The sequence below is a fragment of the Eublepharis macularius genome, chromosome 1 (assembly GCF_028583425.1).
Source record: "Eublepharis macularius isolate TG4126 chromosome 1, MPM_Emac_v1.0, whole genome shotgun sequence".
NCBI classification, from domain to species: domain Eukaryota; kingdom Metazoa; phylum Chordata; class Lepidosauria; order Squamata; family Eublepharidae; genus Eublepharis; species Eublepharis macularius.
The window spans coordinates 235,705,564-235,776,802 of NC_072790.1; the positions used below are offsets into that span (position 1 = coordinate 235,705,564).

The 71,239-nt window shown below is 47.3% G+C and overlaps 3 protein-coding genes across 3 annotated transcripts; all 3 read left to right on the plus strand.

Moving 5' to 3' along the window:
• Positions 1-3,967: 3,967 nt before the first annotated feature.
• ACKR1 (atypical chemokine receptor 1 (Duffy blood group)) lies at positions 3,968-25,762 on the plus strand. Its single transcript, XM_054993647.1, has 2 exons — positions 3,968-4,048; positions 23,684-25,762. Exons 1-2 carry the CDS (start codon positions 4,028-4,030, stop codon positions 24,593-24,595), a joined length of 933 nt encoding a protein of 310 aa, XP_054849622.1. The 5' UTR covers positions 3,968-4,027; the 3' UTR covers positions 24,596-25,762.
• Positions 25,763-51,699: 25,937 nt separating this feature from the next.
• Positions 51,700-55,658, plus strand: LOC129339049 (serum amyloid P-component-like). Its single transcript, XM_054993659.1, has 2 exons — positions 51,700-51,873; positions 54,506-55,658. The coding sequence occupies exons 1-2, from the start codon at positions 51,807-51,809 to the stop codon at positions 55,108-55,110; spliced, it is 672 nt and encodes a 223-aa protein (XP_054849634.1). The 5' UTR covers positions 51,700-51,806; the 3' UTR covers positions 55,111-55,658.
• Positions 55,659-66,238: 10,580 nt separating this feature from the next.
• Positions 66,239-66,829, plus strand: LOC129325478 (serum amyloid P-component-like). Its single transcript, XM_054973151.1, has one exon. It carries the CDS (start codon positions 66,239-66,241, stop codon positions 66,827-66,829), a length of 591 nt encoding a protein of 196 aa, XP_054829126.1.
• Positions 66,830-71,239: the final 4,410 nt, after the last annotated feature.

Consider the following 71,239-nt stretch of genomic DNA (forward strand, 5'->3'; position numbering starts at 1 on the left):
GTTGTCTCATCCCGTGAGTAATCCGTCTTAATAGTCGCGCTTGGAGATGATAAGTGGTGAATTATTTAGCGCTCACAACACACACGCACGCACACTCATACACTACACAGAAAGAGAGAGACACTTCCCTGCTGTAATTAAAGAATGTGGAAATTCGTTTGTTATACAAAATTATTGCTGAATTATTCAGATACTTGGGTAATTACTTAAACGGCGCAGGAATTCACCAACGGCAAAGGCGCCTACCCTCCCTGGGCGCCATCCGTGGGGGATTTGCAATGGAGCCAATTACCTCTGAACCATGGGTGTGATTTAAACCTCAGTTAATGTGGGGAATTGGGAAATTTCTCCTGTTTTGCAAGAATTCTTTTATCCACTTAGCTTAGCAATAGGAGACAGGAAAATGATCTCTCGCTCACAAACTGGGTACATCTGCACTCGGCGGCATTTTCACTTGAGATGTCAGCAGCAAAGATGATCCCAGCGACTTAAATACCACACATGGTGCTGTACACAGTAAATCCCAAAGAAACATCCACTGGCACCGAGTGTTTGTCAGGTGGCTGTCGTGCCCGGCCCCAAACAAGAGATTGCCCAATAACTTGCAACGGTGACTATTGTGCTCTGTGCGGTTCAGAATTTAAAAAATGAAAAATGAAATTCTGCCCTCAAGTCATAGCTGACTTATGGCGACCGACCCCCCCCCCCCTCCTGCCCCGTGGGGTTTTCACGGTAAGAGACTAACTGAGGTGGTTTGCTTAGCTTCTGAGATCAGGCTCTCCTGAGTTAACCGGGTCAGGGCTTCAGAACAAGGCAAAAAAAAGCCAGTTGTTTATAAAGTGCAATACTGTGCCAGGTGCTGCATGTTTTAAAAGGAAAGCAAGCCACAGAGGCTGTGACTCAACGGTAGGGCATGTCCTTTATGTGCAAAAGCTCCCAGGATCAATCTGACCCCTGCCAGATGGAGATTGAGGATCTCCCAGAAGGATAACTTATCTCCAGACAACAGAGATCAGTTCCCCAGGAGGAAATAGCAGTTTTGGAAAGTAGATTCTATGGCATTGTACCCTGCTAAGGTCTCTCCCTCTCCAAATCTCATCTTTCATTCATTTCATTTCATTTATTCGATTTATAGTCCACCCTCCCTGCAAGCAGGCTGAGAGCGGGTGACAACAACATTTAACAAGAACACTCAAGGCAGTTAACAAATATAAGCATAAACATCTTATAAAATACAACCCTTAATTAACTAGTTGTAAATAAAACAAAACAGCGCCAGGCTTTCCCAGACCCTCCCCCCCACACACACACATCACCAGTAAATTCCAAACATGTATCCGGCAACCCTAGGTTAAGACCGAACACAAGTTCCTGCCAATGGTTTATAATCTAATGAAACGAGACACAAAAAGAGAGAGGAGGAATAATGAAAGCAATTATTTTAAAGTGCCATTAGCGTGGAAGCTGATTCATTGATGCAAATATTGCTGTCCAGAGGCAGCAGGTTTTTAGATGTTTATGAACATAAGAACTGTCCTTGTTCGGTCAGACCAAAAGGCTGTCTTGGGCTGTTTCCACATGGGGTCTTTCTCCACATGGAAAGCATGAAGTCCCTCAGATTTCTGGGGAACGTTCACATGATAAGGTGTGGGCATACCCATGGGCGCTTCTGACAGGAGAGGGGGTTGAGGAAGATCCTTCAAGTTAGCAACAGCTGAATAATATCTCTCTGACTTTTGCCCCTCTTGGCACACAGGGAGCCAGTTTGGTGTAGTGGTTAAGAGTAGAGATGGGCACGAACCAAAATACGAACCAAAATTAAGCACGAACCAGGTTGGTTCGTGGTTCGTGAACCCTTGGTTCATCAGATCTCATTTCTGACAAACCGCCACAAACTTTAGGCTGGTTCGATGTATTGTCGAAGGCTGGTTCGTTTGGATCGTTTTTTGGTTCGTCACTGCAGACAGCCTGGTGCCAATCAATCAGTTTCCTAGGCAACAGGGGATAGACTTCCTGCAGACCTTCTGCTGACCCAGAAGTGATGATTTTCTGACCTGGATGAGACGTTTTCACGAACCAAATGAACCGGTTCGCGAATCAGGGGCAGGTTCATGAAAGTTCGTGGTTCGTGGTTCATGAAATTTGATGAACCACAAACCACATGGTTCGAGTTTTTTCCGGTTCATGCCCATCTCTAGTTAAGAGCAGCAGGGCTCTAATGTAGAGAGCCAGGTTCGATTCCCCATTCCTCTGCTTGAAGCCAGCTGGGTGACCTTGGGTCGGTCACAGCTCTCTCAGAGCTCTCTCAGCCCCACCCATCTCACAGAGTGTTTGTTGTGGGGATAATAATAACACACTTTGTATACCACTCTGAGTGGGCGTTAAGTTGTCCTGAAAGATGGTAAATAAACCAGATCTTGTTGTTGTTGTTGTTGTTGTTGTTGTTGTTAATATAAGGCCTGGACATGCCAAGAAGCATGAGCCAAAGATCAGCCAGCAGAAAGAGAAGACCTGGTTGATCATCAAAAACTTCCCCTTCCCTTTCTTGTATGATTTGTTCTTTCTCTCTGTGTATCATTAGCTTCTTTGGGTCCATACCGGGAAGAAAAGCAGAATCTAAATATGCCAAATGGATAAACAAATTAGAAGCAAATTAGGGCCACAGCAAGCTATTAGTTGTTCCATTGGCATAATATAGGTTCAGGTCTTGCTGTTTGTTAGGGTTGCCAACTAAGATTTGGGGGTTTCCTGGAGAGTTGGGGTGGAGCCTGGGGAGGCATAGGGTCGCCAGGTCCTCTTACCCTCCCAGCGGGAGAGGGAGAGACCTGGCACCTACCTCACGACTTCCCTGTGCTTGGTTTCACTTGCATGCACTCCTGGCGCTTGCAAGATGACATCACTTCCGGAAGTGACATCATCACACATGCTGCTGGAGCGCCCACAGGGCTAATTCTTTGAGGATCTGCCCCAAAGGAAGTGTGAAAGCTCTCCTGAAGCCAGTGCTACAAGGTCACTTCTGGAAGTGAAATCATCACGTCCACTGGGAGTTCGTGGACCGCACATGCTCCTGGGCTGTCTGCTGGTGGTGAGTGATCTCTGGGCAGCCTTCCCACTGGTTGCCAGCGACTGGCTGGGAAAGAGTTAAACTGCTGGGAGATTGCCCACCACTGGTGGGCACCTGGGATTTCTAGGGAAGGAGTGCAGCAGAGATGTGATACCATGGAGGCCACCCACGCAGCCATTTTCTCCAAGGGAACTGATCTCTGCAGATTGGCGATCAGTTGTAGTTTTGGGAGATCTCCAGGCCTCACCTGGAGGCTGGCAACCTTTCTGTTTGTCCAAGAAATCCAGTGAGCAGACCTGCGACCATCAAATCGAAGTTGAAAGCTTCATAGAGGAAGGCACTTGAGAGGTCTTTCTTGGGCTAGTATTCCATGTTCCGAACACCTGTGAGGTAAGAATAACAACAACAACAACATTCGATTCATATACCGCCCTTCAGGACGACTTAACACCCACTCAGAGCAGTTTACAAAGTATGTTATTATTATCCCCACAACAAAACACCCTGTGAGGTGGGTGGGGCTGAGAGAGCTCTGAGAGAGCTGTGACTGACCCAAGGTCACCCAGCTGGCTTCAAGTGGAGGAGTGGGGAATCAAACCCAGTCCTCCAGATTAGAGTCCCACGCTCTTAACCACTACACCAAACTGGCTCTCCCCCACCTCGTGGAAGGGTATCCCCCACCCAAAAGGTGTCTTTGCAAAGTGTCCCCCTCCCTGTCCCCCTCCTTCTGACCCCCGCAAACTGTTCAACACTTCCCAGCAGGAGAGACCATTTCCTGCCTCCCATGTCTCAAAGGAGAAAATGAGTGTGTGTTTCTCATTTTCACTTTTAAAAAAATATAAAGCCGAATTTGCTGCCTCTCTTATCTTCTAAGAACACTCCTAGGCAGCCTCTCGGAGCCAGTTGGATCTGAGGAGCAGAGCCTTTGCTAGACGCAGCCACGCATGGTGCGCAGCGCAAGCCATGGGGAATTGCTTTTTTGTGGTGAGTCTGGGGGTCTCTTTGCTTCAGAACTACAGTCACAAGTGGGGGCTGCCCCCTGAGGGATATGGCCAGGTCCCTTTCATGAATTTTCTGGGTTTTTAAAAAGAGAAAGAGAGAAAGAAAAGCAGGCAAACACCACCCCACCCAATTGCGCACTATGGATTAAACTTCATTCTTTCTCCCACGTGTACCAACAGTTCCAGTTCACCAAAAAGAATAAAGAGGGGTCTTGGGGCATTTTGTTTGTAGCCACTCCAGCATCCGATTTCATGGACTAGAGCCCGCCTGCCAGATGCATGAGGCAGATGTCAGGTGGCTGATAGCAGGGGGAAGGGGGAATTATAACCAGCAAGGTAAAGCGGCCAGAATGTGCCAGAAGTACAGGGTGTGACATTACATGAAATTCAAATGTAATCAAGAAAATCGGCAACCACTGACAGTCACAGTAATTGGTGATAACGTCGTCTCCCTGGATTTGTTAAGCCGATTAACATCCATAATGGCTGAGAAAGCCTTAGTCGTTGTTCAAGCCTCAGGAAATACAATTAAATGTCTGAATAAATTCTAATCCAGCGGATTTTCCCCTGGAAGGTCCCTTTGAACTTCATGGGTGGGGGGACAGTGAGTTTTAGATCAGCAACAGAGATTGAAAGGTTTTCCCATTGGTTTCCGATTTGTGTCTGTTCGTTAGCATGGATCCTGTCAAAAATATCAGTTCAGCGGAGTGAAACATTTTGGAGTCCCTGCTCCCACTGAAACCCCAAATGCCCTCCGAAATGCTGCCTCTGGGGGCAAGGGGACACCCAAGAACAACATGAAGGGGGAACTGGTCGTCAGACATAATTGAAGAAAATCTTCCCCCTTCCCTCTGTGGAAATCCTCCACAGGATCCAACCCATTCTTTTCTATGGGAATCGGTCTCTGAGAGTCTACCTACACAAGACATCTGGCACGGGTCTTTCAAGTGTTGGGTGGTGTAATGTTTCCTGGGAACTTTAGTTTTAAGAGTCACTTGAGATTGCTGTGGAGAGGAAGGTTGAAAACACAAGTGAAATAAGGGCTGTTTCCACACGGCCTACCTTGTTTCGGAAAACAGCGAAATCTCGCGCGAAATCACGCGAGAAGACACTGTTATCATGCGAAATAACGTGATAAGACGCGCTAACAGCATCTTCTCGCACGATTTCGCACAAGATTTTGCTGTTTTCTGAAACAAGGTAAGCCATGTGGAAACGGCCTAGGTTAGAAGCATTTTTCTAGTGTAGTCTATGGGAGCAAGCCTTTAGTTCACCTGTCCCCTCATTCTGGGTGGAACCTGCCCGGTCTTAAAATAAAAGTTTTCAAAGATTGCTGGGTGAGAGGAACTTTGCCATTCTCTCCCTCCCCACCCCTCCCCACCCCACCCCACACTCTGGGTGAATTTTTTTCCCGAGTTTCAGTTTACCAGCAATGCAGCATAAGCTCGCATTTCATTTTGAATCAGTATTTCTCTCTTCCAATCAGATCATTGCAAAGGAGGAGCAAAGAGCACTCCCAGCCAATCCCAAAAAGAGCTCCACCATCCCCTTCCTTCCCCCTTCCCCTCTCCTTGTGGGCTGGAAATAAACTTTTTTCCTCGTGAAAGTAGAAGTCTAATGGTGGGGGGGGGCATTCTCCGGAACCCCCAGAATTCGAACAGTTTGTCCAAGTTGCTTGAAAATTGGGGCTTCTTTGAAGGACAGGCAGAAGATGCAATATTGGTGATATTTTGCTGAAAAATTATTCCATTCTGCCCCAGAGGTCCCCTGAGAGAATAAGGAAAGAGTAATTATTGCTGTGGGGGGGCATGCTCAGGGGTCGGTAGAATTCAAATGCTTTGCCCAATTTGCTTGAAGCTTGGGGGTTCTTTGAAGGACAGAAATAAGACACTCAGCAGCAATTCTGGTAACATTTCATTGAAAAGAATGACTCCAGACTCCCTGGAAGTTGCCCATAAGGAATAATGAAAGCCCAACAACAGCGAGGGAGGGGCTAGCTCAGGGACCCCTAGAATTCCAATGCTTCGCTCCATTTGCTTGAAACTTGAAGGTGCTTAGAAGGACAGGCAGAAGACACTCTGCTCCGATTTGAGTGACATTTGATTGAAAAACGATGGTTCCAGCCCTGCTGGTCACTATGATTCTTTTAATATTTCTCTTCAGCTTTATCTAATTTTTGATACTGATAATTTGCGGTCAAGCTTCTGGTCTTGTTTTAGCAGACGGAATAGAGCTTCTCCATCTTCGACTGCCAGTTATGTAATCTACTTGGTTTCTGTATTGGCCATTTGGTGGTTTCCATGTATATAATAGTCTCTTAGGTGGCTCGAAGCATGTATTTTCAATGAACAAATTATTGGCTTCTCAGAATTCTGTGACTCACTCTCCTGCTTCATCTCGTAATCCTGGTCCAAATATTCTGACAATGTTTGATTCTGCTTTGTCTCCTACTTTTCCATTCCAGTCACCTATGATTATCAGCACATCTTGTTTAGCGTGTCCAGTCTTCTTTGGACTCTTGCATAGAAGCTTTCAGTTTCTTACTCTTCAGCATTTGGACTTGAGGCATAGTCTTCAATGATAGTAATGTTGTTAGGCCTACCCAGGGGTCATTTCGTAGAAAAAGAGCTGGAGGAACTCATTAGCATAATTCATTAGCATGACTCATTAGCATATGCCACGCCTCTTGCCATCACCGGAAGTGTGTCATTGGCATAACTGATTTGCATATGTCACACCCCCTGACATCACCTATCCTGGATGTTTTGGAACCAATCCTGGCCATTCAGGGCCAAAATTGAGCCCAAAATGGCAAAAAGGGGCTAAAAATGGCTGAAAAGGGGCCCGAAATGGTCAGGATCAGGCCGCTGATGAGCGGGAGAGTGATCCACCACCTGTCAGAGGCCCATCCAGGCCGTTTCGCCCCCAATCCAGGCCAAAAAGGGCCCAAAATGGCTGAGAGTCAGGTGGGCGGGGCCACCTGACATGTGACCTCTTTGGGGAACTGCCGGAACTGCATTCCTGTGTGTTCCCCCTCGAAATGAGCCCTGGGCCTACCATGAAGTCAGTCTTTGCATTATAGGTCTTCTTGACTGCTTGTGCTACATCTCGCCTCACTATTAAAGCGACACCGTTTCTTCTGCGTTCGTCTTTTGTGGAGTAAAACACTTCATAATTTCTTGACTGAAAATGTCCTAATCATTCCACTTCAATTCATTCGCACCCAGGATTGCAATGTTTAAATACCCCATTTCTCATTTTACGATTTCGAGCTTACTTTAATTCATACTTCTCACATTCCATGTTCCTATTATATGGGTCACACAGTTTTGGACTTTCCTTTTGCTTCTATTCACATCAGCCATCCTTTTGGCTTTAATCGCGTCCCATCATTAAGAGCAGCGCTGTTCATACTTGTCCTTTGCCCTTCCCCAGTAGCCAGTTGAGTACCATCTGACCTGGGGGGACCTGTCTTCCAGCACTATAACGTCTTTCATTTGGGATTGTCTCATTATAAGGTTTTGAAGGTAAGAGATGGTCAGAAGTGGTTTACCATTGCCGCCTTCCGTGCAGTACTAACCAGGATTAGCTGAAGTGACACTGCTGTTGTTTGTGAGAGATCCTCCACCAGTGTCCCCTTCCACTACTGCTGCTGCCCAGTAGCTGCCCTTCAAAGATTCCTCTGTCCCCATCACAACTGGAACTATTTATTCTCTTCTGCTTATGCGACCGTTGATTCCCAAAAGGGGTGAGGCCATCTTAGTCCGGTGTCTCAGCTTTGATCGAGTATTCGCTCCTGATAGTGTTGCTCTCACCACGTTAATGTGTGTATCAAGAGGAGGCTGTTTTGTATATCTTGCCTTAAACAATTTTCTGTTCGTATCATTTTTGTAATTCGTATTCCCGGTTCTATCGCATTGTTCATTGGATGCCTTATACTCTTTGATTTAAATTTTTTGAATATATATTTTGTAATCCACTGTGACTCTCAGTGAAAATGGTGGATGATAAATGAAACAAATAAATAAATGGTACTGGGGACTTCTTGTTAAAAGCTCATTCTCCTATCCCTACGGTTATACAGTACACTGATGACTCGGTACCAATAATAATAACAATAATTCAGACAACTCAAAAACCCGAACATCTTTAGGAAGCATTGAAAACCCTTTAAACTGGGATTGGTTTTGAAGGGAGGGGAGGTTTAAAGTGGCAGAGGGCCAAGATTATAGCATTTGGGATGATTTAGTGTTTTTAAATTGAGTTTTAAGTGGATATTTTACATGTTACGAGGGAGATAGAGAGAGAAATATCTCCCGCTGAAGCTGCTTGGAAATTACAATATTTATATAAACTAACCAGAAAACCCACAAAAGAGGCTGGACTATCAATCTATAAAAACGAGAATATCAATATAGAAAATTATGCTATTATACGGACATCGTTCGGGCAGCAAACAGCTTTGACAAAAAGCCCTCCCTCCTTTTTTCAGCAACATTTGCAAGCGATGCTACTTCATATACAAAAGACCAGCTCCACTGGCAGGTTTTATTTGATTGGTGCAAAATAACTGTCATTATGCCAGACGGAGTCTAGAGAGGGAGGGCTTCTCACTTGCAAAGAGCCCTGGGTTAAAGATGCTACCGATTACCGGACTTTGCGGCCAAATGGTTTCAACAGTTCCAGTCTCTGATTTGGGCTCTCCCTGCTCAGGCTGAAACCAGATGAGCCTATTTTTATCTGACCGTACTAATGAAATTCAATAGAAATAATATAATTTCATTTCCTTTGGCAAGGCGGGGGGAGGACGCCTGTTTTGTGTCAATTGCTTATAAATGGCTGTTTGGATCCTGCAGACCTCAGTTGCGTTAATGACAGCCATTTCCCTCTTGCAAAAAACTTTCCTTTAAAGCAAGAAGACAGCTGGGGACATCAAGGATCCTCGAACTGTGGGGAAGGTGCTAATATTAATAGAAAGGATCCATGATATTCAATGCATTATTAATATGGCATAAAAGTGGTGTCTAAATGAATGGATCGGGAACACATGGAAGAAAAAAGATGGGTGAAACAAAAATGCATCCAATGAAAACTAGGGTTACCAGTCTCAAAGTGGAGCCTGGAGTTCTCCCAGAATTACAACAAATCTCCACACTACAGAGACCATTCCCTGGGAGGAAATGAAAGCATCAGAGGGCAGAATCTATGTTATTCCACAGAGCCTGGGAGAAACAGAAGTCCTAGAGCAGCTACAGACGATTGATGATCTAGGACTTCCATTTCTTCCATGATATACCGTAGATTCTGGGAGAAACTGATTATCAACTGAAGGCCAGAGGCCAGTTGGGGACTGAGAGGACGTGGGACCTAAGATCACCAGCTCCAGGTAGGGAAATTTGTGGTTGGAGACTGGGGAAGGTAGAATTTGGGAAAGAAAGGTAGATCAGTAGAGATGTGATGCCAAAGGTGACATCTGCTCTAGAGGAATTGATCTCTGTGGTATGGAAATCTGCCATAATTATGGGAATCTCCAGGCGTGACCTTGAGATTGACATTCCTAGTGTGATTGCTGTTGGCTAGCATCTTCCTATGGGTCTTCGGGGTAGATTGGATTTTTCCCTTTAACACTGGGAGGGGGGAATCCTGAAGAGCATTTGAGCAGTTTTCTTAGCTTGAATGGAAAGTAATCGGATCGGAAATAATTATGTGTGTGTTATGTGCCGTCAAGTCGTTTCTGACCTATGGCGACCCTATGAATGAAAGACCTCCCAAATGTTCTATCACTAACAGACCTACTCAGATCCTGCAAACTGGAGGACATGGCTTCTTTTATTGAGTCAAGCCACCTTGTTTTAGATCTTCCTCTTTTCCTGCTGCCTTCCACTTTTCCTAGCATTTCAGCAGTTTTCTTAGATTGGATGGAAAATAATCAGATAGCAAATCATTATACTAACACAATTATTTCTGTTCACATACAGAACACAAATGATGTAACGTGGGTGAGAAGTTCAGCAGAGGGGAGGTGGAAAACTTAAAACTTGAATTTTGGTGAGAGGATGTGACCTCACAGGAAGTGGAGGAGTTGCTGACCTTTGACCTGTGCATCACAGCAGATGACATTCGCACAGCTCGCAGCTCAGTTCTTCTAGGGGCTGCATGAATACGAAGTCTCATGCAAGAGTACATTTGCCGTGTCAAAACGAAGCCTCAGATATTGCCTTGTGGGGGGGGGCGGGGGGGGCCGGTCATTTGTCATTTTCAAAGTGGAGACTTTTTTTTTTTAATATTGGAGTGGAAACTACTTATATTAGGACATCAATCCTGCCGATGTTTCCATGGATTTTGATAGGGAACGTAATTATGGGGGTGACTCTCCCTTTTTCCAACCTGAATAAAATTCTCATGGATTTCACTTGTCAATCAAGAGATTCTCCCTCCCAAATCACAGGAAAATAGGAGAAAGCATGCCGGTTTGAAGCAACTTTCCCATCCTGTAGGCACTGGCGATTAAAACTGTTGCTTGCGGAGCAGGCACACAGAGGCGTGAATTGGCCTGTGAGTTACGATTAGCTGCAGGAAGGAGGGGGATTAAGGGGTTGTGGCCCAGGCTTAACAGAAATGGAAGGTTTTGAGTAGAGATGGGGGTGGTGAGATGAGGCATCTCAAAGATGTTCTGGGAGGCTTTTCCAGGAAAAGGGATGGAGCCGACTAAGGGCCAAGCTACAAGTGATGGATGACACTTGAACGACGAGTGAACAGACTCACTTGTATTCCTCCCTGTTCACTTGCGCTCTACTTGCGCTCCACTTGAGCGATCAAGTGGAGCGCAAGTGAACAGGGAGTAATACACATAAATCTGTTCACTTGCCGTTCAAGTGTCATTCATCACTTGTAGCTTGGCCCACAGGCAACAGCTGAGAATGGTGGAGCCACAAGAGCAAAGATCATGGGCAGAGAAATAACAGGATACAAGAACTGAGAGAGAAGGGAAGGCGAGAACTCGGATGCACGCTGTCCACGGAAGGATCTGGCGTCGACTGCTGCCACATCTCTCTCTTCAAATCTCTGATTTTATCTTAACCTCAGGGGACTTAGCTAACAACTTCATTTTCTTTCACACAAGGAAAGATATCAAGGACACGGGAGGGAAATGATTATATTTATAAATTATCGAACGTGCCCGAGTTTTGAGCAGTGCTCTTCTCTGAGGAAATGTTTTTTTTTCAAAAAGAAAACCTCAGAAATAAAAAGTATGTTCTATCAACAACTGGTACACAGTCCTAAAAATCAAGGTTTCACATTTGCCACTTTGTTGGCCAGGGTTTCAGTCCTCCACCAAGCTACATCTGCTGAACCTGAAACCCTTCGTGGTAATTCTTGATGGGTAGGTGACTCTAAAGGAATTGGGTGATGTGGCAGAACTCGCAAGTGGTGCTCCATTCCGCCCTCTGGGGTGTCTAGGTACCCAGCGAACGGTCTGACTCTCTAGTTGGTGAACTGATGCTTTCCCATCTCACCTGACTCTCAGAGGGGTTGTTCTGTCACTCTTTCTTTGGTACACCACCACCAAGCAGTTGTTTAAAGAATTACCCAAGAGGGTCAGTTGCTTGAATTCTATGCCTTTGTAGTTCTTGCTTTTTGCTTGCGTGAAAGAATTAGGAGTGCCAGCCCTATGCTTGGCAATCGTGGGGACTTTTGGAGGTGGGGCATGGGGAGAAGGAGTGTTGTGCTGGTCGGTGAACTTACTTCCCGACAAAAACCAGGAAGTGATATCATCATCTCATGCTGCTCTCTAGGAATTCCCTCAATCTCTATGGTAAAGACCACAGAGATTGGGTAAATTGCTAGAATGTCATGTACAGTGGCCAGAAGTTATGCCACTACTTCTGTGACAACATCTCCATCCTCCATTTTCTCTCACTGTGAAAGTGGGCAGAGCAGTAGAGAGCTGGCAGTGGTGGAAGGTGCCATGGTGGAGACACTTAGAATAACTGTGCACATTAGATGAACAACATTTTCTGTTCACTCCACCTCCTGACTCCAAAGGATCTCTGGCCTCAGACTAGGCCCCACTCCTTACTGGATTTCATCCGTCTGTGAACTGGTGAGGTAGTCTGATCTGGCCCAACCAAATGACATCATCACCACAGGCTGTCTTGTGACCAATCAAGTCCTCCCTACTGCTGACATTGTCAAGAGACGCCATTCTCATTTTTGCCAAAATAAACAACAAGCTGTTAGCTTGCTCTGTCACACTTAATCTTTCCCCTCCACACATTTGCCAACACTGAGTTCCCCCCTGCTCTGAAGAGCCTCTAAGCTCCAACACCACCTTGCCAATTTCAGAAACTGCCTGACACGTAGTAAACACAACACCCAGACAATAAAACCTGTTTAAGAAAAGGTGAGGAGGGGGGGGGGAATAAATCTCCATTAATTCACAGCGGCTGCCTGACTAGGGGAGGCATAAAGTTGGGAAAGGGAACTGGAGGCAGGGAAGTTAATTCTCATGCTGGCTGGGTGTGTCCTTCTGCGCTGTCCTTTAGGCACTCAGAGATCTACTGCGCCTTGAGGTGTCAAACAGTCACACGTACAAACATGCGTCCCAATCTTCCTTACACAGTCCAAAACACAAAACAGATTTCATCATCTCCCTTATCGATTTTTCAACTGCTTGGTAAACTGGAAGGATTGAGAATATCTACCCCTCTCTCTTCTCTCAGCTCTCCCTCCGATTTCTTCTCTTGAGCAGCGTTCACAAGTTACACTGAATGCAAACACCATCCATTTGGTGTACACTTGATTTTTCTTTATACTTGACCTAGCTTGATACTCATGCCTCGCTATGTTATTTAACTACTTTAAATTCAATTTGCATCGAGGTTCACATCGAAATGGCCCCTAGAGAGGTCGTGCACCATCTCCCCATGAACATTTAAAAACTCAGTTGCCATACTGACTTTTATATAAAACCTCTAATCAGGAGTCTTGTGCCATCTTTCTTCAACTGTCTGTAGTTTCCTTTACCTGATTTTTACCTCAGAGTTCCACAGATGACCAATCAAAGAGAGGGAGGTGCAAGCAGGCAGGAGCCTGCCAGCCACACAGGAAAGCCTGGCCCCCCAGGGAGATTGGCAACCCAAGTGAGGGGAAGACTGGGAGGTGCATTTTGATAAATAAATTGTTGTGTAGGCCCCAAAAACCTAATTAAAGGATTCCATGTTTGGGTCATTAGCAGAGTCTATTGTTTGGCATAGGAAGAGTGATTATGGGTGGTTGTGAGCTCGTTCTGCTGGCTGATGTGTGTGCAGGAATGAAAATAATAAAAGGCATACACTTGCTTATATTTAGAAAAGATATGAGAGTTCTTTATTGTAGGGACTCCATACTCTGATAGGAAAGGAAAAGAGACAGATTCTAACTACCTTTCTAGTCTAAGGATGGATATGGATGCTAGGACAAGGCCTGCATCCATGCTGCCAAGATGGAGGGAGGAGAAGGAAAGAGGTGTTTCCTGGAACAAAGCCAGGAAGAGAAGAAGTAAGAGGGAAGAAGTCAGGAGGAGGAAATCCTGAGAATAGCAATCTACATATCAAAGGACAGTCAGAGCAGTAAACAGTAAACAGAGTGTTCTGAACTCTCTATTTTTCTAACTCTTTGGTTTGTCCCCCTCTGAAACCTGAGGAAAGGGACACCATTGAATCCACCTCTTCCAGCACATTTTACCTCAGGACACATTCAATGACTCCTAATAGCAACTGCAGACTGTTTACAATGTGAGGAATGAGGACTAGTCAGGCCGCATATGCAAATGACCTCTGTATTCCAACTGTCTTTGGGGGTGGGGATGAAGTATGGAATGTTGTGAGCCCCAATCAGCCCACATATGCAAATGACCTTGAAAGGCTGGCCCAATCAGGGAAGAGTGGCCAAGCTGGCAGTGGGCGGGGGTGCAAGCAGGCAGTATAATGCCAGCCATACAGGGAATCTGTATCCCTTTGGGAAAACACATTTTACCCCTTTTTATCCCCTTAGGGGACAAATTTCTTAAAATCCCTTCTTAGTGAGTGTTTCCATCATGAAAGGAATGTTCTCCCCAAATTTCATGTTTCTAGGTCCAGGGGTTTGGGCTGGGCATTAATGAGTCAGTCAGGACAGGTGTTTATATACAAATGCTAGAAGTGTCCGAGGTAAAATTGGGGAGCTGGAATGTTTAGTGTTGGGCGAATCCATAGACATTGTGGGCATATCAGAAACTTGGTGGGATGAGGAAAATCAGTGGGACACGGTGATTCCTGGATATAAATTATATCGGAAGGATAGGGAGGGAAGGGTTGGTGGTGGGGTGGCTCTATATGTCAGAGAAGGTATACATTCCAGTAAGATTGAGAAGGTAACTGAATTAGATTCGCTTCTGGAAATGCTATGGGTTGAAATTACGGGCCCAAATGGAAACTTAACTGTGGGAGTTTGTTATCGCCCTCCAGATCAGAAAATAGAGGAGGATTATAAAATGATGACAGGATTAAAGATGACTGCTAAACAAAAAAACTGTGTTGTAATGGGTGATTTTAACTACCCACACATTGACTGGGCCAATGGGTGTTCGAATCGGGGGAGAGAAAGTGAGTTTCTAGACTGTCTCAATGACTGTGCTATGGAACAGATGGTTACAGAACCTACTAGGGGAGAGGTGATCCTGGATTTGGTCCTCAGTAATGCTGAAGACCTGGTGAGAGATGTAAATGTGATTGCACCACTTGGGAACAGTGACCATAATGTTATTGAGTACAACATATGTATAAATAGGAAATTGCCAAATAAGACCAACACAGCCTTGTTTAACTTCAAAAGGGGTAACTTTTCTGAGATGAGGGGGTATGTGAAGAAGAAACTGAAAGGGAAAGTAAAAAAGGTCAAAACACTTGGGGAATCTTGGAGACTATTTAAAACTACAATCCTGGAAGCTCAAATTAAATATATACCGCTGGTTAGGAAAGGCACAAATAGGTTTAGGAAAAGGCCAGCATGGTTAACAAGCAATGTAATAGAAGCTGTAAAAGGTAAAAAGGATTCTTTTAGGCAGTGGAAAACTAGTCGGAGTGAGGTTGATAAAAAGGAGCATAAGCTGTGGCAAAAAAAGTGCAAGTCTGTGATCAGACAGGCAAAAAGGGAATATGAGGAGCATATTGCAAAGAACATAAAGAAAAACAATAAACAATTCTTTAAATATATTAGAAGTAGGAAACCAGCTAGGGAGGCAGTGGGGCCCTTGGATGACCAAGGCGTAAAAGGATTACTAAAGGGTGATAGGGAAATGGCCGAGAAGCTGAATGCGTTCTTTGCTTCTGTCTTCACTGTGGAAGATAAGAAGTGCATGCCCACTCCGGAAGCACTGACTTTGGGAGGGGTTTTGAAAGACCTGAGTCACATTGAGGTGACGAGAGAGGAGGTTATGCGACTGCTAGATAATTTAAAAACTGATAAATCACCGGGCCCAGATGGCATACATCCAAGAGTTCTGAAAGAACTCAAGTGTGAACTTGTAGATCTCCTCACAAAAATATGTAATCTGTCATTAAACTCTGCATCTGTTCCTGAGGACTGGAAGGTAGCTAATGTTGTCCCCATCTTTAAAAAAGGTTCCAGGGGAGATCCGGGAAATTACAGGCCAGTCAGCCTGACGTCAATACCGGGTAAGTTGGTGGAAACTATTATCAAAAATAAAATTAGTGGGCACATTGATGACCAAAAGCTGATGAGGAAAACTCAGCATGGGTTCTGTAAGGGAAGATCTTGTCTCACCAATCTGTTAGAGTTCTTTGAGGGAGTGAACAAACAAGTGGACAAGGGAGACCCGATAGATATTGTTTATCTTGACTTCCAGAAAGCTTTTGACAAAGTTCCTCATCAAAGGCTCCTAAGTAAGCTCAGTAGCTATGGGATAAAGGGCCAAGTCCTCTTGTGGATCGAAAACTGGCTAATTAATAGGAAACAGAGAGTGAGTATAAACGGGCACTTCTCACAGTGGAGGGTGGTGAGCAGTGGGGTGCCACAGGGGTCGGTATTGGGTCCAATGCTTTTTAACTTGTTTATTAATGATTTGGAATTGGGATTAAGCAGTGAAGTGGCTAAATTTGCAGATGACACGAAATTGTTCAGGGTGGTGAAAGCCAGAGAGGATTGTGAGGCACTCCAAAGGGATCTGTCGAGGCTAGAAGAGTGGGCATCCATGTGGCAAATGAGGTTCAATGTAGCCAAGTGCAAAGTAATGCACATTGGAACCAAAAATCCAAAATATAAATACAAGTTGATGGGGTCTGAACTGGCGGAGACTGACCAAGAGAGAGATCTTGGAGTCATGATAGATAACTCACTAAAAACGTCAGCACAGTGTGCGACTGCCATAAAAAAAGCTAATGCTATGCTAGGGGTTATTAGGAAAGGGATTGAAAACAAATCAGCCGGTATCATAATGCCTCTGTATAAATCGATGGTGAGGCCTCATTTGGAGTACTGTGTACAGTTCTGGTCGCCACACCTTAAAAAAGATATCATAGCACTGGAAAAAGTACAGAGAAGGGCAACTAAAATGATTAAAGGGTTGGAACACTTTCCCTATGAGGAAAGATTGAGGCGCTTGGGGCTCTTTAGCCTGGAGAAAAGACGACTGAGGGGAGACATGATAGAGGTTTACAAGATAATGCACGGGTTAGAGAAGGTAGAGAAAGATGTGTTTTTCTCCCTTTCTCACAATACAAGAACTCGTGGGCACTCTATGAAATTATTGAGCAGTCGGGTTAGAACAGATAGAAGAAAATACTACTTTACACAAAGGGTGATAAACACATGGAATTCGTTGCCACAGGAGGTGGTGGCAGCTACAAGCATTGCCAGCTTCAAGAGGGGACTGGACAAATATATGGAGCAGAGGTCCATCAGTGGCTATTAGCCACAGGAGATAGATGGTATTCTCTTTGTGGGGAGGTGGTGCTCTGTTGTCTTGGTGCTGGAAGGAAGGCAGTGGGAGGGCTTCTGGTGTCCTGGCCTCACTGACAGTCCTTTAGATGGCACTGGATTTCTAGCCACTGTGTGTGACAGAATGTTGGACTGGATGGGCCACTGGCCTGATCCAACATGGCTTTGCTTATGTTCTTATGTTCTTATGTTCTTAGGACACTTGTCTTTATATATATATAGACTAGCAAAAAAGCCCATTGTAGGCAAAAATACAATGGGCTGTAGAAAGCTGGGAAGGGGTGGCAGGCGGAGGGGGGCTGGGGAGGGCTGGCAGGTGCGACAGGCTGGGGAGGCTGAGAGGTAGAGGATGAGGAGGACGGAGGGGGAGCTGGGGGGCTGAGAGTTGGGGGCTGGGGATGGCTGGCAGGCAAGGGAGGGCTGGCAAGTGAGGGCTGAGGAGGACTGACGGAGGGGGAGCTGAGGACCGTGGCTTTGGAGGTCGGCAGGTGGCTCACCCTTCTCTCCCCCCGCCGGCTCAAACAGGGCTGCTGAGGGTGGCCAGCAGCTTGCCCCTCCTGCCCCTTGCCCAGCTCAAGTGGGGCTGGGGAGGGCTGATGGGGGAACCTGGGGATCGGGAGGGGGCTCACCCTCTCCTCCCCAGCTCAAGCAGGGCTTCGGAGGGCAACGAGTGCCTTGCCCTTCTTGCCTGTCCGCGTCTCATGTGGGGCTGGGGAGGCCGGCGGGCAGCTCGCCCTTCCCGTCCCTTGCCCAGCTCAAGCAGGACCAGAGAGGGTGGTGGGCAGCTCGCCCTTCCCGTCCCTTGCCCAGCTCAAGCAGGCAGGGGAGGGTAGTGGGCAGCTCGCGCTTCCCATCCCTTGCCCAGCTCAAGTGGGCAGGGGAGGGTGGCAGGTGGCTGGCCCTTCCTGGCCCTTACCCCGCTAAAACAGGGCCGGGGAGGGTGGCCGGCAGCTCACCAAGGTGCTCCTACATCAGATGCCCAGAGGTGCAGGGAGGAGGGCAGGCGGCAGACCAGCCATGAAGACTCACCTTTCATCCACGCTAGGGGTGCGCAATTTTGCCTGCGCTGTGGAATCAAGGTGAGTCGTCGGAAACCCGCTTACAGAATTATATAGTAAGATAATTCTCATTTTACATCGATTGCATGCACAGCTGAGTGTTGTGATTTAAAACCCACATTTATCCAGGTTTTGGTCCCCAGTTCCGGAATGTACATGAGTAAGATGTGAACAGGGCTTCGGTGCCAGGGAATTCTCCATCTCCAGCCTCCTTTCAGTTTTAGGGACAAAATGCTAGTCTTTGATTGAAGACAGTTTAAGACTACTCAAGAAGGACCCGTTTGCATCTCAGAAAGGTTTTGGTTGTCGATTCTCTCTCAGAGTGGGATAAAATGAACAACTCAAAAGTTAAATCAAAAGCTATGAGCACAGAAATCTGTGGTGCTACCTTTCGAGCCAGAGCAGCAGACGTCCCCTTTCCAAACGCAATAACTTTGGGCAAATATGACAAGCCAAAATTGAATGCAGAGCCTCCCATAAACAGCCCATAAATCCATCCCATGGCAGTTTATTCATCTCTCCTCCCTTCAACCCCCCCCCCCCATCCTTTCAACAGAAACTGTCCCCAAAGTTTTATGGATCTTGAGAATGTAGGAACAGAGAACAGTCTGGAAGGGATGCCAGACAGAGAGAAATATGGCTCTTCTCCAGATTCCTTCAGAGATCTTGCTCCTAAAACCTGCTCCAAATTGTTTTAGGTGAAATCTCACAACAATTTAGCAATGTGTGGGTCCACCCTGAGAAATGTTGCTATCCTTAACCACCCACCCCTCAAAAACTATTGCCTTCTCTGAACTCTTACATTTGTATCAAGTGACAACTCTAATTCAGATGTTCCATTTGCCTAGAAACGGCCAGTTCAATGGCGACGATGTCATCCATTTCCCATAACATCTTCTCGTTTGTAGTAAGTAACTGATCAGACGCCCTTTTGATCTGGTGACTTTACATTGCTTCCCAAGGCATTGCACACTGTGATATTAGTTTCAGGATATGTATATTTATTTTGTGATTTCTCTGTATGGGAACGCAACCTCTGAATTTGCTTTAAGAGGGAGTAAGGAAATAGAACCTTAGCACAGTCAGGACCAAGACATAACGTAGAAGCTCCCCGCTTAGAGCTGCCAGCTCCAGATTGGGGAAATTTCTGGAGATTTGGGGGTTGGAACCTGGAAAGAGCAAGTTTTGAAGAGGGGAGAGATCTCAGCAGGGTATAATGCTATAGAGCTCAACCTCCAAAGCTGCCATTTTCTCAAGGGGAACTGACCTCTGTGGTCTGGAGATCACTGTAATTCCAGAAGATTCCCCAATCCCCACCTGGAGGTTGGCAACCCTAAGACCCTGCTAGGCTTGCCAGGCCTTCTGCTATGGTGGAATGCTTCCTGCTGGCATGTCCCATTGCCTGCTAGGAGAAACAAGAAAAAACTGCAATGTTTTACCATAGAGTTTTCAGCGATTCCTAGAGTTACCTTTTGTCACTTCCGGGTTGTACCCAGAAGTGATGCAGTGATGTAGGCTCAACTTTGCAACCCTACTCCCTGCCTATATACCATACTAATCCCAATAAGAAAACATTTCACAAATACAAATACAAAAAAATTCATATTAATCTTTTTGAATGGCAATGGAGAAGAGATAGTGAGAGAGCATTGGTTGGAACATGGGGGGATTCCATTTAGAATATAAACCTGGATTATATTTAGTGAATATCTGCTAAGAGAATTGCCCCACCCAAAAATGTTTTGGGTTTACATGCCCCCCACCCAAAATTCCCTTCCACCAAGCTATCTCCCTTTCTTTAAATCCCTTCTCAAGACCTGCTTCTTTCCAGCAAACATCAAACTACAAAAATGTTTGCAACTTTCTTCCATCGAAAGTAAAGTGGCATTCCATGTCAACAATCCAGTGAGCCAAGTCTCAGTGATAAAATATCAAAATAAAGTATCAGTTGTCAAATGGATATCAAACATTTGGGCACTCGGAAAACACTTGGAATATGTTTGGCATTAAAATGCGCAAAGAAGAATGGGGGTGGGGGGAGATAAAAATTTTCTTCAACTGTCTCAGGGCTGCGGCTCAGAGTGACACTTTAAAGTCAAATTCTAGGTTCATCTATCAGTCTCCCAGTTACGAATCTTGAGGTTTCACATGTGAATGGTTTCTGTAGCAACAGAACTTGCAAGCTGAAAACTTTAGAGGATCTCAGGTTTTGGGAGGGCTTGGTCTTTTTCTCAGGGTCATCTCAGAAGGAGTAAAATCTCAGGAAGAGGGTCCAGAATCAAGGGACATAGGCGGCTTTCTTCCTGGCTATTAGCTCCACCCCTATGTTTATCAAGGCACAGCAAAGCTCCTCCCCTGACTTCCCATATGCCACCCTGTACTGGGGTGGCCAGGTCCCCTAACTCTCCTGGCAGGATGGGGGACCAGCACTCACTTCTCAGAAGGCAGGCATCTGCGGTGGCGCAGGCAACCGAGCGGGAGAGCTCAGAGGCCACCCGCCACAGCGATTGGGCCAGCAGCGGCGTGCACGCTCCCGTGATGACATCACACATGACAATATCATGCAGGCTGGTGCATGCACGCTTGCGCGCGTGTGGGGAGAGCGCCCGCCCAGCCGGCCAGCCGCGAGCGCCGCAAACCCTTGCGCCACCCCTGTCCAGGAGTGACCTCATTGCACAGGCCACTCTTTGCACAGGGGCAATTCTTAAATAATCAGTCTGTTTGGGGCCCCAAAGAGCCCAGCAAGAAGCATGGGCGCACTCCCTAGGTTTTGCACGATGACTTTACTCCTGAGAGTGATATCATCATGCAGTGCCTGGAGCGCGCCCTAGGAGGCCCATTCCTGTGCCTTTTCACACCACCAGCCAAGTGAGCAGTGACAGGGGATGGGGTCTGGGAGCAGGGGATCCCCCAAGTCCACCTGAGGCCCAACAACCCTACTCTGTACCCCCACCCACGTGCTTAGGGTTGTCAGGTCCCCCTACTCCCCAGGCTGGAGGTGGGAGGCCTGGCACTTGCCTGTTCTTCACTGGTTGCACGTGCTCCCAGCCTGTGCAAGGATGTCACTCAAGGGAAGTAACGTTATCATGTGAGTTGCACATGATCGGCCCGAATTGGGCCCAAATTGGGCCTATTCGGTCCAGATTGGGCCGCTGCAGAGCATGGGAGCACCAGCGGCCCAATCCATGCCGATTTGGGCCCAATTCGGGCCAAGTCAGTATGGATTGGGCCCAGGAGCACGCCTCGCAGCCCGGGAGTGAACCCTGGGAGGTGCATTCCCTCCCACTGGCCAGGTAAGCGAGGGCGAGGGGGGGAGGCAGGGCATCCTCCACCCCCAGCAGGGGACTGGCAACCCTCATGTGCTACTAGGCCTTGCCTCCCAACCTATCAACCTCTGCCTCTGATCTGCTAAGCAATATAGTTCCCAGACAACCTCCCACCCTCAATGTCTCCAGGTCTCATCCTCAGGAGCAAGGCTGGCATTAGGGTGACATGTTAGGGATACCCCACACCCGCCCTCCACACACCCCGCCTCCACTCACCTGGCTGGCAAGGGGGAAAGGCATGGGAACAGACCTCCTGGGCACGCTCCCAGGGTGGTATGACATCACTTCCCGGAAGTAATATCATTACACACACACCCCAAGAGAGCTCTCACGCTGTGCCTTCAAAGTGATGTCACCGGAAGTGACGTCATCATGCAGGCATGGGAGGGACTGAGAGAAGGTGAGTGCAGGACACCCCACCACACAGGGAAGGTGAGGGGACCTGGCAAGCTTAGCTGGCACCAGCATACTCTGAGATGAGTCAGCTATCATTGCCCAAGTCTTCTGGCAGGGTCCACTGCCATCAGTCCGCAGCCCGTGCATCTCCCCTGCCTTCTGGCTTCCGCCCCTCCCTGCCCAGTCCCCTGCAAGAGTTCTGCCACCAGTATTCCTGGCTGCATGTGCTGCTCTGGGCAGTCGGGGGAAGGCATGCAGGCAGTACAGGTGGCTGTGAGCTTGGCCAGCAGGAGGATACACAGACACAGGGGCGGCATGTGGGTGGTGGGTCCGAATGGAGGCATGAGCGGGGGACTGGTGGTGTGCAGGTGGGGGAGAGGGGCCCTGGGCATTCTCTGTGCCCAGGGCCCCCCCAAAACCTTGAACTGGCCTTGCTCAAGAGTGTTAACAATTTAGGGTGGACCATCTGGCATATGCTTGGGAAATTTTTTTGGAAATTGGGAGGGGGAAGGAGCATGGGTAGAAAAGGGATGTAATTAATGTAGCCATTCTGGTCAACTTTCTACTAGAACTGCTTAGGTGCTTACTTACTCCTAAGTAGACCGTGGGTTCTGATTATGGAAAGAACTGATTTCTGAATAAAAGTCATTTAAGCAAGAACCTGTGTCTTGCTACAGTGAACCAGGGATCTGTCTGCTGTAGTCTATCATCCAGAGTCTGACACTTTGTACCACGGTTGGTTCTTTAAGAATCATAGCATTTGGGGCTGATCCTTAAAGAATTGGCTCTCCATGCGATGCCATCATTGTAACCGGAAGCAACATCATTGCACAGGGCGTGGGAGCATGCATGGCCATCTGCCTGGGCTGCCTGCTGATGGCAGGCACTTGCCAGGTGGCCTGCTGATCTCCTGCGATTGACAGGCAAACCGGCGAGAGTTTGACCATAACTGACACGCCCCTGGCAAGCCTAGTCCCCCAACGTGGCTGCCATGGTGCAACCTGAGACCTGACCTGGCACCTGCCAAATGTTTTCAGAAAGTGGATGGGGCTCTTGTGCAGCAGGCCTCTGAAGGATTGCCAGTTCCTCCCAAGGGCAAACCAGGGGGCTGAGTGGTGGTGGGGCAGTAGGCAGTTATGCACATGTATGTGCAAAGTGCGCACTTGCACCCGTGCTGTCAAAAAATAACATCATTTACAGAGCGATGTGGAAGCAACAGGCTGCACCAGGGCCAGTGGTTAAAGAATCGGCCTTGACATGACCCATCACTTCTGGATCTCGGTGGAAATGACATAATTGGTTGGTGACAGGGGTGCATATGGGCACCTGTGTCCTCACCCTGCATCCTGGCTTGCTTCTCCCCACTTCTCCTCTGTCCCACTACCCACACCATCCAGGTAAGCAGTGGGGAGAGGGGGCTGGAGCTGGCAAAGCCTGGGGGCGGGAGCAAGCCTGGACTTCTGATTGGCCACTGAAGATCTGATTGGTTGTGCAGATTAAAATAATGTTCCTTTGGTGGCAGCTGCCACCACAGTGCTGGATTTTAGTCTCTCATTCCCCTTTCCTAGTATATTTTTAAAATTATCTGTCTTCCTTCCCATTCTTAAACTTTCTCTGGGTGTGTATGTGGCTCTGCCTCTGTGGCAACCATTTTGTGGTTGGCTCCACCTCCTGCAGCAACCATTTTGCAGTGGCTCCGCCTCCAGCGGCAGCCATTTTATGGCTGAGCCCACCATTCCGTTTCAGAATTCCAAAGATGTCCACAGGCTCAAATACATTGGGGGCCCCTGCCTTAGAGTATGAAAACCAACCTATGGGGTGGACATCTTAATTCTCTGTTTTGTCTCCCCTCTTTTTTAGGACCAAGGCTTAAGCCTGGACATCGCAGAGCTTGAGGACCTACTGCTGTTCTACGAGCAGAATTACTCGTACCTTGATGAGTACACCAACAGTACCCTTCCTGAACCATGCCACGACCATTACTGCTCTGTCTTCGAAGACCACGTTCCAGCGTTCCTGATAACACTGAGCATCCTAGGACTGCTGAGCAACGTGGCCCTTGGCGTGGCCCTGGCCAAGTTCCCCCGCCTTTGGGATCAACACGGCCCGAGCAAAACCGTTCTCTCCTTAATGACGGTGGCCGCTGGCATCTTTGCCGTCAGCTTGCCAGCTTTTGCGGTGGAGTGGAGGTTTGGGGACACCTTTTGCAAGACAGCTCATGTGATGCGGTACGGGGCCCTCTTTGCTCAGGGGCTGTCGGTGGCCGGGAACTCATGTCTCCTTCTCCGGGCTTCCCCCAGTTGGCTGTTTCCCATGGCACTCTGGCTCGTGGGGTTCTTGTTCTCAGTGCCCACTGCCATGATCAGCAATTCAGGTGATGGAAAATGGGCTGTTTGTGCCCTGAGCTCCGAAGCCAAGCTGTACCCCTGGTCCATGGCCCACACCATCATCTGCCTGGCTGATTTTCTTCTCCTCCCTGTGTTCCTGGGTTTGGCCAAGCTAACTTCGAGGTGCTGTGAATGCAACCGGCGCCCGCATATCGACCTCACCTGGCTTTTTTACCTCTTCTGGGCACCATATGGAGTGGCTATGATCTTGAAGACTCTGGTTCAGGAACAGCTGCTTCGCCCTAGTTGCCATTTGCAAGAGGCTCTCAACTACTTCCTGGGGCTATCAGAAGGACTGGGCATGCTCCATTGTGCCCTGTGCCCTCTCTTCCTCATGGGGGAAGCCATCTGCCACCAAAAAACTGCTCGAGCAGGAAAGCGCTGAATGGGCACCTTACCCTCACTACCGCCCTGACTTGGATAGCCCAGGCAAGCCCCATCTCATCAGATCTCAGAAGCTAAGCAGGGTTGGCCTTGGTTAGTAATTGGATGGGAGACCTGCAACGAAGACCAGGGCTGCAGAGGCAGGCAATGGCAAACCACCTCTGTCCGTCGTTTGCCATGAAAACCCCACCAGGAGTCACCATAAGTCAGCTATGACTTGTCAGCACTCTCCACCACCATACTTTCACCACCAATGTGCTACAACCGCTGGGAGTTTGTCTTCATTTGGTATCTTCCGATGAAGCTACAGGCCCATCTTGGGTCCGGTGAATAACTGGAGCAGGATGCGACGGCCGAGTTCCGAGAGGGGGAGAATGGAGTCTTCAGACAGCAGGAAATGGGTCCCATTTTTTAAATACTCTCTTACCGTGAACATATGAAGCTGCCTTCCACTCTGGTATCTGTAGAAGTGAGCTGTGGTTCACAAAAGCTCTTACCCTACCACGAATTTTGTTAGTCTTATAGGTGCTACTGGCCTCTTGCTCTTCTTTTCTACGGCCTTCCACTGACTCAGACCCACGGTGCAGCAAGGCCATTCTTGTTTGCCATTCTGGCAATGGCTCTCCAAGGTCTTCTCCATCACCTGCTAATTGACCATTTTAACTGGAGATGTCGGGGATTGAACCTGGGACCTTCTACATGCAAAGCAGATGCTTTACTACTAAACAGAGAGGGCCAAGTATGCTCTCTCTCTCTTTCTCTCTCTGTCTGATTTCCATTCTGCTGCATGCAAAATAGGCATTCATAAAAGAATAAATGAAAAATATAACCCATCGAGAAGGTAAATGACAAGACACTCCATTGCCATATATATGATTTTTACATTTGTACACAATAATATTTTTTTTAGCAGGAATTTCCGCGTCGTTTAATATGTCATGTCAAAACGCTTATGTTTTAGTTCAGCATTGTTCCAACTCTTCATTAGATTTTCTGCGTGTTTTCATTTTCCGCAACTTACTCCCGATTGTATTGCCTGTTTGAATGTCCCAGCCATTGATCATATTGATTTATACCATGTAATCCGCCTTGAGTCTCAATGAGAAAAACAGATTGTAAGTGGCTGGTATTCTGAGATTTTAAAACTGTGAAATAAACACAAAAATGTTCTGAAAATGGCAGTCCAAATTTGACATCCCAAAAACACAAGGAGGGTATTAGTGAGTAGCAGAGGATGTACGGTGCATATAGGAGGCCCCCAGTTCAATCTCTGATCTCTTCTGTTCAGGTAAGGTAAAGGTAACGGTAGCCCTGTTATGTATTGGGCTAGCTCCGAGGGAAACAGGGCTCCTCAGGTAGCCAATCCTATTAGAAATGGGGATATCAGCAACCAATCGTTTCCCCTGGATGTGGGCCAATTGCAATCAAGTAAACATGTTGCCTTTTGTTTAGTGCATGCAAATGAAGGATCCTAGTGCCTGTGTTCTTATTGGGCAGTTACGGAAATGGGGTGGAGTTGGGAGTATATATATATGTGGCTCCCTCGGGAGCCAGGTTGTTCTTCGTCTTGTACCAATAAACATATACTATGAGCTGAACTCACTGCCTGGCTGAAATCACTTAAGAGCCACCCCAGTACTTAATACCCCTGTGCAAGCACCAAGTCATTGCTGACCCATGGGGGAACGTCGCATCACGACGTTTTCTTGGCAGACTTTTTACGGGGTGGTTTGCCATTGCCTTCCCCAGTCATCTACACTTTACCCCCAGGAAACTGGGTACTCATTTTACCGACCTTGGAAGGATGGAAGGCTGAGTCAACCTTGAGCAGGATGGAAGGCTGAGTCAGCATTGAGCCGGCTACCTGAACCCAGCTTCCGCCAGGATCGAACTCAGGTCAGTCTTGACACACTCACTTCCTGGGCTCTTTCTGGTTCTTGCTTTGGATATGATCACTATCCAGCCACAACTATGCCAAGAAGCAGAGGCATCGTTACAGCCAGGAAGGGCAGATCCAAAGGGCTTTTTTGGCACCCTAGACGAACTATGGCTGTTTCCACACGTCCTTAAAGAGACAGCCCACTCACCGAATACTGACGGCTTTCCCCCTTGACTCCAAACGTCTCCATTTTCAGAATGGTTGCATGCTGTTTGGCTTCCGTTTTTTCTGCTCCTTTTCTGGGAACGCACTTCTCCACGGTCCCCGGAAAGGCACTGAAAAGTCGAGTCAAGGAGGAAAGCCGCCAGCGTTCGGTGAGTGGGACGTCCCTTTAAGGACGTGTGGAAACGGCCTATGACTTTGTCACACACTCCTATTCAACAGAGAGGAAATAGGAAAAGTCTAGAATGAACATTTTACTTGGGGCACTCAAAATAAACAATATAAAAAGAAAAATAGATAACCTCTTCACCATGCTCCATCACGGCAGCTAGAGGAGACAAGAGTTAACAGATAATAGAAGCCAGTTAACTCCAAGCTTCCCTTCAAGCTAGTACAGAGGGCTTATCTGATGCCTCAGGCAATTGCCTAGGTTTGTCTTGTGGTCAGCCTGGCCCGGCTTCTAGACTACCAGATCCCAATTGCTGTTTGACCCTTGCCTGGTTTTTGCCTTTGCAACGCCTGGAGGATTGATAGCCCCTGGTGCCCATAGGAGGCTGCCTGTCGCTTGGCGCTCGCTGAGAAGCAAACAAGCTGAAGGAATTGAAAACTGCAGCAAATGGAGAAGGCTCCGATTCTGGGATTAATTTTAGAAATTCTCCTCTTGTTAAACTGAAATTCCAGAGGACGAGAACGCTGGGCCGCACAGATTCTTAAAATGCAATAAAAGAACAGCAGGAGGGAAATCCTCTTAGCCCTACCAAAAGGGCTTTTAGAGGCTGTTTGTGGTCTCCGTCTGAAAAGGACACCTGGCTTGGCCATCTCCTGGCTCCGTTCCCAAAATGCCTCTCTCGGCCATAATTGCAGCCATCCTGCCTCGCCAGGGCTCCCTGCCAGCTCTGTGGGCACCGGCTGCCGAGAGGCAGAAAAATGTACTCAGAAGCAGATGAACGGCTGAGAAGCTCCAGCCCAAATGGGGGTTTCTTCCACACCCCTCTCCGTAGGCCACTGGGCTCAAGAAACTGCAGGAAAGCGCCCGAGGGATACGGCTGTTCACTGGCTGGGAGCAGAGTTGCTTGCTCCATTACAGATAGCGGTAGGGAGCAGGGCCAGCGTGCCAGCTTTCTCCTCTCCCTTCCTTGCAACAGAAATTGACACATTGCCATGGAGGGAGGGGTGCATTAATAGCATCCTCGCTTGGTTTGCAGAAGGTCCCAGTTGGATTTCCTCTCCAGAATTGTCGGCTAGGGGAGCTGTCATGTGGGAAGTGCAGGGAAGACCGTTCTCTGCCCGAGTCCTCGGAAAGCTTTTGCCAGTCAGAGCAGGCAATACTGAGTGACGCGGAGGAAGAATCGTAGAATCATAGGGTTGGAAGGCATCCCCAGGGTCATCTAGCCCAACCCCCTGCACAATGCTGGAAATTCACGTCTACCTCCCCCTCCCGACCCCCAGTGCCCCCTGCTCCAGGCCCAGAAGATCACAATAATCACAGAGGGGAAGGTCTCAATAACCAAATGCAAGAAAGGGGAACCCTTAGAAACCTTCAGGGTATACTTGTAGAAGTCAAATACATTCAAATCAAATACAATCAAACTACATAGGTTGAACTTCTATTATTTATATACAGAGTTATTACTATATTATACAGTTATCAGTATTTTTACAAGCATAGTCCACAAAACGTTATGAAATAAATGTCCGTGGCTGTCCATGCCCGGAAGATGGCAAAATACCATCAGGATCCCTAACCGAACTGGCTCGGGGAAAATTGCTACCTGACCCCAAAGTGGCAATCGGCATTACCCTGAGCATGTAAGACACGGCCATGAGAACTAAGCACTGACGTAACCCTTCCTGCCCTCCCTCTCATGATCTGCCCAGGTTCACAAAACCAGCATTGCTGTCAGATGGCTTGGAAGGGTGCCCCGTGGGTGGGTAATTTCAGATTTTCCATGCCCCCATCACCCCTCCCACATCGAAAGAAGTTGTGGGGTGAGGCTTTTAAAAAAAAAATCTGAAATTGAATATCATGGTATTGTTAAGAACTTAAGAAGAGGCCTGCTGGATCAAACCAGTGGTCCATCCAGTCCAGATAGTGGCCAACCAGCTGCCCTAGAGGGTCAACACAGGGAAAAGAGGCTGAGGCTTTCCCCTGAAGTTGCCTCCTGGCACTGGGATTCAGAGGTTGACTGCCTCTGAACATGGAGGTTCCATTTAGTCACTATGGCTAGTAGCCATTGCTAGACCTCTCCTCCATAAACCAGTCAAATCCCCTTTTAAAGCCGTCTCTGCTGGTGGACATCTCTCCCTCCTTTGGCAGTGGATTCCACATCTTAATCACTCGTGTAAAGAAGTATTTTTTTTGTTTGTCCTGAATCAACTGCCCATTCAATTCATTGGATGTCCTCAAGTTCTAGTATGTAGAGTTCTAGTAGGTGATTATATTATAACAAACTGTATTTCCTGCTTTCATTTTTTAAAAATGAAAAGACGCTTTTGTTGCAAATATTATTATAACAACAACAACAACTGCGCTTAAATACTGCTCCTAGACAGATTAGAGCCTCACCCAGAGTGGTGAACAAGTTAGTGTTATTATTATTCCCACAATACAGCTGGGGAGCTGGGGCGGAGAGGAGGGGCTGACCCAAGGCCGCCTATTCAGCTCATGGCAGTAGTGGGATTCAAACCAGTAGAGTGCTGATTCGCAGCTGAACCACTGACCCCTGTGCTACAGCAGCTTTCCCATTTATGCCTTTCCCACTTATATCCCCGCAAAAAAAAGAGGTGAGAGACTTAACTTTTTAAAAAAGGAAAGCTGGCAATTCACAGAACCTGACACACAGATTGTTATGATGATGATATAATAATATTGAATTGTAAAACCTTTGAAGGATTTTTAAGGATGGTAACAATGCAGTTGAATAAAGGTTACTTCAATCTAAGCCCGTAGACTGTCGTAATTCTTCATAGGACTGTACTATAAAAGAGGTGGCCAAAAAGTGCATTCCGTGAGATTTATTTATTTTATATATTTATACCGCACCTTCTCCCCAATCGTGACCCAAAGCAGATTACAACATTGCTGCTCTCTCCTCTATTTTATCCTTACAACAACCCTGTGAGGTAGGTTAGGATGAGATAGTGGCTGGCCCAAGGTCATCAAACGGGCTTCCATGGCAGCCTGGGAATTCAAACATGGGCCTGACACTGTAACCAAACACACCAGTCTGGCTGTGGCTCACACATTTCCAGGTTCCCACTGGTTTTTGACTAACACAAACACACAGATTTTGTGTTCCACAACTGTCTTAAAACCCAGAGATAAAGCAGCCAGTAAAACAAATAATTTTTTTAAAAAACACTGTATCTGAGAAGTTAAACACATGCTTGTAAACGATACCCATTTATTTTCATTGCAGGATACTTTAAATGAAATTTGAAGTCAATTTGGAGTTTCTGGCTGGAACAACCCCCTTGGGGAATTTCAGGGAAAGCATTTGGTAATCGTGCATCTGAGAGAGAAGCACTGGTTGCCACAAAGTGCCCTGGGGTTTCAGCTGCACCTCGCAGCCCGGCGCTTTTTGTACGAGCCACAGTGACAAATGGAAACCATTCCCCTCGATTAAGGGCTTATCCATGCCTAGGAGCCGCCTCCGCTGAAACACATCAGCAGGAAACAGGAAACACCGGCTAGACAAAGAAGCATGTACTTGGTAACGCAAGTCATTTTGTGCTAGAAGCGAGCGAAAGAGAATACCATTAGGAATGGATGAATCCCTCCCGGCCCCCATTTGAAACAAGAGTCTGGCCTTTACGAGCAACACCAGAGAATGCTTGCCGGGGGAGATGCTTTTTTGTGCAAGAGTTCTGAATATGCTCATAATTTCTGGCTTCTTCCTGCAAGCCATCGTTCAGGCTCATCGTAACATCCGTATTGACCAGGTCAAGACTCAGGGAACTCCTGATATATGTTCTATAGCCCCTGCTAGGGAATACTCGAGGCTGGAGAGAAAGGTTAGACAGCACTGGTGTACTTCTCCCACAGCTCTGCAAGTTCAGGCAGCCTGTTTGCTCTCTCTCTGACCTGTCTCAATATGAATCGAATTCACAGGAGGCTTTGGACTAGAGTTGCCAAATCTGGGTTGGGAAATTCCTGGAGATTTGGGGGCAGAGTCTGGGGGTGGGGAGGGGAGAAGCAGGACCTTCAGCTTTATAATCAGCCATTTTCTCCACTGGAGTTAATCTCTGTTGCCTGGAGATCTGGGGGGGGGGGGCTACATAACAGCTAGGGAAGCCAGGTCCAGACTGGGAAATTCCTGGAGATTTTTGGGGGGGGTGGAGCTTGGAGAGGAAAGAGTTTGGGAAGGGGAGGGGCCTCAGCAGGGATTAATGCCAGAGTCCACCCTCCAAAGCAGCCATTTTCTCCAGGTGAACTGATCTCTACCACCTGGAGATCAGTTGTAATTCTGGGAGATCTCCAGCTCCCACCTGGAGGCTGGCAACTCTAACAGCCAAAGCCTAATTTTGCTTGTCACTCTCTTTTCTGATTTGATCTGCTCGTCTTCTGGGGTTACCAACCTCAGCCTCAAGGTGAGGACTGGAGATCTTCCAGAATTACAAATGATCTCCAAATCACTGAGATCGGTTCTCCTGGAGAAAATGGCTGCTTTGGAGGCTGGACTGTATAACAGTCTATTTCACAGAGGTCCCTCTTGTCCCCAAACCTGCCCTCCCCAGGCTCCGCCCCCGAAATCTCCAGGAGTTTTACAGCCCAGAATCTGCATGTTTTGTTTGTTTGTTTTTAGTCCATCTTTCCTACTAAGACCCAAGGTGAACTGCACAATCAATATGAATTGCGAGCCAATATGTAGCAACTAGGAACTGGCCCGGCACAAAGCCCGGGAGCGCTCCCAGGGCCTATGTGATGACATCACTAGGGGAGTGATGTCATCACTCTGTGCCAGAAGTGCACCCTGGAAGACCCCTTCCTGCACCTTTCCCCCTGCCAGCCAGGCGAGTTGGGGGGAGGCTGGGAGCCGGGGATCTCCTGCCCCCAGTTTGGTGTAGTGGTTAAGGGCGACAGGACTCTAATCTGGAGAACAGGGTTTGATTCCCCACTCCTCCACTTGAAGCCAGCTGGGTGACCTTGGGTCAGTCACAGCTCTTTCAGAGCTCTCTCAGCACCACCCACCTCACAGGGTGATTGTTGTGGGGATAATAATAACATACTTTGTAAACCACTCTGAGCGGGCAGTAAGTTGTCCTGAAGGTATATAAATTGAATGTTATTATTATCTTTCCCCCCCCCCCCGCACCCTGACTGGTCCCATTGCATTAGGCTTGACGGGTCCCTCTAACCTCCCTGACACCTCGTGCTGGCAGACTGTTCCTTATTTGGCCCCAAACAAAGCGCAGGAGTGCTCCAACGGCCAGCACAACAGGAGTGACTTCCAGGAGTGACATCGTCATGCCCCCCCCCCCGGAGTGTGTGCACTGTGCGTGCTCCTGGCGTGCCTGCCGGTAGTAGGCGACCTCCGGGGGTGGATCAGCGGGCAAGCTGGCAAACCCCCATGAGTTTGCCCATCACTGGTGGGCACCTGGGAACCCTACATTGCATTGGAACTCAGGCCAGCATCCATTCAGCCGGTGACTCATCAGCACCAACAATTATTTTTAAAAGGACTTTTTGAAATGATAAAACTGAGTGATCTAATAGAACTTGGAAACAAGACAATTCCCAGACCTCCTAAATTATATGGACATTCACTTGCTTTCATTATTGGTCACTGATGTTGTTTTTAATCGCTGCTGTTAAGCCTGTTTCTCCCAGGTCTGGGGGAATACTCACACTGAGGGGGAGTGCTTAGAGGTGAGCTAGATGTGCTAAATGTTCATACAAACACAAAAAACCACCAATGAGAATGTTATCTTGATGTCCTGATCTGCTGGAGCTTTGGTGCCATTTTCCCTTTGAGCAGGCCTTCTTTCTCCTTATAATATAACAACATTCAATTTATATACCGCCCTTCGGGACAACTTAATGCTCACTCAGAGCGGCTTACAAAGTGTGTTATTATTCTCCTCGTAACAACCATCCTGTGAGGGGGGGAGGGCTGAGAGAGCTCCGAGAGAACTGTGACTGACCCAAGGTCACCCAGCAATAACAACAACAACATTCAACTTAATGGCACACTCAGAACGGTTTACAAAGAGTGTTGTTATTATCCTCACGAGTCACGACCATCACCCTGTGAGGTGGGTGAGGCTGAGAGAGCTCTGAGAGAGCGGTGACTGATCCAAGGTCACCCAGCTGGCTTCAAGCGGAGGAGTGGGGAATCCTGCGCTCTTCATCACTACACCAAATTGGTTCTCTCCTTGCCTTTATGATCCCAGCCAAGCAGGGATCACATACAGAACGTAATGGCAACAAAGCTATTTGAGAGTAAGGGCTCCATACTTCCTGCATCAGGGTTCCGCTCGCTTGGAACTGGTGAACATCCCGTCCTCCCGTTTCAGTGACCATTTCCAAAAGCAGACACAGATTTCAATGCTAGTGAACTTGTTTGCCGAAAGCAATCCCGTTGCAGCTGAGCCCTAATATTGGGAGGGGGGAATACTTATTTATTGAGTGAGGAAATCCCCTTTCTTGTTGCCCGCGCTTCCATTCCTGATGACTCGGCACTTTGGCCTACAGTCCTCCCCCCTACACGGTTTTCCCCTTGATGCAACAACGCACTTAGACATTCGATCGGTGCTTTCAGGGCAGTGCCTTAAAAAAAAAAAAAGCCTCGCTCTCCAACAAACCAGGCATTGATTTTCTCCCTTCCCAAGCTTTTTATGAGCCTGCATATTAATCCCACTGTATAAAAATGAGATGCTCTAACCGGAATGGTAGCTCTAAAACATCCTGTACCCTTTGCTCCTCATGCACCTTTATTAACTATTGCTCAGTGGAGTTAAATACACGTTGAATTAAGATGCACTTATTTTTAAAGGGGGAGGGAGAGGCAGAGCGCAGAAAGGCTGGCCTGCAATCTTGAATCCATAGTGCCCTCTGCTGTCTGGGACAGACATTGCAGAATCCCTAGATCTGGGCTAGGCTGTGTTCATAATGGTGAGGTCTTTTTTGTTCGTTATTCGAATCTCCGTGGCCTGCCGACGTGCTTTAAAATTAATGATTTTTTTTTTAAAAAAAAATCCCTGTATACTCAAGCTCTCTTAATTATTAAAGCATAAGTCATCTGCACAAAGTGATCCCGAGTACGTGTTCTCATTTAAGAAGCCGAAAAGACAGAGAGCTGACAAAGCCGGAGGACGTGATAAAGCTTTAGGGACAAAATTGCAGGGCTTGGAGAAAGCGGAAAGAGGAAAGATGCACAGAAAGTGGTTTTAAACTGCAAATGCTCCAGTACTCGAATTAATTTTAAAAAGTTCAGGGCAGGGTGGGGGCAGTTCGGAAAGGAAAAGTGCAGGGGCATTTGGCGTTTATCTATCCTTTGGGACTAGTGAAGCAAGATAGTTGGGCACAGGGAAATAAATGTACCAGGAGCCATTATAGATGGGCTCTAATGAGCCACAGACTATCATGGGACAAAAAAAAGGTTTCCGAGGAACAGATCCTGATATGTACAAATTACAGAAAGCCAAAGAAAAGTAGCAACCTGTTTACTTTTAAGTTAATTTACTTTACTTCATTTGTAACCTGCCTTTCTCCCCAACGAGGACTCGAAGCTGCTGACATCATTCTCTTCTCCTCCATTTTATCCTCACGACGACCCAGTGAGGTAGGTTAGGCTGAGAGCGTACAGCTGGCCTAAGGTCAGCCAGTGAGCTTCCGTGGCAGTGTGGGTGTCTGAACCTGGCTATATATGATGTAGTCCAACACTCTAACCACTACACAACACCACCCCTCTTTTCTAGCAAAGAAAACTAGATTCAGATAGGGAATACTGGTCAGGGGTGCCTTCCCTCTGCTCCACCTCCCTCACCATTTCGCTGCTGCCTCCTCAGACCACCCTCTTCAAGAATGGTCACTATAGCCTCCCCCCAAATTGCTTTCTCCCCTTTCCTCCCTGATTTCCTCTTAGCTAGTCTCGTATGGGTTCTGTATGCCTTTGTCTGTTTGCCCTTTTTTTCTCTTTTAATAAAAACCTTTCCGGCTGAACCTCTGGCTGTTTTTTTTTAAGGAGTTCTCTTAAGGGCAAATCCCCATAAACATTGGTGGAGAATTCCAGTTACCCCTTCTTTGTCTCTTTTAAGCTAAGTTCGCCCATGTAATTAGGAGACTGCCTGTTTGGGTAACAGCTGTGGGATGACATTTGTGGATCGACTGGCCTCACTAGTCTCAGGGCCAGTTCTCCGTCCACCCACTTGGAATGGCCACAATGGAGCTCTGGTCATCAGAAGTGCTGGCCACAGCCTCCCAGACCTGGGCCGTTTCCACACAGCTTACCTTCCCTCGGAACGACCCAGAACATTGCGCAAAAAACGCGGAAGATTGTGTTTTCTCATGCGAGATTTGCACGACGTCACGCAACATCGTGCAAATCTCGCGCGAGAAAATGCGATCTTCCGTGGTTTTTTGCGCAATGTTCCACGTCATTCCAAGGGAAGGTAAGCCGTGTGGAAACGGCCCTGCACTGTTCTTGGATAGGTCCGAGGTAAGTCTCTGCGGCAGCCTGGGGCAGTGCAAGAGAAGGAACTGGCTATACCTTACTTGGGGCAAAAAATACTTCGAACTGCCCCTGCCCGGTGCAAGGATAGCAAAACCCGACGGGTAGTTTTTCCAGACAGATGTACTCCTTGAAAATGCTACCTGTCAAAAGCTGCTTCCCCCCCCTGGACTTGGGAGAACGAGATCCGCATTTTAAAAAGGTGATGGCACTTTGTTCTCATCGCTTGCATCTTTATCTCCAAAGTTCAGAGCGCTCTCTTATCAACAGCATGAACTTAGCTTGCAGTTTCTCCTATCGGCCTTTTCCCAACCGTATCCTTCCTTCTGAGGCATTTCTCTCTGTCTCAGGGCAAGCGGAATAATCGTAATCGTTCGTTAAGAACACTTTGTATTTATTTCGCATTCAAAGAGCTTGGCTTACATTATCTTTACAACAACTCTGTAAGGTTGTTGTTGTTATCACCCTTGCATTGCAAAAGGCTGGAAGAGAATGACTGCGTAAGGCCCCCATGTGAGTTCATGGCAGGCGTGAAATCTGAACAAGAGGCTTTCGGATTTTGTACATAGATCAAGGGCAGAACTGCACGTATTGCTTACTTCTGCTTTTTCAAAGGAAGGCCTTACCGAATGAACTTCAGTTTTCTTCACAGATAACTGTTCATCTGAAAGGCAGCCACCATTATGAATGGTGCCAGTTCTCCTACTTCGGCAGGAAACTTCCCACTTAGTACCTTTGGGGCCCCGCTGCTGCCCCATGGAGCACGGGGACCAAAACTAGGTCCCAAATTGGCATTGCAGCGATGGTGTGACATCACTTCCAGTGCAAACCTAGAAGTGATGTCACCGCATCAAGTAGGGTGCCAGGTCCCCTGGAGCCCAACCTGGTGGAGGAAGGAAGAGCATGGCGGAAGGACTTACCTTTGATGAAAAGGTCCCCCTTGGGGACTGATTTTCATCATATCATCCTCCTGTGGGGACCTTCCCTTCTTTGTCACACTGGAAATGATGTCATTCCTAGAGCAGCAAGGAAGAGCTCTGGAGCACACTCCTGTGAACTCTGGAGTTCCTTGGTCCTTCCCTGCACTTTCCACCTCCCCCTGCCCCCGGCCAGGGGAGTCGGGGGGAGGGGACTAGGGTTGCCAGTTCCAAGTTGGGAAATTCCTGGAGAATTGGCAACCCTGCTCTCTGTGGCCATGTTCTCAGTTTGCTTAGGTCCTGTCACCTGAGAAGCATAGGCAGGGGGAAGTAACTGCGCCTAGGAAGAGGAACCTCCCCTCAGGCACACAGATGTCCAGAGGGGGGCTTAGATAAATAGTAGGGGGGATTTGCCTACAGAAAAATGCTATTTTGAGACCAACTCGAGAGATGAGATGGAATCTTTTCCCAGCAAGTCCTTGAAAAATGGAAGCAGCAACATTCAGCCAGGCCCGTATCAGGATTTGAACATGTAGCAGTGTGTGTCCAATGAACTCCCTATCTATAGAGAACACAAGTTCAGAAGATAAGAACTTCTCTGCCTTTGCTAGTAGATAGAAGTTCATTTGGGGGTGTTTCAAAAGCAATAGGGTTTGAGAAAAACATTTCTTCGACTGGCTTAAATGCTGTGCATGTCAGTCCCTCATGGTTTAATAACCCTGTGGAGTATCTTCTGCCTCAAAGCCACCCCTGTGGAAATGAAGGGGTCAGGTTACTTTAGCAGGAAGCAGAGGCAGGGGCCGATTCCACATGGCTTACCTGAAGCCGGGACATTGCGGGACATTGCGGAACATGCCAGCAAAACCGCGAAAGATCGCATTTTCTCGCGCGAGTTTTGCGCAATGTTGTGCAAAACTCACGCAAGAAAACGCAATCTTCCGTGTTTTTGCCGGCATGTTCCGCAACGTCCCAGCTTCAGGTAAGCCGTGCGGAACCGCGCAACAGAAAACCATGTAGCTACCCGACAAATTATTTTGAGGGGGCCATTGATGCCTTGTCTTTCTCCAAGGAACACAGGGCATTATGCATCATTTGCTCCTCTTCCATTTTAAACTCACAACAACCCAGCGAGGTGGGTTAGGCTGAAGGAGCTAACTCTCCTCTAAGGGTGCCTTCTCCCAGCAAGCTTCTAAAATGACTCCCATCCCACCTTACTTGGTTAGACTTTGTGGGAGACAGTGCCAATTTCACTCTTTTGGCAAGAGTGGGTGTAGGTAGACTAAGCGCTTGAGTCCAGCGAAAGTACATGTTGCTTTGGGGTTAGCAGCACAGCCTGTCTCCACGGTCGCTCTGTCCTTCTGAAAAAGGCAAAACTTCCAACTCACAAGCAGGTTACCCAGCTTGGAATTTATTTTTGCCGAGGTTTCTGCATCCAAAAAGAGTTCTAAAACAAAGATCTTCAGAGATGTCTTTCTAGGGGATGGAAAAGGAACCACGCTAGGCCCAAAGAATGATGCCGAGACTCCACAAACACACTTTCTGACCAGAATAGAAGAAACTAAGGAAGTGGCCCTGAACAGCTTTCTGACGAGACTGTTAGTAGATAAAAAGCCGCTTCCTGTTGGGTGGATAAGGTTTCAAGGCCCCTTGCTGCACTCGGAGCTGCACCAAGCAATGGAGCACCTCGAAAAAGTGAGTCCCGCTATGCCCACGTAGTTGTGAGTTGTGTCAGGGAACCCCAATGCAACTCATGTCTGTTGTAACATACAGATTAACCATGAGCCTGTCGGAGCTCGGAGGTAGACCTCTCCAGAGAATCCACACTGTGGGATGTGAAGTTAGCAGGGTCCAAGGAAAGAGCATTTTCTGTTGCTTTCCACAGAATGTGGAACTCCCTCCCACGGGAAGCATGGTTCTAGAGTTGCCAAGCCTAGCTTGGGAAATTCCTAGGACTGCCAGCCCCCAGATGTAGGCTGAGTATTCCCCATTCCCAGCCTCTGACCCCCACCGCCACTCACAGGGCCAGGGGGGAAGGCCTGGGGAATAGGCCCAGGAGGCAAAAAACGTCCTGGGCCAGCGCACAAGGCAGGCACACTCCCAGCGGGCATGCTCCCAAGCTTCACAACAGCCCAAACTGGCCCCCGTGAAGCTTGAGCGCATGCCTGCCGCAAGTTATGATGATGTCACTTCTGGAAAATGATGTCATTGCACCTGCCAGGAGTGCATGTGTGTTTTGCATGCATGAGAGAACATCACCCCGGTGCTTCCTCCCTCCTGCCAAGAGGGAAAGGGGCCCTGGCAACCCTAGATGTGTGTGTGTGTGTGTGTGTGTGTGTGTGTGTGTGTGTTGCCCCCAAATCATAGCTGACTTATGGCGACCCCTAGCAAGGTTTTGATGGCAAGAGACTAACAGAAGTGGTTTGCCATTGCCTGCCTCTGTAACTCTGGTCTTCATTGGAGATCTCCCATCCAATTACTAACCGAGGACGACCCTGCTTAGCTTCTGAGATGCGGTGAGGTCAGGCTCACCTGGGCCATCCTGGTCAGATTGGCAAACCTAGATATCCCTGAAGATTTGGAGACAGTGCCTGGGGAGGGCAGGGTTTGAGAAGGGGAGAGAACTCCGTGGGAGTGTGATACCATGAAGTATTCTGGAAATCAGTTGTAATTCCAGAACTCCAGGCCCCACCTTGAGGTTGGTAACCTGACACAGTTGGCTCCATCCTAGTTGGCCTTCCAATGTAAATTAAAGCCATGTCTGTTCCAAGCAGCCTTAGGGGATTGATTTTTTACTTACAGGGCTTTGTAACACAGAACGATGGTAACAATAGCAAAGACAGAAACCACCACTATTAGGCTAGCTGAGCCACAAATCCAGATAAAACCCTGCGGGCAGGTCAGTTAATGAGGGCAGTCAAAAACCAATACAATGGAGAAGGAAGAGAAATCAGCTCCAGGGCAGCTATCAGGTAGTTGACACAAGAACCTCCACTGCATCCAAAGAGTGTGTTGTTCTAAACAATTGGAATATTATTTTCTAACCAGACGGTAAGGGGCAGCCGCGGTAACTGATGGAAGTGTGGCTTTTTATCTCTCTAAATGAAGTAGAAAAGGAGACGAGATTACTCCCCCCACCCTTTCTCTCCTGACGAGCAGAGATAAACGTCATGTCACTACCTCCGCCGGTGGAGGATTATGGACAATATACATGCGGGTCTCTTCCTCTTGCCTGAGATGGAAGCTGCATTTGATGACAGTTAACTGAAAAGTGCAAGCGACGAGGGGGCTCGAACTGGCGGGTGACACGCTTCCTCTTTTAATAGCTTGTCAACTGCCCTGTCAGCCGTGAAATAGCAAATGGTTGTGAGATGTACTAGCAGGGAGGGGGACCAGTAGCAGGGAGGAATCTGTGTGCGGATGGCAGGAGAGGGCAAAATTATCAAGAACAGCAAAGATTGGAAGGATAATTTAGTTGCCGCTCTGTCCGTCTCCATGTTTCTCCAAACTGCAATCAAAATAATCAAGGGGTCATACCAGAGAGCAGAAGACATTTTAGTTTAGAAAAAAAGACACATTTGTTTATGTGTGTGTGTGTGTGTGTGTGTGTGTGTGTGAGAGAGAGAGAGAGAGAGAGAGAGAGAGAGAGAGAGAGAGAGAGAGAGAGAGAGAGAGAGAGAGAGAAACAAGGCAGTGAAATTATGCAAGGTATAATCATAGGATTTTCAGACCATCTTTTTTTCATACCATGCATAATTTCACTGCCTTTTTTCACACCGCCCCCCCCCCCCATTCATCCCATTACCAAGTATGGGTGTGAAAGTTGGACAGTGAAGAAAGCTACAGGAATAAAATTGATTTATTTGAAATGTGGTGCTGGAGGAGAGTTTTTCAGATACCATGGACAGCCAAAAAGATTAATAAGTGGGTTCTAGATCAAGCCTTAATTCTCACTAGAATTAAGACTATTGTACTTTGGTCACATCACGAGAAGACTCTCTGGAAAAGTCGATAATGCTAAGAAAAGTGGAAGGCGGTAGGAAAAGAAGAAGACCCCCAAATGAGATGGTTTGATTCAATAAAATGAGCCACGTCCTCCAGTTTGCAGGATCTGAGCAATGATAGGATGTGTGAAGGTCTTTCATTCATAGTCACCATAGGTCGAAGGTGACTCGACGGCAAATAACACACACACACATGAAAAAAGGAAAGAGGGAGAGAGAGACTCTCTCCCATTTCCATAATAGTAGAACTTGGGGACATGGTATTGACTGCAGTAGGTTCAGGATAGGCAAATAACTTCTTTACACAGTGCACAACTGTCAGACGGGATTTTCTGCCGCAAGAAGAGATCGATGGCTAAATGGAACCTTCAGGTTCAGAGACAGTCTATCTCTAGAAATAGCATTTGCTTTTGGCAAACAGCGTCAAAGGGCTCTTGCATAGAAGAATGCATACATTTCAAACCACAGTGATCCCCGTAGCATCTCTTCTCTGAAGGAAACCCCCTGCACTGGGCAGGGGGTTGGACTAGATGGTCTGTATGGCCCCTTCCAACTCTATGATTCTATGAAACTGTCAATCCTGGCTTTCCTCCATTTTCTTGGAGTAGTAAGTGGTTCAAAAGAGTCAAGGGGACATCACTTTTGTGTCTGCAGCAATCACCCATTTCGAAAGATCGATCTCCGTCACAGGAAGATACGTGACTTGCAACCTCCTTACATTTTGCAGAACCATCCCAAAAATTTTGTAATTAATTCCACTTGCCATGGCAGCCATTTTGTTAGTGCCCACAAGTTCAACAACAACAAAAACATAACAATATTTGATTTATATACTGTCCTTCAGAACAATTTGACGCCCACTCAGAGCGGTTTCCAAAGTGTGTTATTATTTTCCTCACGACAATCAGCCTGTGAGGTGGGTGGGGCTGAGAGAGCTCTGAGAGAGCTGCGACTAGCCCAAGGTCACCTACCTGGCTTCAAGTGGAGGGCTGTGTTTTACAGGAAAAATCAGGTGCAAGAAAACAGAAAATGAATCACTGGCTAAATTCACACAAGTGAATATCAAATTTGACATCGAGACTTTGTGGTCAAACAGCAGGGCTAAGAAATTCAAAATCTTCTACACGTTGTACATGATAATGCTTTCACTGTAATTTTTTAATGGTGTCAGCCTATGTTTTAGTAGCTTGTTTTAATAACATGGCCTGTTCTTAACAGTTGTGTTTAAAAGGTTTTCTTTTAATGGCTTTATTTTATTGTCTTACTTTACAAGCCACTTCATGCAGGTCTCTGGAGAGGTAGCATACACATTTTCTAAATAAATTCAAGACCTGACAAACACTCCTTGACATCAGTTTGATTTTCTTTTGTGTTCCAAACCAAGGTGCCCCCATAATGTATTGACATGATCTCTTCCTAATGCTCTCTTCTGTCAGCTTAGCACATGGCTTGTTGATTTTACTGACTGTATGCCACATTTTATTAATGGACAGAACAAAGGAAGGGCTGCTTCCGTGGGCTGGCAACTTTACCAGCGGCCAGACTGAATTCACCTGCAATTGCTTTTACCTCTAGCAGGAATAATAGCCTGGGAATGACTGCCAGGGGCCCCAAAGAGACAGCTGCACACCGATACACAATTTATTAAATCTTTGTGGTGTATTTTAACTGTTGCAAGATGGTTGGGAGCCACTCAAGGCTAAAAAGCCTGGTGTGTGTGCTTATGTGTACAATTAACCCATAATGATTTTATTTAATGCAATGTAACAGTACATATGCTCTGATAGGGTCGCCAGCTCCCAGTTGGAAAATTCCTTGAGATTTGGGGGGTGACGCCTGGAGAAGGCAGAGTGCAGAGGGAAAGAACCTCCACATGGTATAATTCCATAAAGTCCACTCTCCAAAGCAGCCATTTTCTCCAGGTGAATTGATCTCTGTGGCCTGAAGATCAGATGTAATTCTGGGAGATCTCCAGCCACCACCCGGAAGCTGGCAATCCTGTGCTCTGACTTGGATAGCCCAGGTAAGCCTGATCTCATCAACCTTGGTTAGTAATTGGATGGGAGACCTCCAAAGAAGGCCAGGGTTGCAGAGGCAGGCAATAGCAAACCACTTCTGTCAGTCTCTTGACATGAAAATCCCACCAGGGGATTTTCATGGCAAATCCCACCAGTCATCTATGACTTGAGGGTATTCTCTCCTAGAGATGGGCACGAACCTAAATACGAACCAAAAATACCCCACGAACCAGCCCAGTTCATGGTTCACGAACCAGTGGTTCATGGAAGCTCGTTTCCACGAACTTCTACGAACTGGTCTACTGGTTTGTTTGGTTCGTATTAAAGGGGCAGTTTAAAGGGACCTGCCCCTTGCAAGTGGCAAGAAAGGGCCCTTTAAACAATGAAATGCCCCTCCCTGCTGCTAAGCAGCAGAAAGGGGCATTTAAACCCCACGAACCACAAACTTGCACCAGTTCATGGGAGTTCATGGGAGTTCATGGTTCCTGGTTCGTGAAAACCCACAAACCACGAACCTCATGATTCGGGTTTTTTTGTGGTTCGTGCCCATGTCTCTTCTCTACCACTAAGTATACATATAGAGGTATGAAGATTCTTTTTCTGGGATGTTTCATTGATGTACACATCAGTAAAACATCATACAACAAAGAATCTTGATGCAATTGTACATATAATCCCAGGACAAGTAAAAGTTCTTTATTTTGTTTCTTTTAATATTGTTTTATATCTGTTCATTTGATTTTAAAGTTCTGTTTGTGCAGTGAACATTTACCAGGTTTTGTACACAATAAATATGTATGTATACATATTTACAGATACAATGTCTGACATTTATGTGCATCATACATATTTTATGTATAAATCTGATTTATTGTTGCATAAATAATGTTGGGAAAGGTATAAATGGAAAAAGCTGTTTATTATATTGTGTTTTCGCTTGCACTGTGTAATCTGCCTTGGATCTCAGTGATAAAAACAGATGACAACAACAACAACAACAATAAATTTAATGCAAGGAAAGGAAGTTCTTTATTTTTATAAAGAATCACATGTTTGACCTGCATAAGGGAGAAGGGGAAATGTTTAAATTGAGATATTTCAAATTGTCTTTAGTATGACTGTATCATGTTTGCTTTCGTGCAATGTAGTCTCAGTGTGTATGTGCACGCAGGAAATGTGAAGAGAACAGCTGCACCAACAGCTATGGCAAACCTCACATGCTCTGGGTCTGGGATTAATTAATTAAACTGGAATCTGGAAGGAGAGGAACACTGGACAGAGCAAACCTTGGCCGATTCCACACGGCTTACCTGAAGCCGGGACGTGGCGCAACATTGCGGATCATGCCGGGGGAAATGCGAAAGATCATGTTTTCTCGTGCGAGTTTTGCATGATGTCGCGATGTCGTGCAAAACTCGCATGAGAAAACGCGATCTTTCGCATTTTCCCCGGCAAGATCCACAATGTTGCGCCACGTCCCAGCTTCAGGTAAGCCGTGTGGAATCGGCCCTGCAGAACAGAGGAAAAATGAAATGGAGAATTTCCACTCTTCCCTCCTTTCTGTATGATATTCACTTATGCATGCAAAGCCCATCCCAGAGATGGCCTGGCAGCATAGTAAGGCTGGCTGTTCTTCTAACAAGCTGCAGGGACCGGCTTGAAAACGTCTGTGCAACCTGACAATATTACCCCCATGGCGCAACCGTCCCTGTGCAAGCAGTTTTTACCAGCGATCTCCATTTCCCAGCCAAGGGTACTCATTACAATGCTCCAATCCGTCCCCTCCTGTCACCGAGGCGATTAAAGCTCCCAGAGGAGGCATTGACGGGAAATGGGAACCATACGCTCCCCGTGCTTCCAAATTAGAGAGGAAAGTTAATAACACCGGAGAAGCTCTCCGAGCCATTAGCAGGGAAATACAGCAACTTAAATCAAGTGCCGGAGGACTCTAAACAACTCTCATTTATTCCGATTAGGGGGTGGCATTTCAGCCCCCAGCTGGAAGATGCAAACATGGGGGGGGGAGAGAATAATCATGAGATTGAAAAAGGGTGGTTATTACCTGTAAAAGAAAAAGGGACTAACAGGGAGAGTCGATGTAGATTGGAATATATGCTTTTAGACCAACACAGAAGATCAGAACACAGATGAAATCCATTTGCAAGAAGGCAGTAACCCCCACTGATATCTGTAAAAGGGGGAAAAAATGAATGTCTTTGATTTTTTCAAAGTCTCTCTGAGATTGGATCAGCCAGTTTCTATTAGACTTGAGGGGTATTTCAAAAGACGCTATAATATGGAGCACAGGTTAAAACAAAGACCTTGCGAAGAAAACCAACAACCCTGAATGACTCGGTTGTTCTGATTCTTTTTATTTACGGCCATTTGAGCAATCATACAACACGTTTACACTGAAAAAGAACATTCAAGGCATACAATGGAGTAAATAAAACAATTTAAAATTAAGATCTAATTACAGTACAATATAATTCCCGAGACCTGAATGAGCAATATCTGGCTACTTGATGGGTAATCTTGGCTTTCTTATCGGAGAGGAGATAATCAAGTCTAACTTTTTCAGCAAGACCAGAGATTTTACCTAATAATGGTACTACAGTCGTCTCCTCCTGTGCTGCCTTATAATATGGGCAGCTAAAAAACATGTGCTCTATAGTTTCCACCTCTCTTAGAGCCAAAATACAAGTGACGCCTTACACAGGTTGGACACTTGTCAGCTTCCCTCAAGTTTTGATGGGAAATGTAGGCGCCCTGGTTTTACAGCTTGGCTCTCCATTACAGCTGCAAGACCAGGATGCCTACATTTCCCATCAAAACTTGAGGGAAGCCGACTAGTGTCCAACCTGTGTAAGACGTCACTTGTAGTTTGGCTCTGAGTGGACAGGAAACAACAACAACCTGATTGTTGTTTTTGCTAGATACGGGAATTTGCTTCTTGCCGTTTCATTTCAGAATGGAAGCCAGGCTATCTAAAGTCAAGGTCCAGTCTGAAATTAATCCAGATCAGAACTTGCGTGGCAAACCCTCGGTTTTTTACAGATATAAAACCAGCAGCGAAACAGATATTTTCCAGTTGTTCCTAATTACCAATTTCCTGTTCCTTGTTGCAGGCTAATCTTAGTCCCAACAAGGGTGGCTAGATGGTTCCCTGCAAAATACTGGACGGGGGACCGTATTCACCGTGGAACTGTGCCCTCCCACAGCTGGGCGGCTATAGCAGGGTGCTTTGCTTCGGGAGGGGTCAGCTGTGGCACACTCCCTTGTGCTTGCCCCCCAGCATGCGTCTGCCCTCCCAGACCCGGACACCCACCACCACAACAGTAGCAGATTTTCCAGCTCGCTTGTGGGGCTAGCTGGTGGAGTGCGGACCGGCTGGCTGGCTGCTTGGCTCCTCCCATGCAGCAGCAGCAAACAGAAGACTGGCAGGCTGGCCGTCCAGCCAGTCCGAGAAATACACTTGCCGTTCAAGTGTCATTCGTCATGTGTAGCTCGGCCCTATGTTACCTCTGGACAATCAAAAAAAACAACAACACCAGACTCTCCAGGTGAAAATTGGACAGTTGGCAATCCTATTTCCAACTTTATCTCAATTTTTGGCTTTGAGGATGCCTTGATAAAATGTGAGCATTGTGGATCTCTGGAAGTTAAACCTCTAAGTTCCGGCCCATATATTGAGGAGGTAGAACTCTGAGGCGGTAAAATGGACCACAATACTTTACATTGCAGTGTTCCATGTTGGGTTTTTTTTCCCAATGTTCCTCTCAGATGAAAAACTCCTTGTAGGTAAAGAACTAACACAGCAGGGAGAAAGCTACCAGCCCAGCTGATGCTCTATTTTTCTGCTTGTAGGCTGATGCACGTGTCGAGGATGTTTTTCAAAGAAATTTGATCCCCCACATAACAAGTTGAACTGGAATGGTCCAATCTATCACCTACTAAATGTAGGCCTGACCACGGCCAAACTACTAGACATGTGAGTTTTTAAATAGTTGACTCCGAGTTCCCCGCAGCTGCAGAGAATGGCTGTTAAAAAATTAAAGAGAAGCCATTTGAGCTCAGAATGCTGCCACACAGTGGGAAGGAGAAAGGGCTCTTGCCCTCCCCGAAGGCATTTTCCTACGCATAAAAAGCATTGGGCTCTAACTAGCTTCTAATAATAATAACCTCACTTATAATATTGCTCTTCTACACAAATCAGTGACCCAGTTAGAGCGGTGAACAAAGCCAATGTTATTATTCCCACAATACAGCCACAGAATTGGGGCTGAGAGGAGTAGCTTACCCAAGGCCTAGGGCTGCTGTTTCTCCAGTGGGAGCAGGAGGGGATCCTCTGCTTCCACCCTCTGCCACCTGTTGCCACTCACCTGGCCGGTGGGGAGGAAAGGCGGGGGAGCAGATGTCTTGGGCACACTCCAGGGGCAGCGTGATGATGTCATTGCTGGAAGTGATGTCATCACAGAGCCCCGAGAGTGCTTCCATGCTTCACAGCAGGCCTATTTGGGCCTCACAAGGAGGGCAATCTTACCGAGGCCACCTGCTGAGCTCATGGCAGTAGCAGGATTTGAACCAGCAGAGTATTGATTTACATCATTTTAATGAAAGGTTGTTCTTTAAAAAAATGTGCAAAGCTTAACTATAATGTAATAAAAGTCGAATCTTTATCTCTCTTTAAAATATATGTTTATCAGTCTCTTCTCAAGCACTATCTGTAAAATAGAGAGCTTCAGAAAAGCTAAGTCATCTTTATATTTCCAAGACATGGAAAACAAGTTTAGATGGTGTCCTGGCAAGTCTATAGGTGCCAGATTATCTAGTGGATGGATGGTATGGAAAATCAGTCCACTCCTCCATACCCTTTCCCTCCTCGAAATATTTTAAGGAAAAATATATTGGCAGAGTTGAAATTTCTTTGTTCATAAAGAAATGTGATAAAGGATGTTTTGCAGTGGAAAAGAACTGTAATAGTAGGCAGGTTACTCTACAAGACAGAGAAGGCAGGCTAGAAGTGAGAAAGAGACACTGCAGAAATAGGGTTGCTGTTCCCCCGGTGGAGGCAGGGGATCCCCCGCTCCCACACTTTATCCCCCCACCACTCTCCTGGCTGGGGGTGGGGGGAAGGTGAGGGAACAGCTTTCTGGGCATGCTCCCGGGGCAGCGCAATGGTGTGAATCCCTGGAAAGACATCAACGCTCTGCCTGTAGGGGTGCTCCTGCGCTTCACATGGGGCCAATTTGGGCATCAAATGGGCCGAATCGGGCCCGTTTGGGACCCAAATCGGCCTGGTACGAAGCTCCTGGGCCTGAAAATGACATCATTTCCCAGAAGTGACATCATCATGCAGGCCCGTGAGCACGTGCACTTTGATAGGTGAGTGCCGGGTCCCCCCTCCTGCCAGGAGGGTAAGGGCACCTGCTATCCCTATGCAGAAACCATGGCTGAGAATTGCATTCTGGGACAAACAAGGTTGCAACTTAGCAGGCAAAAAAGAAGAAAGCAACGATCTCTCTGACCAGCTATACACAGCCGGGTCCCTAAATATCTTCTTATAAGTTCCAAGGGGAGTCCTTAATTCAGAAACCAGAGATAATCTTGGGAAATTGACCCCCCCCTTACCGCCACCGCCGCCGCCGCCGCATACACTTTCATGTTCCCTCCTAATCTCCAAACCAAACTCCATATTCAAAGGAGAAAAGAATGGAAAAGTCAAAGTCAGATCTGCACAGACCTTCATGATTCTTACGTGGCTTGACACAGTCCATGGACATCAGACATTATTAAAAGAGCAGGTTTGGATAAAGTTATGAAAGAAGTGAGGGCATGGGTTTTGGCTCCCTACTTTTCCAGACTTTTCCTATTAATTAGTGGGTGTTGGGGTGGGGAGGACACGAGCACGCACCTCTTTTCACGCATGCATGCCCCACAGCGCCTGATGATGATGTCACTTCCAGCGCAACTCAGAAGCGATGGCATGGCATTGTTTTGGGCCTATTCCTAAAGAATAGCAACGGGCATTTACTCCCATTTCTCCAGCCTCCTTACCAGGTTCCCACCAATGGCAGGCAATATCTCCTTCCAAAAATTGCCAGCGATCAGCAGGCAGAGGCTACAATCACTGAGAGATTACCCACCATCAGCAGGAACCTGGCAAGCCTACTTATAGGGTTGATCGTGTGTGTCTTGGAAAAAATCTTGACGTTGCTACATCTGAGGGGTGTGTGTGATAAGTTTATAGGAATATCCCTCTTTTTCTTTGTGAAAAATTGGAGGGGATGGGTTTCCTCAGCTTAGCCCCTCCATGAAGTGTGGAAAAATCTCTGAGGGGTACAAAGCCCCTCAGAAACTGTCTTCTTCCAGAGTCTTCTCCTTGGCAGCGCAAGTATGTGAGTCACCAAGAACTCACGTACAACATCCACAGAAGCAGCTGACAGGCTTGACTGCATCACAAGTGAAGAGCCCTTGCCAAAGGAAATAAAAACCATCCAAGGAAGAGCCTCGGGGCCTACGCTTCCTTACTAGGCAGCTACAGATGGCACCCTCAGCTCTGCAGTCCAGTTAGGCTTTCGCGAGCCCTGAAATGGTTTCTGTGGCTCTAAGCCCTGGAGTCCACAAGGTTTTATGACCCTCCCAGTGTCCGTAGCTATCAGCTCAGGAGTCCATTTAGGCTTTTGCGAGCTCTAAGCTGGTATCGGTAGCCCTCAGTTCTGGAGTCTCGTTAAGCCTTTGTGAGTGACTACAAAATTTTGGCCATGTAAAAAATTCCGTGGTTGGGCATTTACTTACTTATTTCTACCTTGTTTCGCAATCCGTAAAGATTCCCCAAAGCAAATTATGTAAACCAGCAGGAAAATGGACTCAGGCCCATTTAAAACCATTAAGGCATCCAATTAAAACCACCAATCAAAAAACAATAATAGCCAGCACCCTCCACGGCTTTATGATTTTTTAATGTGTCTACCAGTCTCTTAAAAGCTGAGAGAGGGAGGGAGAGACAGAGATGGAGAGCTCTTGAACAGAGAATTTAATAGTACAGAGTGAAGCAGACCTGCCTCTACCATCTCTTCCGTGGCATATTTCATTTGCAAAACACTTTTAATTGTCTCTGTCAATGGCGTCAAATACTCAAGGGTAGACTTGAACTCAACTCTTCCAAATACAGGTTTCGCTTCCTGGCAACTGGACTGTGCTTTGCTTGAGAAACATTTCGGCAGCTACGGTGTACCTACAGTATTCTGTTTCCCCACTCCGATCCCATCTCTGCAAGGAACATTTCATGCCTTGATGCTTTTTCCGTGAATATTTTTTTAAAAAACACAGAAAAATGCCACTAATGTTTGCAGTTCCTTGAGCTGGAATGCCAAGTTGAACATACGGTTGCCAGCTTCCTGGCGGGGCCTGGAGATCTCCCAGAATTAAAACTGATTTCCAGGATACAGAGGACAGTTCCCCTGGAGGAAAAGACCGCTTCAGTGAGCTGTACAGAATTACATCCACGCTGACCTCCTCCCTGCACAAGACCCCACCCTTCCCAGGTTCCACCTCCCAATCCTCCAGGAATTTCCCAACCCAGAGTTGGCAACCCTGTCATAAAGGCAAGGCAAGCCACGCATTACATCTTCCTGCTCTGTCCTCTGTCCTCCCTTTTTCGACTTGCAGCTGTAGACACAAGTGCTAAGGTAGCTACTCACAAAGGAGAAAAGTTCCTCTCGCGTCCCTTGTTTGTCTGCCACGGAAACTTTCTGGGTGACGTTGGGCCAGCCATTTTCTCAAACTAACCTAATGTCTGCCGTACATCAGTTACGTTACCTAGGGCTCCTGGGTGTTGTGTGTGGGGACAGGAAAACCTGCTAGCTCCTTATCTGTGGGGAAAGGAAAACCTGCTAGCTCCCACCCACCTCACAGGGTATTTTGTTGTGGGGATAATAATGACATACTTTGTAAACCACTCTGAGTGGGCATTAAGTTGTCCTGAAGGGCGGTGTATAAATCGAATGTTGTGGTTGTTATCTGTCTCCTGCTGTTTTGTCTATTCATGCCTTCCTGCTATGTCCGAGAAGGGATGGCCTTGAAGAAATCTTCTCACGGGATAGACTAAAAATTCTCCCACCTAGATGCTTTGCACCAAAACTAATGAGTCCCCAGCTGAGGAAAGGGGGGGGGAAGAGGGGGGAAAGGGGAGTATAACCATGGATGCTTTGCTTCGTACCAGCATTCCTGTTGGAGTCATGAACCAGTCATGAGCTTGTGATCCTCTAATAAAGAACTAGAGGAGTTAGCCGTGTTAGTCTGTAGTAGCAAAATCAAAAAGAGTCCAGTAGCACCTTTAAGACTAACCAATTTTATTGTAGCATAAGCTTTTGAGAATCACAGTTCTCTTTGTCAGATGCATGGAAGGCAAAAAGAAACTGGTCAGATATAGAGGAGGAGAGGGGAGGGCGGAGTAGATGCAAACAGCTCCTTCTGATATGGAGATCAGTTTGCTTCTGTAAAGGAAATCAGTTACTTTTGATAATGAGATATCCATTCATAGTCCCTATTCAGTCCCAGCTTGACAGAGTCAAATTTACATATGAATTCCAATTCAGCAGCTTCCTGTTGGATTTTGTTTTTGAAAGGTTTCTGTTGAACTACAGTGACCTTTAAGTCTTTGATGGAATGTCCTGGTAGAACTAATAAAGAACTTTAACTCATAGAGCCTGGTCTGATTAAGTGGAGTAGCTGTGGGAGGGGGTTTTTTTCTGGGAAAAGAGGTGGTGGAACTCAGTGGGTTGCCTTCAGAGAAAATGGTCACATGGCTGGTGGCCCCGCCCCCTGATCTCCAGGTACAGAGGGGAGTTTAAATTGCCCTCTGCGCCACAGCTGGAGATCAGGGGGGCGGGGCCACCAGCCATGTGACCATTTCCAAGAGGTTCCAGAACTCCGTTCCACCGTGTTCCAGCTGAAAAAAAGCCCTGCCTGTCAGAACCCAACACCTCCCTTGCAGGGTTGTTGTGAGCATAAGATGGAAGAGGGGACCAATGTAATTTTCTTTGGATCCCTGTGGTAATGGGGGCTTGAATGCAGATCTCCCTAATCTAAGTCCAACACTGTAACCACTACACTATGCTGTTTGGGTCCTATGATCCAAGGACTGTAGATCTTCCCCACACTCCCTTTCCCTTGCCAGTCCTTGCAAAAGCCTAGAGAGTTGTGCCGAAACAGTTGGGTTCAATTTCCAAAATACTTGCCGAGTTTCATGTTTGTGAAAAATCAGCTCTCGGATTGACCATGTAAAGGAAGGAGTTAAGGAGCTGCAACGCCCCTCCCTTCCCAAAGCAGCTGCAAATCCTCAAAAGACGGAGAGCAGCAGCTTCCCCCGCTGCCCCCACTGCCCATCTCAGCACAAGGATAAATTCAGCTGCCATCCTCAAGGCAGAACTGAACTGCTGTCTCTCCTTGCCACAATCCAGCTTCTACTTCCACCCTGTTTTGTTTCACAAGTCCTGGAGATGGAGGCCCAGTGTGTTTCCCTTCTCTTTGTCTTGGCCGGGCTATCAGCCATCTCTGCGCAAGAAGGTGAGTCTCTGGGTTGTCTTGTGTTTAAAGGGAATTGGGGGGGGGGGCTGGTGTTCCAGAAGTGCAGTTTTTGGAGGAGCTCAGCCCCAGAATGGTCTCCTGTGCCACTGCTCATTCCTGGAGCCTTTGAATGTACGCAGATCAGGAGAGGGGGGGCATGAAGGCATGAGCTGGTACTTGGCTCTCGTGGCCCCTTCTTCTGTGCCCAAGGAAATGCCAATCACCACTTTGGGGTCAGGAAGGAATTTTTCCTCCAGGCCAGATTCGTTGGAGATCCCAGAGGTTTTTTGCCTTCTTCTGGACACAGCGTAGTGGTCACAGTTGGAGGCGAGGGAGGGAGAGAGCTGTGAATTTCCTGCATTGTTCAGGGGGCTGGACTAGATGACTCTCAGGGTCCCTCCCAGCTCTGTGTTTCTAAGTTCATAGCAAACATTGAGACAACAGAAATGTCTCCGACCATGTGCAAAATATCACTCAGCATATTATTTGTTCTGATTGTCTGTGGCTTACCTGGTACTTAAGCACTGAAGGTCTTTCCTGCATCTGCCATCTGAAATTCTTGACATAGGGGTGCTGGGAATTGAACCTGAGACCATCTGCATGCATACTTAATTTGGAACAATTATCTTTTGGTTATGTTGCTGTACAAGGTAGGGCTGCCAAGTCCCCTTACCCTCCTGGCTAGACCTGGCACTCACCTTTTTCTCTCCCCATTGTGTGCATGAAGTGTGCGTGAGCTCCCGGGCCTGCGTGATGATGTCACTTCCAGGAAGTGTCCTCATCACACAGGCCCAGGAGCTCATGAGAACTCTGATTTGGCCCTCAAACAGGCCAGATTTGACCCGTTTGGGGCCCAAATCGTCCCTGAGCAAAGCATGGGAGTGCTTCCAGTTTGGTGTGATGACATCACACCCAGAAGTGATGTCATCGTGCCGCCCTGGGAGCATGCCCTGGAGGCCTGTTCTCCGGCCTTTCCAACCCACCAGTCAGGGGAGTGGTGGCAGGGGGTGGAGGGTGGAAGGAGGGAGTGGGGGATCCCCTGCCCTCACCAGGGGAATGGCAACACTAGTACAAGAGGATGAAAAAAGATGGACAGCTTTTGCTTATTACACAGTAAATTGCCGCCTGCTTTCTTCAGTAACTAAACAAATTCAGACTATGCCAAATAGGGTTGCCAGGTCCCTCTACCCTCCTGCTGGGAGGTTGGGACCTGGCACTTACCCTCTCCCGGGCACACTCATAAAGTGCACGCATGCTCCGACAGCAACATGATTACATCACTCCCGTAAGTGATGTTACCATGCCGGCTTTGCAAGCACTTCCCAAATCGGCCCCAAACGAAGTGCAGAAATGCTCCTGCAGGCAGCGCAAAGACGTCACTTATGGAAGTGACATCGCCACGCCGGTAGGGATCGTGCACATGGTGCACATTCCTGAGGTGCTCCAGGAGCTTGTCCCCTCCTGCCAATTGCCCGGCTATCGTTGGACAAAGGGGCAAATCCCCAGGAGTTTGCCCACTACTGGCGGGCACCTGGGAACCCTAATACCAAGCCAGGCTGTGGATACTTAAAGCCAGAGCTAGCTTTCCATCCCAGGATCCCAGAAGTGGATCAAATGAACCTGTCATTATAGCAGAAGTCTCCGGCCCTTGAGAACATTGATAGGCACCTTTGGAATGTTGAGAGGAGATTACATTTGCCAACCTCTAAGTAGGGCCTTGAGATCTCCTGTAATACCCACCAATCTCCAGACTACAGAGATCAGTCCCCCAAGGAAAATGGCTGCTTTGGAGGGGGGACTTTGTGGCATCACATCCTCGTGGCATCACCCTCCCCTCCCCAGGTTCCACCCCCAAATCTCCAGGAATTTCCTAACCCAGAGGTGGCAACCCTGGAGTGGGTGGTGAACGCCACCCTAAAAGAGCTGCCACAGGAGGCGGAGCCAATCCCCAGAAGGCAGCTATTGCAGCCACGGAAAACTCTTTCATTTGAATGAAGGCTGCTAATAACAAATGGCCCTGCCCACTTTTTGAAATGTTTGGTGGGTGCCAGGGGAATTAATGGTGGGTGCCCAAGGATGCCACATTGGGGGATCCTGCTTTATAGTACTGGCCTATCTAGATCAGTATTCCCTATTTTGACTGGTAATTGCTCTGTAGGATGTTGGGCAGAGAAGGAACATTCCCAGTACTAGTTACCCAAAACATTTCAAACTGGAGATGTGAGGAATTGAACCGGGCTGAACGGATGCTTCATCAGCCAGAGCTCCTCCCTACTCGATAGAATTCTCGGAAATGTTCCGGAAATATTTCAACTGCAAGTAAAAGCGCTGTTGGGGGCCCAATTCGGATCAGAAGCGCAGTGTGAGGGAAGGAGGTGCTCCTTCCTTCAACCCCATGTCATTTTCCTGAGCTGAAATGGCACTGGGGGGAGGGGCATTATTTGCCCTGTCAGGATGGGGGCTGTGTGTACACTGAATGCTTGCAACATGGTCAGCTTCTTTCCCCAGCATGGAGCTGGAAACACTTCACCTATTGAATCTCAGCTTGTGGTGTAACTAGAAAATGCTCAGGAACGTTGCCAGTGTGGAAATGGAGGCAACCCCATCACGCTCTCTCCGTATCTTCTCACAGATTTGTCTAGAAAGGTTTTTCTTTTCCGCAACGAGCCCAGTGAAGCCTACGTCATCCTTAAATCCCAGCCAAAAGAACCACTACATAATTTCACCATTTGCCTGAGATCCTACTCAGACCTGACTCGGCCCTATGGCCTCTTCTCCTATGCCACACAATCCGAGGACAACGAGATCCTCATTTTCAAGCCCAAGCCTGGAGAATACCGAATCTTTGTGGGAGGAGAGTATGTATCCTTCAAAGTCCCAGAGAATCCCGTAGATTGGGAACACGTCTGCTTTAGCTGGGAGTCATCCACGGGGATTGCCGAATTTTGGATGAATGGGAAGCCCTGGCCACGGAAAGGGCTGAAGAAAGGGTACACGGTTTCTGCTGAAGCGTTCATCTTGTTAGGTCAAGAACAAGACCATTACGGGGGTTCGTCGGACCCATATAACTCCTTCTCTGGAGAATTGGCGGATGTGTACATGTGGGATTTCCTCCTCTCACCTAATAAGATGAGGTCGGCCTACCAGGATTTGCAACTCCCCCGTTGTAACATGAGTTGGAAAAACTTAGAGTATGAAATCAAGGGCGATGTTTTTGTAAAAGCCAGGCTGAGATAAGTCTAAAAAAAAACAGATTTACAAGTAAATATACAAAAATAGTTAACCTAAATTTACTAGCCCACATGATTATGCTTATATATATTTGAGAACATGGATAGAAACAACAGCTAAACCGTTCTTCCAGAAGCTTCTCTGGTCAGTCACTTGGCTGTAATTTTTACTCGCCATTGATGTCCAGTCAAGTTGTTATCTTTAAGCTTAGTCTCAACACTAATTGGTAAATAACATTTTAGCTCCAGTCTAGGGTTACGAGGCCCAGAATGGCAACTAGCAGAATGCGGGGGATGGAAAGGAGGGATACCATCGGTAAACAGCATGACATCACCTCTGGGAAATCTGAAAGTGATGTCACACCTCTCTAGCAATTGGCAGAAACTCTTTGGTAAAACCATAGAGTTTTTGACGATTCCTAGAGAAGACTGGTGTCACTTCCTGGGAACCCTGGAAGTGATGGCAATCCTCTCTATGTATCACAGGAAACTAGGTTTACTGTAGAGTTTCAGCCAGTTCTTAGAGATGTGTAAAATAGTAAAGAGTGCAGTAGCACCTTTAATACTAACCAACTTTACCGTAGCATAAGCTTTCAAGAACCACAGTTCTCCTAGTCAGAACTGTGGTTCTCGAAAGCTTATGCTACAGTAAAGTTGGTTAGTCTTAAATGTGCTACTGGACTCTTTACTATTTTACTGCTACAGACTAACACGGCTAACTCCTCTGGATTAGAGAGGTGTGACATCCTTTCTGAATTTTCTCAGAATTGACACTGCGTAGTCAGCCAATGGCCATTTTTTTAAAAATTATTTTTCTCTTACTGGGGGGCTGGCAACCCTATGCTAGACTATGGTAGCTAAAAAGATCTTCTGTGTACCAAGCCAGTATACTCTTGAGTATCAGGAACCAATATTCACAAAGTGCTATTGTATTTATGCACAGCTGGTGGACTCTGGGGTAGCATCTCTATGGTCAGTTTTGGACATAAAGAGCTAAACTATATAGACTATCAGTTAGCAAATCTCTTACGCTGTCAGTCACTGCAAATTAAATATGGTCGGATGTCAAATAAGGGTTGCCAGGGCAAGGGGCAGGGGCCAGGAGCAAGGTATCCCGCAACTATTAGATAGTAAGGGTTGCAGACATAATTACATGTTGTTGTTCTGTTGTGTCTGTGGAAGAGGGTGAAGCCTACACTGCTGTTGTCACATGCATCTAACCAGCTGTTAACTCTAGGGGCCAAACAGCGTGACCTGCAAGTGGTCTCAATGACCACATTTTCATCTGCTGGCAGCAAAACAATGGTATGAAAGCCAGAGCATTATCTTATGAGTCTCACAAGCATACAGCTGTTCAGGGCTGCAGCCACGAGGTTGGGGGGGGGGGTATTGGGGCCAGACCAATCAGCTTCCCTCCGCACATGTTTTGCTTTATATTGCTTTTAAAAGTTTAATTTTTTTTAAATACACAAAAACGACTAGACAGAATTGTAGCCAGTTGCCCAGAGGTAAACCTGATCTTATTTTCAATAAGGGCATTGGGACGATTCATAAGTAGGATTGCCAAATTCTGGTTGGGACAAAAATACAAAGAGGCTTCTACCAACAAATACAACCTGTTAGAAGGTGGAAAACCACATGTGTAGGAAGGCAAAAATAAATGAAAAAGCAATGAAGATCAAAGTGAAAGTATATGTTGAATATATTATGACTATAAGAATTCACACTACCTTCTATATATACACTTACATTACATGGACTATTAGAAACCAATAAACAGTTCACTGAAAAATCTTTATGTCATCATTAATTATTAGCAAGAAAGTTAAGAATAGAGCACATACCTTGTTTCTGATAGTGTTATACTGTGGAAGCTTACCTGTTGGATGTCTTTCCATTTGGAGTTTCTAGTTGCACCTGTTGAATTGTAAAGGACATATAAAGGTAAAGGTAAAGGTAAAGGTAAAGGTGCAAGCACTGAGTCCATTACTGACCCATGGAGGGACATCGCACCACGACGTTTTCTTGGCAGACTTTTTGTTACGGGGTGGTTTGCCATTGCCTTCCCCAGTCATCTACCCTTTACCTCCAGGAAACTGGGCACTCATTTTACCGACCTCGGAAGGATGAAAGGCTGAGTCAACCTTGGGCCGGCTACCTGAACCCAGCTTCCACCAGGATCAAGCTCAGGTCATGAGCACAGCTTGGGCCGCAATACTGCAGCTTTGCCACTCTGCGGCACAGGGCTGCTCATATATATATACACAAATATAAGAAATATAGTACTTACCTTGTTTCTGATTGTGTTATACTGTGGAAGCTTACCTGTTGGATGTCTTTCCATTTGGAGTTTCTAGTTGCACCTGTTGAATTGTAAAGAACATACATATACACAAATATAAGAAATTCAGTACTTTGTTTCTGATTGTGTTATACTGTGGAAGCTTACCTGTTGGATGTCTTCCCAGCTTGAGTCGTTTACGGTACCTGTTGAACTTTCTTGTTAATAATTAATGATGGCATGAAGATTTTTCAGTGAATTGTTTATTGGTTTATAATGGTTCATGTAGTGTGTGTATATAGACGTTAGTGTGAACTCTATACGCTTAACTTCTCGGTGGGGCCTGGGGTTCCTGGTATCACAACAAATTTCCAGACTACAGAGATCAGTTCCCCTGGAGGAAAGGGTGTGTTTCCGGTGGACTTGGCATCACGTCCCTACTGAGCCCTGTCCCTAAAGTCCTGTTTCCACAAGCTGTGTCCCCAAATCTCCAGGAATTTCCCAAGCTGGAGTTAACAACTGAATTCAGCAGTCACTGTGTTCATGTTCTTAATGTACTTTTTATGCATTTGAAATTATTAAAGACGCTACTTGAATGTAAGTTTCTGCCGTTTTGTACTGACAGGATCAAAGCAGGTCCCCAAATTTTCCATTTTTCGAGATCTTATAAGCTCAAATGAGCTCCCTAGGCTGATAGGGAAAGAAAGTGGATTCCTTTCCAAGTCCTAGAGTGTTTATGTGGGAGGAGAATTTGAGTCCTGCAGGGTCCCATTAGCAGGGAACACATCTGCGTTAGCTGGGAACTGGCCACGGGGATTTCTGGATTCTGGAAGCACAAAAAGTTTAGGCTGTGAAAAATGGTTGAAGCAAGGATATGAACTGGCACTTTAGAGTCCTGTTTATTTTGACAGAAGAGACATTCTTAATTCTTTCCTTGTAAACAACGGTGCTCCCAAGTGCTCAAATTTGACTCAGCTTTGTGGTGTGTTTCCTAAAGAACGCGTCTGCTTGCTGAATGTGTCATTGAAACCACAAAATTTATCCAGGTGCTACTCACTGATTTCCTTTGAAAAGTGAACATTGGCTCTTTTTCACAAACAGATGTACGCACGTACATGAAGAATATATGCGTATCCTACTATATAATTCCCTTAGTGTCTTTCCGACGACGCACATTTATGCTAGTGCGCATGTGCGGGTGCACCAGGATAAAAGGGTGCCGTGGAATGACACCTCAGGAGGGCGCCGCTAGTGGCGGAGGGCAGGGCGAGTCGGCCGAGCCTGCTACTGCCAGGCTCCGTAGATGAGGAGGAGGAGGAAGCCGGCAGTGGTGGCAGTGCCACCGGCATAGGAAGGGCAGCTTGCCTGCAAGCCACGGGGGAACGCCCGCTGCCCTGTGAGGCCCATGGAGCTGCGGTGCACTGCCCTCTGCGGACCTGGGGTGAGGGAGCACAAGCAATCCACCCACAGCCCTACGAGGCCCGCTGGAGCCACGGTGCACCGCCCTCCGCAGACCTGGGGCAGGGGATGCGAGCAATCTGCCTGCAGCCCTGCAAGGCCCGCTGGAGCTGGGATGCAGCAGGAAGAGCGAACCCACTTTGCCTGCCCTCCTTGGGTCCATACAACACCTGCCAGCCCTCCCCAGACCCCTCCTGCCTCTCCACCCTCCCCAGACCCCCTCTTGCCACTCCACCTGTCAATCCTCCCCAGATCCCTCCTGCCTCTCCGCCCTCCCCAGACCCCGTCTTGCCCCTCCACCTGTCAATCCTCCCCAGACCCCTCCTGCCTCTCAGCGCTCCCCAGACCCCCTCTTGCCCCTCCACCTGCCAATCTTTCCCAGACCCCTCCTGCCTCTGAGCCCTTCCCAACCCCTCTTGCCCCTCCACCTGCCAACCCTCCCCAGACCCCCCTTGCCCATCCACCTGCCAATCCTGCTCAGACCCCTCCTGCCTCTCAGCCCTCCCCAGACCCCCTTTACCGCTCTGCCTACGAACCCTCCCCAGACCCCCCCACCAGCCCTCCCCAGCCCCAGCTTTCTAGAGCCCATTGTATTTATTTGCACAACGGGCTTTGTTTCTAGTTCACTATAATTTAAGATCAAGGCTATAGTTTCAAGGTCCCAATCACATACTCCAACCACAGAGCAAGTCGACTCAGTGCCATTTGGTAAGACACTACCTTTCATCGGTTTGCAACTGAGGAGGAGGAGCAGGAGGAGGGCAGCTTGCCCCAAGTCTTGCTGCTACTTGGAAAGCACCTTCACTCTGTCAAATCCAAACATATCTTTCTTCTCCATGCATCATCTCTGGAAGTAAATGATTCTGCAAGTTACAAGAACAATCAGCATGTGGTTGGTTGACTGACAATATGGCTAACCCTCCCCTGGACAAAAGTTTTTCCCCCAACCCTAGAAGTTAGCAGAAGTGTAGAGAAGACCATCCCTCCAGGCCCATTCTCCACCCAAGTGGCTATTTGAGGCAGCACATTTAGAGTGACAGTGCAACACTGGAACTTGGTTTGCTCTTGATAATGTGGGAGGAGGATTTCCCCCCCACATATAGGCCACTACCATCTCTGGTTCATAGACGAGTAGGTTTACCAGGCCTCCTGCTGGTATGCCTCATTGCCCACCACCACTCAGGGTGATGGAGAGAAAAAAATAAGAGGCAACCTCACAGATAACACTACATCACTTCTGCACACAACCCAGAAGTGACAAAGGGTAGCTCTAAGAATCACCAGAAACTCTGTGATAAAACCATAGAGTTTCCTGTGATTCCTAGAGCTTTGTCACTTTCATGTGACCATTTTTGCCGAGGGCGATTTAAACTTTAAAAAACTCCCCCCTTGTTCCAGCTGACCCAAAGTGATGCCATTGTGCGGTCCTGAGTTCCACCACCTCTTTTCCCAGAAAAAAGCCCTGCTCTAGATAGATCTTTCTATGCTGAATTTCCAACTGATGGTACGAATCCTCTGGATTTTATAAGATTGTTCAGGTATTCGAATGGTAGAGTGATGAAAAAACCAACATGCCTTACGTAAACAGCCGCTCCCACCACTTCATAACAAAACGATCATTTTTATTATAATATATATCACCTAATCTGCCCCTCGAGCACCTCCAACAAAAAGAGGTTCCCAACCCTATCATCGGCTAACTGAGATCTCTTTTTTAAAAAAATGGAGATGTCACAAACTGAACCTGGGACCCAGTGCATATGAGCATGTGTTCTGTCTCCGAGCTATGGTCCCCCTCCTACCTGTGGCTCAGAAGACATCTGTTTCTATTTTTGCCTGTAAACAAAACTATTTCAACAAGAGCGCGCACAACCAAATTGTTCCACTAGATCCTGAAATAATGAGGTTGGTTCTTTACATGAAGATGGTAATTTCAGTGACGTCACCAGGGTTATAGGCACACGAGATAGCCATCAGACGGATACTCTTCCATTCCAAATCAAGCAAACATTGTCACACGTCTTGCTAAATTTGCCATGGAATTAGCTTTCATGTGATGCCTTCAGTTTATCACTGTTCTGAGAGGGTTCATAATTTTCCAGCACATTCATTTATGTTGTTTACGAGGTCTGTAACACAAAGGAGTATTATTTTACTGTGTAGCGTTCTTCAAAGGCATCTGAGAATTTTGTGAGTGGATTACAGGACTTGAATAGTTGGTCTGTACAGATTGTTACCAAGGATGATGATTACGCTCTCAACTGGCAAATATCTCCTCCAGATTTGATCTGTCTGCTATGGAACAGACTCCACTGCGTGATCTTTTTGTTCCCTTAATTTCACTGTCGGCTTTTAAATACATATTTATTGACATGAGAGGCTTTGACGACCTCACCGGACATGATGCCACAACCAGCAGCTGTTTCCTGCTCCTCCCTTCTTATCGCATTATATATTGGATTGCATCGTCTACATACACAAACATATATTTCTGCATCACGTTCTCTATATCTCATCTCTTTACACTCTGGCTGTTTTCATACACACCCGAAAGATCGCGCGAAACTCACGGAACGAAGCGTCTTCCTAGCACCATTTCCCAGCACGATCCCTTTTCGTGGTGTGACTACGTCAGAAATTGCGCCATTAAATGGGATCGTGCTGGGAAATTGTGCTAAGAAGGCGCTTCGTTCCGTGAGTTTCACGTGATCTTCCGGAGGCTTTGGCCGTGTGGAAATGGCATCTCTCTCTCTCTCTCTCTCTCTCTCTCTCTCTCTCTCTCTCTCTCTCACACACACACACACACACACACACACACACACACACATATTGGTCCCTTGCATTAGACTTCCAATTTTTCCCATGCCATGCGCTCCTCCCTAGAAACCCAATGGTTTTTAAACCATGAAAGGATGTTGTCCGGAACAGGACCCTCCTGCCCTGGACTGGGCCCGACCAAGCCCTTCCCCAGCGTCGGGTCAGGCCGCACCGAGGCCCCCCCACCCGCCAGACCCCCCCCCCGCTCACCTCAAGGCCCGGGGAGGGCCAGGTCGAAGGAGCACCGACAGGCACGGCGGCGGAGCGACACCCGGGCGCGGCGCAGGCTGGGGGAAGTGGCGGGGCCAGAGAATGCTGCGCTGCCGCCGCCACCGCAGCCCGTGCTGACGAGCCTGGGGCCAGCGCGCCCGGCGGTGCCGGTGGCGGCAGGCCGGGAAGACCCGGGGAGGCCCTTGCCAGGGGAGCGGCCGACTGGGAGCATGGCGACTGGGCGGGCGAGGCCTATGCTGGGAAGGGAGAGGGCGCAGACGCGGGCAGCAGAAGGGAGGCGGGAGCAGCGCTGGGCCTGATTGGGGGGCGGATGGCTGGGAGGGCTCCCCAGTGTGACGAGGCTGACCCTGGCCGGGGAGGAGGAAAGGGGATTGGCAGGGAACTGGAAAGGGAGGAGGCTGGAGGAGGCAGATGGGTGGGAGAAAGAATGTGGGGACGGACAGGGGAAAGCACCAGTGATGGGGCTGACAGCAGAGCATGAGGCGGGGAGGAGGGAGAGCACGGTGACGGATTGGTAAGAAGGCAGGAAGCTGGTTAAGGTGGTAGTATAAAAGGGAGGAACCCGAGGACGCTGAGGAGGAGAAGTTGGCGGGGAGAGCGAGGACGGCGAGAGTGAGGAAGCGAGAGAGAGGGAACGGCCGTAGGCTCTCCAGGCAGCTGGTAGGAGGCAGAAGCCAGTGGCGAAACTGCTGCCCCTGCCCAGTCTGAGGCCGAGGGAGCTCCTTTGCCACCACTCCAGCGAGGCCCGAGGGCACGGCAGAGCAGGGGAGGGCGGCGGCGGGTAGGGCAGGGCCTCACAGATATACAGCACGGAGGGTCTAACTGCATTACGCTAGTTTCTGGGTCTGCTAGAGGGTCTAACTATGTGAAAACTCAGGACAGCCTCCACTCTCCTGGCTTTCCTCATATGATGCAAAACTGAATTATACAAAAAGGCTTTTTTACTCAGATAGGAGGGCTGTATTTTAAGGAGAGGGTCTCAGATGATCTGCTACTGAGGTGGGATTGGAACCATCAGGGCTTTTTTTCTGAGAAAAGAAGTGGTGGAACTCAGTGGGTTGCCCTCGGAGAAAAGGGCCACATGGCTGGTGGCCCCGCCCCCTGATCTCCAGACAGAGGGGAGTTGAGATTGCCCTCCGCGCCGAAGGCAATCTCAACTCCCCTCTGTCTGGAGATCAGGGGGCGGGGCCACCAGCCATGTGACCATTTTCAAGAGGTTCTGGAACTCCATTCCCCCATGTTCCCCCTGAAAAAAAGCCCTGGGAACCATAGACTTCACTACTATATTATATTGGATTCCTGCTAATGCTATGTCTTTGTGAACTTGTATCTATTCACCCTATGGCATTGTTTATCAATGTTCTTGATATTGACTGTCCTAATTTCACACTGCATAATCTGCCTTGGATCTCTCTCGACGTGCTATAGGACAGAAAGGCCTGGAGGGAGATGGTCTACGGAGTAGCCGAGGGTCGGACACGACTGTGTGGCTTGGATCGGATCGGAATCCGCCTTGAGTCTCTGTGAGAAAGGCAGACTATAAATGACAGAAGTAAAATAAAGAAATTAATTAATTAATTAAGAGGGGGCACGTCCATGATTTGATAAGAAAATGCTGGCACAACAAAGCCATAGCATCCAAAACATTTGACTGCTCTGTCCTGTTGAAACTTCCAACAAGAGTTTCAGGATCTGCCCTCCCACTGTTTTGTGATGGCCTTTGGTTGAAAGCAAATGAATGAACTTTCACTGAGTTCCCCTTGAACATCTATGAACAAAGAGACAGTTGCTTTATCTAAAGGGATCTTTATGAGGACCCCCTCACCAATAGACCTGTGTGAGCACTATTGAAGCTAAACACTTACACAGGAGGCAAAGTTTGCCTTGATAGACAAATGCCTTCTCACACATTTTAGAAGATTAGGCTGCAGGTCGACTTGGCCCTACATTGAAGAGAGAATGTTCTTTCCAATTTTCAATAGTTTCTCTTGTTTTCACTTCACTGTCAAGTACTAGCCTTGGAAAAAACAGTCTCCCGGGAAGGTTTTATACCCATAACAAAAGTATGGCTCCAGGAATTTAACATGTTTATACGACAGTGAGATTTTATTGTCCCGTCAATCAGGCCCGTTGGGTGCCACGTATCCTGGGGAATGTAATTCTGAAGAATTCTTTGTATTAACTTTTTGATCTTTCATTCTGTAAACAATTAGCATTAAGGGTATTTAAGATTCTCTGCTGTGACTGGTCTTCACACACATGATCCTAAAGAGAGGTGTTATGTGTCCAGGCTTATTCTGTAAACAATAAACCCATATTTCTTTTGTAATCACTGTGTCTTGGAGTCTTGAAATATATGTGGGTAAGTGGCAACAGAGGAACGTATAAATTGGCAGCAGAGTACTATTAAAAAATTTCCCTATCACTTTACACTAGAGATGGGCACAAACCAGGAAAAAAATGCACCATGCGGTTTGTGCGGTTCGTCACGTTTCATGAACCACAAACTTTCACAAACCTGCCCTGGTTCACGAATCAGTTCATTTTGATTCATGAAAATGTCTCTTCCAGGCCACCAAATCACTACTTCCAGGTCAGCAGAAGGTCTGCAGGAAGTCCATCCTGTGTTGCCTAGGAAACTGATTGATCGGCTCCAGGCTGTCTGCAGTGATGAACTGAAAAAGAACCAAACGAACCAGCCTAAAGTTCATGGCGGTTCATCAGAAATGGGATCTGACGAGCCACTGGTTCACAAACCACAAACCAGCCTGGTTCATCACGAATTTTGGTTCGTATTTCGGTTCATTCCATCTTTACTTTACACCCATCTAGATCAGTTCTGAAATTGTGCTCGGCAGCAGTTCTCCAGTGACTCAGGCAGAGAATGGCCCTTCTTGTCCCCCCTGCTCTTCTTTCTATCCTTTGTCTGCCAGGGAATGAACCTGGAACCTTCTGCATGTGAGACAGAGGCATTGCCACTGAGCTATGACCTTTCTTCAGGGCCCAGCTCCAGCCCCCACGCTTACATTCATGGAACAAAAGAACAAAATCAAAGCGGTTAAAAATGACTGACAGTAAAATTAAATGCCTAACACGGTTGTTAAAATAATCACAGCATAAAAGAGTATTAAAATAGTAAAACAACAGCCAAAAAAACTCCTCTTATTGGAAACAAGAGCAACCTTAAAACCAAGCAATCGATACCATACATAAATCATTACCAAGCACAGCTAAAATGCTAAAAGTGGCATTGAAGCATAAGAAAGGTCAAACACAATGGGGCAAATTTCCCAAACAAAGAGACTTAAGAAAAGGCTGGAGTTAGGGCTGCCAACTGCAGGTTGGGAAATAGGTGAAAATCTGGGGGTGCTCCCTGGGGAGGGTGGGGTTTGGGGAAAAGGGGGACCTCAGTGGGGTATAATGCCGTAGAATCCACCCTCCAAAGCCATATTCTCCAGGGAAACTGATTTCTGTCACCTGGAGATGGATTGTAATTCTGGGAAATCTCCAGGGTGGTTGGCAACTGTTGCTGGAGTAAACTAAACACTTTTTAAGTTGGTGCTGAAAATGCAATAGAGTCACATCCACTAAGCAGCTGGGAAGGGGAGTGGACAGCAGAGATGTTCCTGTATCAGAATGTAGGAATGTGGAGTCCCTGACAATTCTCATGTTACGTTTTCTTCATTCATAACAGTGCAATCTTTCACCCCCACCAAGTGACCTTATGACCAAAATATGTTCCCTGTTCCCAGACTTTAGAAGAAGCTTAGTGCTAAAGCACACGAGACGGATTACACGAGGACACTCCAGTGAAAGAAGATGCAATGTTCGCTGGGAAGTGTAGTTTGAATTTCACCTTTCTCTTCAAAGCCAGCTAGATCATTCTTAATTTCACCTCTCTACAGAGATGACAAAGATCTCTCTTCAGAGGGTTTGTTCATTTCCTCTTTGCCTCCCCAAAGGCTCTGTCAAACTATGCTTCCTGGCTAACATTGCGTCTTCCTTCACTTGAGCGTCCTCGTGTAATTCATCTCGTGTAGTTTAGCTCTTCGTCATTACCTGCTCAATCACAGAAATATGTTGACAATTCCATGAGGAGTTATCAACATTTTCTACCGCTCCTGTGTGGATAGTAAAAATACCAAGAGATGTAAAGCTAGAAAAATTTGAGGGTGAGGGGTGGGGTACAAAATGCCATACCACCACCAACTCTCCTCAAAATTCTAAGGTTTGGAAACTTTTCAGGCCATAGTTGGAATCAGAACGCTAGATCAGATGTTCTCAACTCACAGGGCTCTTCTCCTAGACTTACTCTCTCCGTGTTTTAATTTTCACAGACCTGAATGGGATGTCCTTTATTTTCCCTGAAGAGGGTGACTCCTACGTTACTCTGAAGTCTGTCCAAGGAATTACCCTTCAAAACTTCACCATATGCCTGAGATGTTTCACCAACTTGTTCAAGCAGTACGCCCTTTTCTCTTCTGCCACCAAAGACCAGGACAGAGACATCGTTATTTATAAGCGTTACACTGGGCGGGGAGAATATCCACAGTATGTTGTCTGCATTGGGGGGAAAGAGGTGGTCTTCAGAGTTCCAGATTCCTTTCTGCGCTGGCAGTCCAGCTGCGTCACCTGGGACTCAGAGACAGGGGTGATCACTCTCTGGGTGGACGGCTACACCCTGGCAAGGAGAGTTGTGCAGAAGGGTTATTTCATTGAAACCAACGGTCTGGTTATATTGGGGAAATACAATTTCTGTTCACCGTACGGTAGCACAGCAACATTCTTCAGTGGGGAGATTAAAGATGTATACATGTGGAATGTCACCATCTCTGTGATGGATCTGACTATGACCTCCTGGGACTCCCAGTCTGTGTCTCCCATCATCAACTGGAGAGACCTGCAGTTTGAGATTACGGGCAATGTGACCCTTATCTGACCATGAGCAGAAACACAGCCTTGGCTTCCTCCTTCCCCATTGCTCCATGTTTTTAAATCCTTTGCTATTCTCTGTCCAGCACTGGGAATACCTACTGCCATCTCCTCAACTGCTTCCCATTCCCTTGCTACTGGACTCTTTTCTATTTTGTGACTACAGACTAACACGGCTAACTCCTCTGGTTCTATGGCCATGGAAAGCACCACATTCAGCCGAATGGAGAGGAAATCCATCAACCTCATGAAGAAACTGGAATAAATACAAACAGATGTTGCATCTACTCCCCCTCTCCCCTCTCCACCTATATATCTGACCAGTTTCGTCTTACCCTTCATGCATCTGACGAAGAGAACTGTGATTCTCGAAAGCTTACGCTACAGTAAAGTTGGTTAGTCTTAAAGGTGCCACTGGACTCTTTTCTATCTCATTCCCTTGCTGAAACCAGTCTGCTCACTCCTGCCCAGTGCAGTCACTCATCGTTCCAACTATGAGATACCGCTTTCCAAAACCCTGCTCTGTTCTCTTTCTGCACGTGGCACACATCCCTAGCTCTGAATGTCTATGCTGCAACCTATCTTTCTGCCCTTATTTCCCCAAATATCCCTGGCCTTTGGAGAAATCTCTGCTGGATCAGACCAATGGCCCATCTAGTCCTTTGTTACACAGTGGCTGACCAGTTATTCTGGAGGGCCAGCAACGTGGCAGAGAGGCCTTCCCCTGAAGTTGCCTCCTGGCACTGGTATACCGAGGTTGACTGCTGCTCAATGTGGAGGTTCCCTTTACTTACTTCGGCAAGTACCTACTGATAACACCACTCTCCAAGAATCTGTCTAGTCTCCTTTTAAAACAGTCTGTGCCTGTGACCATCACTATATCCTCTGGCAGTGAATTCCACGCTCATTGGGTAATTTTTTTTTTATTTATGGCATTTATAAATATTTATATCTAGCAAAAAAGCCCGTTGTAGGAAAAAATACAACAGACTCTAGAAAGCTGGGGAGGGGTGGCAGGTGGGACAGGCTGGGGCAGGCTGAGAGGCTGGGTGGGGGCTGGGGAGGGCTAGCAGGCAGGGGACGGCGGGCAGGTGGGGCCTGAGGAGGACTGACGGAGGGGGAGCTGAGGACCGTGGCTTTGGAGGTCAGCAGGTGACTCGCCCTTGTCTTCCCCCGCCGGCTCCAACGGGGCTGCTTAGGGTGGCCAGCGGCTTGCCCCTCCTGCCCCTTGCCCAGCTCAAGTGGGGCTGGGGAGAACTGATGGGGGGAGCTGGGGATCGGGCTTTGGAGGTCAGCAGGGGGCTCACCTTCCCCTCTCTGGCTCAAAGAGGACTTCGGAGGGCAATGGGTGCCTTGCCCTTCTCACCCATCTGCGTCTCAGGAGGGGACAGGGAGGGCAGCAGGCAACTCACCCTTCCCGTCCCTTGCCCGGCTCAAGCGGGTCCGGGGAAGGCGGTGGGTGGCTCGCCCTTCCCATCCCTTGCCTGGCTCAAGTAGGGCTGGGTAGGTCACGAGTGGCTTGGCCATCTTCTGAACATGGGACTAAACATTGTAAACCATACTTCTGAACATGGAGCAGGGGTCACTGGGGTGTGCGTGGGGGTAGTTGTGAATTTCCTGCATTGTGCAGGGGGTTGGACTAGATGACCCTGGAGGTCCCTTCCAACCCTATGATTAAGCCCCGGCTGCAAAAAGAATAAGGGATCTTTTGGCACAGATTTCTGTGGTTTCTGATTGCACCACAAAGGTAACAGAAATCTGACTCTTTTCCCCTCCTCGTCTTTTTTTCCTCTAAAGAGCTCAAGGTCACCCTGTTTTCACTACAGCCCTTGCAAGGTAGGTTAGACTGAGAATGAATGGTCGCCCACTCAGGGCCAAGCTAGAGGTGCTGGCTTTTACAGAGTTGGCTCTGAGTTCCCCAGACCCAACTCAGGTTTCTGCAGTCGTACAGCAGTTCAAAAGTAAATGGCTGTTAACAAATAAAAGAGAGCCCAAATGGCCTCAGAATACCTCCACAAGAGAAGGAGGAACTTCTCCTTCCCCCCTCAAGCCATTTCCCCGTGTCACTATAGCATAAGAGGAGTTTCCCCCCTCTGTTTTTACTGCTCCACGTGCACAGAATACTCCATGTGGAGCAAAAAATAACCCAGGGGAAATACTCCCTCTCCTGCTATTTTGACAGGGGGAAATGCCTTGAGGGAGGAGGGAGGAACCCCTCCTCCCTCCACAGATGCATTCTGAAGTGTTGGCAGTTGCAGCAGTTATTAGATATAACAATAATAAGTTTGCAAAGTAGCAGAGTTTGATAATAGCACAGTGGAAATAAGTAGACAGACTTCTGTGATTCTAGCTCTATAAAAATACTTTACTACATAATAAGGTAAAAAGGGTACATTTGATAGGAAAAACAACAAACCGTTTCTGACTACATCTTGATAGTCTCAGCTAGGTACTAGAGAGAGAAAAGCTTAGACTGCATGGTCTAGTGAAGTAGTAGTAGTGTAGAAGAAGATGACGACTAGACAAAGAGCAATAAAACCTTAGTATATGTTGCTAGCTAATTGCCCCCCAATAAACTGGCTCATCCAATAGACAATCCTGGATTCCCTCATTAAGACTAAAGACTCCCACTTTCTCTGGCGGGAACTTCTCTCGAGGCCTAAGTGGTCCTATGCTAACTAGCTATCTGACTAAACAAACAGAACAACAATTTGCAGAGAAGTTAGCCGTGTTAGTCTGTGGTAGCAAAATCAAAAAGAGTCCAGTAGCACCTTTAAGACTAACCAATTTTATTTTAGCATAAGCTTTCGAGAATCAAGTTCTCTTCGTCAGATGCCTGATACTGACGAAGAGAACTTGATTCTCGAAAGCTTATGCTAAAATAAAATTGGTTAGTCTTAAAGGTGCTACTGGACTCTTTTTGATAGAACAACAATTTAACTCTTTCACGACTGAGCGTAGGACACTTGCACAGATTCCAACATGAAGCCATTTTGGCTCTCCTTTATTTTTAACAACGACTTCCCAAAACTGCAGTGTAGCTGCTGGGAACCTGAGTGGTGTCTCCCCAACTCTTTAAAAACCTGCACGTCTACCTTGGCCTTTGGTTGCATTGCCAAGTGCCCAAACGAAACAGGAGTCCAGCAGCGCCTTCAAGACTAGCAAAATTTTTTCCAGCATAACTGTTTGTGAGCTCACATCAACAGATGCAAAAGGGATTTGAACTTGAGTCTCTCTGGTCTTAGGACAGTGTTCTACTACACCACACAGACTCTGGTTAGAAATCCAGAACTGGCCATGAGATCAGTTTTTCCTTTGTAGAAGAGCACAACAGTGTGATCTGTGGACAAGAGCCATAAGGAGACACATTGAGTGACCATGGTGACAGCTGCATTCTTTCCAACAGAGAGCCAAGCTACAAGTGACGCCTGACACAGGTTGGACACTTGTCAGCTTCCCTCAAGTTTTGATGGGAAATGTAGGCGTCTTGGTTTTACAGCTTGGCTCTCCATTACAGCTGCAAAACCAGGATGCCTACATTTCCCATCAAAACTTGAGGGAAGCTGACAAGTGTCCAACCTGTGTCAGGCGTCACTTGTAGCTTGGCTCTCAGTCATGAATAGGAAAGCAGGATGGGTGCGGATTTCTCTTCTAGCAGATACTGTGCTGGGGTTTTGTCTCCCCGGTGCACACATGTAGAAATTGCTTCTCTGTGTAGAATATGGTCTATTGCATTTCTTGGAGTGCCAATATGGTGTACTGGGATATTGTCGGATCTGGATCTAGGAGACCCAGGGACAAATCCCCATTCTGCTATGGAGGCTTGTTGGGTGACCTTGGGTCAGTCACACACATTCTGCCTAGCCTACCTCAAAGGGTTGCCGGGAGGATTAATTGGAGAGGAGAATAATGTAATCTGCTTTGGGTTCCCGCTGGATAGTAAGCCGGGATGTAAAGTACAATGTGCATTTGGAATATCTTTTTCTTCCCACTGATGAAGTCCCTCTATCAGATGGAAAATAGTTTGTGGGTCCAAAGGTTTGCAATTCCACCATACTGTGATTGTGGCGTCAAAGGATTTGCACACCCAAATTGATTGCAATGGGAGGGGTGAATGCACGGATATCTAACACAATGAAGAGAAGAAATAAGAATAGTTCAAAGGTTCCCCGTTTTTAAAATTTCAGATCCCAGAAGTTCTCCTTCGGGGACTCAGTGTACAATCTACTCTTCTTTTTAGAGTCGCATTAGAGAATCTGTGCACCCACAGAACTCAACATTTCAGGACTGAAACCTTTTGCAAGGACTTGGGTGTGCTTTCTGCTCGGGGGTAATGGAATTGCACACCCACAGACTCCCTCCTCCAGTTTTTCCCCCTGGTGTCCATGGTTTCCACCGGCACCAAGGAGACAAGAAC

What these genes read in the sequence shown, in the direction of transcription:
- LOC129339049 (XM_054993659.1), top strand. Translation starts at nt 51,807, where the DNA reads ATGGAGGCCCAGTGTGTTTCCCTTCTCTTTGTCTTGGCCGGGCTATCA. An exon ending in AGCCATCTCTGCGCAAGAAG is followed by an intron (nt 51,874 to 54,505) that starts GTGAGTCTCTGG and finishes ATCTTCTCACAG; the next exon opens with ATTTGTCTAGAAAGGTTTTT.
- ACKR1 (XM_054993647.1), top strand. Translation starts at nt 4,028, where the DNA reads ATGGGGAATTGCTTTTTTGTG. An exon ending in TGGGGAATTGCTTTTTTGTG is followed by an intron (nt 4,049 to 23,683) that starts GTGAGTCTGGGG and finishes CCTCTTTTTTAG; the next exon opens with GACCAAGGCTTAAGCCTGGA.
- LOC129325478 (XM_054973151.1), top strand. Translation starts at nt 66,239, where the DNA reads ATGTCCTTTATTTTCCCTGAAGAGGGTGACTCCTACGTTACTCTGAAG.